At 42.4% G+C, this 57,226-nt stretch overlaps 2 protein-coding genes and 1 pseudogene across 2 annotated transcripts; 2 read left to right on the forward strand and 1 right to left on the reverse strand.

Annotated features, from left to right (window-relative positions):
- Positions 1-947: 947 nt before the first annotated feature.
- tmem234 (transmembrane protein 234) lies at positions 948-18,905 on the reverse strand. Its single transcript, XM_068011766.1, has 5 exons — positions 18,849-18,905; positions 17,502-17,653; positions 12,324-12,390; positions 10,234-10,326; positions 948-7,678 (listed from the first exon to the last, which is right to left on the reverse strand). Exons 1-5 carry the CDS (start codon positions 18,859-18,861, stop codon positions 7,602-7,604), a joined length of 402 nt encoding a protein of 133 aa, XP_067867867.1. The 5' UTR covers positions 18,862-18,905; the 3' UTR covers positions 948-7,601.
- On the forward strand, positions 18,906-53,054 carry eif3i (eukaryotic translation initiation factor 3, subunit I). Its single transcript, XM_068011765.1, has 11 exons — positions 18,906-18,995; positions 28,794-28,886; positions 32,777-32,864; positions 34,413-34,478; positions 36,008-36,157; positions 38,545-38,672; positions 42,355-42,465; positions 44,293-44,382; positions 50,420-50,493; positions 51,790-51,882; positions 52,574-53,054. The coding sequence occupies exons 1-11, from the start codon at positions 18,993-18,995 to the stop codon at positions 52,653-52,655; spliced, it is 978 nt and encodes a 325-aa protein (XP_067867866.1). The 5' UTR covers positions 18,906-18,992; the 3' UTR covers positions 52,656-53,054.
- LOC137347348 (U2 spliceosomal RNA) lies at positions 20,379-20,487 on the forward strand (annotated as a pseudogene).
- Positions 53,055-57,226: the final 4,172 nt, after the last annotated feature.

Consider the following 57,226-nt stretch of genomic DNA (forward strand, 5'->3'; position numbering starts at 1 on the left):
GAGAATGCGCCAGTTTATGGTGACAGATAGTTAACTGCCAAGCTTGTTTTCAATTTAAACCTGGCCGCTTGACTCTGATTGAATAGAAACGTTTGAATTCGCTGGTTCATTCCTCAGGGCAATGCCTTGACTTAAGTTCTGTACTACCAAATGACTATTCGTATTGATTGTAGTAATAACATATATGTTGTGGGTGGGGGGGGGGGGGGGTGAAATTAATCAACATTCCCAATTCCCATTCTTAACTGTTATCTAATGATCCATGCTGTACATGTGTTTGTATGTGAGGTGAGGACAGAACGAGGTGTGGTTGCGATGCTTTGTATGATTCAACAGTCTGCTAAAACTCCCTGACTACAATGGCTACTTGGATGAAATACCAGAGGGTTACTGACACCTTTGGAACCATATTCCTGAATAAAATGTCAGGAGAAGGGAAGTGCCCTCTCAAATTTGTCAAAAGCCTTTTAACTATTAAAAGTTCTGTCAACAAAATAGACTTCGTTGGTGCAATTTAAAGAGGAAGAGGAAATTACTTGATGTACTCAACTCGGACCCATTACACATACAGTATCTCAAAGGTGAACTCTCTACCATGCCAGAAAATATGACAGTTTAATAAGACGACCAATGCATGCTTTTCACACATGGCAAAATGTACCAGCTGACTGGATAGCTCAACTGGCTGATGCCCAGTTCAATGATGGTGAGTTAAAGGCATATGGCTGGCTTGCACTCAAACTTGTTCACTGCAATTTGTTGAACTTTGCCACTTTTCAGTCAGTCCACCTTATTAGCTGGGAGTAGAGAAGTAGCTCTGCTGGGATCATGTGTACTGCTGGCTTAACATACAGTATCATTAGTGATTGGGTGAGCTTTGCAGTCCAGACCATTGCCTTTTCGAAGATGGAAAGCACTTTAGTGTGAGCAGCCTGCAAGGGGAGAAAACTATAATTGTTATGGTATCCCGTTCACCCATCACTCCTGTGCTCGCTGACCTACATTGGCTCCCAGTTAAGCAATGCCTTGATTTTAAAATTCTCATCCTTGTTTGCAAATCCCTCCATGGCCTGAGCCCTCCCTATTTCTGTAATCTCGTCCAGCCCCACAACCCTCTGAAATATTTGCATTTCTTCAATTCAGTTCTCTTAAGCATTCCCGATTTTAATCGGTTCACCATTGGCGGCCGTGCCTTCAGCAGACAAAGCTTTAACTCTGGAACTTCCTCACTAAACCTCTCCTTTCTACCTCTCTTTCCCCTGTTAACATGCTCCTTAAACCTTCCTCTTTGACCAAGCTTTTGGTCAGCTGCCCAATGTCTCTCTATGAGGCTCGGTGCCAAATTTTGTTTAATAACGCTCCTGTGAAATGCCTTGAAAGTTTTACTACATTAAAGATTCTATATAAATACAAGTTATTGTTTTGTTGCGTGTCTTTAAGGTCTTCCTTGAATAAACAAAAATAAACATGAAATAAAAATTTCAGACTTCAAGTCATTTTAATCTACGAGGTCATATTTCGCACAGAAAATACAACTTAAAAAGTGCAAACTGGAAATATTCATAACATATAAAGTATTTATAAGGAGTTACATATTACACAGAATGCACAGCACAGAAACAGGTCATTCGTCCCAACTGGTCAATGCTACTACTTTCGCTCTACACGGGCCTCCTCCTCCCATCTACTTTCATCTCACCCTATCACCATAATCTTCTGTTCCTTTCTCCTTCATGTCCTTATTCAGTTTCCTCTTAAATGCATCGTGCCATTCACCTCAACCACTCCATATAGGGTTCCACATTCTTACCATTCTTTGGGGAAAGAAGTTTCTTACTCTTTTTCATATTTATTAAACTTACCTGCTGCACAGTGTAAATGCTAAATTATTAAGTGAAAAAATGATTGACTTATTAGAGCTGGATAGACCACACAAGTTTTGAAACAGACAGAGCACCAATCGGACAGAAACGTTCAGATATCGAACGAGCATCAAAGATTCTAAAATGACAAATATAATTGGTTCTCAGCGATCACCTTAGTAACAGAGATTCTTAACTAGACAATTGTGATGTCACAGAGCAACAGATACTTTGACCTTTTATCATTATCATTTACTAAGACTGGAATCTACTGACACTGTACTTCCTTGACTTGCATCTGCAATGTTCTTGTCCCACAAAATCCGTAACACTAGGCTGTGTTCAATACAGACCCCGACTTTCCTTCCGCCTCGGCAATTCAAGCAAAGCAAACTCAAAGTGCAGTCCAGTCGACATGACCTGTGGCTGCCTGCAATTGGCATTGGCTCAAAGTTCCCTAGACCTTAACACAGGCATACAACCAGAATCAGGGCAAAACCCAGTCCCTATGGTCCAAACACAGCAACCAGAAGGCTTCCAAACCAATGTTTCCTGTAACCATTTTTTAAAAAAAGGTTCCACTTGTCTTTTTCAGCCTCTGTGGCCTTGCTGCCTGCCCCATCAGATCCTCTAACTTAGTGGAAGGAGGTGAACCAGGTGCAACATTTAATTCCTGCATCTTCTGGCATGTCTTCCTAATGGGTGCACCTGGTATACTTTCAAGCAAATGAGGCAGAGGACCCAGATTTAAGGTAATTGATAAAAGAACCAGAGGCGACATGAGGAAAACATTTTTTCAACATAAAGTTGTAATCTGGAATGGACTACCTGAAAGGGTGGTGGAAGCAGATTCAATACAAGCATTCAAAAGAGAATTGGATAAATATTTGAAGGGAAAAATTTGCAGGACAATGGGGAAAAAGCAAGGAGCGGCATGAAATGAATAGATCTACCAAACAGCCAGCAAAGGCAAAATGGTGTGAATGGCCTCCTTCTCAATGCTGTATAATTCTATGATTCCAGGAACATCAAAATTCAGCAATGGCACTGTTGCAGACACTCTACACGCCAATATAAACCTTTACCAGTAATACCAAAGTGCAAGTCTACCATTAAGGGATAATTTTCTGACTGTACACTACTGGCACACAAAGATTCCAATCACAAAGTCAGAAAATTACATGATTAGAATATTGGTTGTACTTTTAGTTCCACAGAATTTGCCTTTTTCTGTTCAGTCGCTTTTGACATTTCTAAAATTATTAGATACTTTATACAAAAAGGCCCTGAACATGCTCCCATGATGCAATGCGTCATTCATGTGGTGATTCAAATGGCATTTTTTTTATGCTGGCACTGTCCAGCAAAATAGTGGTAATATTTATCTATTAACATAACAAATGTAGAAAGTGCTTCACTGGATTTACTGCCTTTCTTAAAAGAAATGCATTAAAAAACTGCTTTTACAACCTCAGGATGTCCCAAAGTGCTTCACAGCCAATTTAGAAGTGTAGTCACTGTTGTAAAGAAACATGGCAGCCAATTTCCACAGAACAAGGTTCCACAGATAGTAGTGAGATAAATGACCAGATCTTGTTTTAGCGATGTTAGTTGAAGAATAAATGTTGATTAGAACAACAGAACTCCCCCACGCTTCACTCAATAGTGCCATGAGATCTCTTACATCTTCCTCAGAAGACAGGTGGCCTTAGTTTAACATCCCATCTGAAAGATCACAAGCTGAATTTTTGGGCCCGATGGGGCCGAGCACACAAGCGGGTGGGGTTGGAATTTTGTGCTGCCGGCCGGCATGCTGGTTCCCCCACTCATCCCGTCCCCTCGCCATTTTCCCAGAAGCGGGAATATGGGGGTGGGGGTTACCCATCCGCTAGCAATGACTAAGCAATTCACCTTGTAAAGTGCCTATTCTTGGAGGTCGACTAGAAAATTCCAATTGGCCTCCAGGTACCCGATGGCATTGGGGGACAGCCCAGCTGCCTGGCGGCCTCCCAGTGCTCCAGACAGGCTTAGAGGCCCTCCTTGCCTGTTTGGCTACAGCTGTGGCTGCAGGTCACCCTGTGGAAGGGCTCCCCCTCCATAGTGGTGGCCCAGCTGCTCAGTCTATGTTTTTTTTTAATTTAAGAAAGTTGGAGAGAGGGCACCTCCATCTTGGGGCGCCCTCTCTTACTTACCTTGAAAGGCCAGCTTCAGCTCCTTCCGAGCTGGAGGATCTCCTATTGGCCTTCCAGCTTCGAGAGCCCATCCACCGTCCTTATTTGGACAGTGAGCCCACCCCCTGACCACCAATTAGCCAATTCAAGGAACATCAGCAGTGACTGTTCCCCACAGTGCAGGCTTCCGACCCCCATTTGAGGCTGACAGTGGGGTCCAGAAACCTGCAGGGAAGATCCTGCCCACATCTCTGACAATGCAGTATTTCATTATCACTATAGTGAAGTTTAAACTAATTTTGGTACTGATGACACAAATCAGAAAGATCCCAGATTTCAGCTTTGGTCAGTGCTGAATTAATTGAACTCAGGTGAGACATCAGTGGAGACAGAACATTTGGCCACAGTGTTCCTGAGCCAAGTGAATAATTAGCCGAAGTTCTTTGTTCTCCAGTACCTTCTGCTGGAATGTAAACTTGAGTGGCCCATTTTCTATTTATTTTCTCTCACTCTTTAATTAACCTGCTATGAAAGAATAAAAGTCACATTTATGAACCTTTTTTCACATCATTGGAAAGTCCTCATTAAAACTAATAGATAAAAACTTCTGACATGACTCAATTGGCTATGACAGTGAATAGTTGAGCCATATAAAACTGACGCTTCCAGGCTTCATCTGCAGTCTATGCTAAGTTGGGTGATCTCAGCTAGGGTGCCAGTATGAGTGCTATAATTGGCTTCCATGTACGCTAGTTAAGGTGGTAAAATGGGCCATCGCTCCTAATTACTATCCACTGAGACCTTCAGGAAGTGTGAACATAGACATCAGGTGAAAACTAGACTGTATGCAGTTGTTTCCATCTTTTCCACCTTTTGCTGACACTCAGAGTTTAGGTTCTCATAGGAGGACTAGCTAATGTGTGTGAGGTACAAGAGAGCAACTGGACAGCCTTATCTCATCAAGGAATCAATAATACCTTTTGGAGAGTATGAGGGCACACCAACACCCATGGCATGATTTTCCAGTACGGAGTCAATGTTGCCTTCAGGAAGGCAGGAAGGGGGCATGAAAATGTGCCCAGGAAGATGTCAAAGTCTTGAAAGAGGAGGGGGATGAAAACCAGTTGATAAAAAGGAGGAATTTATAAAATTTCTCATGTTATAGACAAATAATTTTTAAATCAAGATTCTTTCAAATCTTAGTACAATGCTGCACATAATACATAACTCACAAAAAAAACTCATTTGCTGTATCCACAGCAATGCAGCATGGCCCAAGTGTCCTTCAAATATCCTATTTAGCTGTTTGAAGGATGCCGTGAATAAACTCTAGTGAGCCACTCTAATTATAAGATCCTTATTTTACCCTTGACCTTCAGCAGTCAATCAAGCTTTATTGTTCCAATGCACTGAACAGACCATATAGCTATCACTATGGAATCCACAATAGTCACCTGTAACGTGCTGCTACAATATAGTTCCTTTCCTTAAATCAGTTTTATAACAATTTCAGTTTTATAACAAATCTTGCTCTTGCTACAGTGGCTTTTCCTAGCACAGAGATCAAGCAATTTCAACTGTAATTTAGGGTTTACAAAATAGGCAAGGGAAAGTCTGTGGCTACATCTGAATACCAGGATTTAATGTTCAAACTGGTAATGGATTGGATGGCTATTGCATATGAATCTAATATCAGCATTTCTGCTATCTATGCTTATATTCTGCATTGCCTGTTCATTCTATGGTATTTTATAAGCCTGTTCTTGACAAATGGAATGACAATCCCCTTCACATTCAGATCAATCTACTGTGTAGCAGTTTTTAACTGGCCTACTATTTGGAAGAGGAACAAAATGGCTACACTCTATACACATGTGCCCAGTGGCTAAAGAGATCAGAAATAAATACTAAAAATGGTCTTTTAATTAGAAGAATTATTGATATTATTCAACCAGATCCCTTCACAATAGGTCATTCCCCATTGTCACAATAGCTCCCTATTTGCGCTTCATCCAATTTGTCCTTCAGATTCACAAGTTCATCTTCTTAATTAAGCAGGTAAATTATTTCCCATATCCCAGAGCTCCCTGTAGGAAACTCCATGCATATCTGATGCACATTAATGAAGAAGGGTAACATAGAAACATAGAAAATAGGAGCAGGAGTAGGCCATTTGGCCCTTCGAGCCTGCTCCGCCATTCATTCTGATTATGGCTGATCATCCAACTCAGTAACCTGTTCTGGCTTTCGCCCCATACCCGTTGATCCCTTTAGACCCAGGAGCTATATCTAACTCCTTTTTGAAAACACTCAATGTTATTAGGAAAATCTTAGAAATTCCACAAAACATTGTGTAGATACTGCATGTGTCCATAGATTTATGGATACGCAACATGACTATATTATTACAGTAATTAGTTCCTGTAAATATATGCTTTATAAATACATTAATACCATCTAGTGGCAGGAAGAAAGTATCACAGAATTTAAAAACTACTGATTTTTCTGGGATTATGCTTAAAACAATAAAAAGTTTCAGAGTACTGCACACTGACTTCATTTGTCACAACTATTCAACTTTACACATTTACCACAGTGGATATACCTTTCCAATCAACTACAGCATGACTTCCATTCTTTGATGTTCAGAATTAAAAAACCTTTTACTTTACTGGAAGAAAAATATTCAGAATTGTTTTATACCGGGACACGGCTGTGTCTTCCATTCGCTATATAGATCAGTACTAGATCTTAATCTGAAAATGCCAACTGCTGAAAGAGCAGCAAACAAAAACTGAAAATTACTGGCCTCTAATCTGACACTAGATTGAAGATAGCTGGAGTCCATTTTCTGTACAGGTCTCCAATGTAATATAAACACACCAACTGCAGGACATTTTATATCTTTAAAATGCTTGTTTTTTTGTTTATTCGTTCATGGGATGTGGGCGTCACTGGCCAGGCCAGCATTTATTGTCCTTCCCTAATTGCCCTTGAGAAGGTGGTGGTGAGCTGCCTTCTTTTATCACTGCAATCCTTGGGGTGTAGGTACACCAAGAGCTCTGTTAGGAAAGGAGTTCCAGCGTTTTGACCCAGCAACAGTGAAGGAACGGCGATATAGTTCAAAGTCAGGATAGTGTGTGGCTTGGAGGGGAACTTGCAGGTGGTGGTGTTCCCATGCATCTGTTGACCTTGTCCTTCTAGGTGGTAGAGGTCATGGGTTTGAAAAGTGCTGTCAAAGAAGCCTTGGTGAGTTGCTGCAGTGCATCTTGTAGATGGTACACACTGCTGCCAATGTGTGTCGGGGGTGAAGGGAGTGAATGTTGAAGGTGTTGGATGGGGTGCCAATCAAGCGGGCTGCTTTGTCCTGGATGGTGTTGAGTGTTGTTGGAGTTGTCTTAGAAATTGACTCTCTATTCTGCTCCAATTCTGAGATACATCCAGAGAAGAGTTGTGCTTGTTTACCATTCTGCATTTTTGTTTCGTCCTCATTTTATGAGTTGATCAAGTATAGCTATACAATTAAAAGCTTGATTTTATCCTTTTGATGCATCAGGTTCCCTTTATGTCAAGTCTCCAGGTTGATTGTGCTGGCAACACACAGAGTAATACCCATGGTAATCAGAAGCATTCCTGTCATAGCCTCTGAAAAAGACATAGAAAAGGAAAAAAGAGCATTTTTTAAAGAGTAACTTGACAAATACACAATAAATCAGACTTGCAATGCCATCACATTGCTGCTGTTTATATGAAGTTAGTGTGTGTTAACAAATTTGCTGTTAACTGATGGCTAATGCAAAGAACAATGCAGTGATGCAAAGTTAAGGTCAGCAAATAATATTTTGTTCATGCTTTAAATGAATTAGCGAAATGCATGTGGTACATTTTGGTAGGAAGAATAAGGAGGACACATACCCTTTGGAAAATGAGAGTCTAAATGCAGGAGATGAGCAGAAGGATCAGTGGGTATAGATACATAAATCATTAGAAGTAGCCACCCAAGTCAATAGGACCATAAAAAAGCAAACAAAGCACTGGGATACATTTCTAAAGAGATAGAATTAAAAGCAGAGAAGTTATGTTAAACTTGTATAGAGACATCAGGGAAGGTGCAAAAAATATTTACTAGCATGATACCAGAACTCACAGCTTAAACCGATCAGGAAAGATTGAACATGCTGGGGCTCCTTTCCCTAGAAAGAAGAGAGGGGTGACCTGATAGAGGTCCTTAAGGTTATAAAAGCATTTAATAGGATAGACATAAAGAAGATGCTATCACTTGCAAGGAAGACCAGAACCAGGGGCCATAAATATAAGACAGTCAACTAATAAATCCAACAGGGAATTCAGGAGAAGCTTCTTTACCTAGACAGTGGTTAGCATGTGGAACTACCTGCCACCAAGGAATGGTTGAGATGATTCTCAGAGATACATTCAAGGAGAATCTGGATAAACAAATGAGGGAGACAGGAATGGAAAGATAGGTTGATGGGTGAGATGAAAAAGGGTCGGAGGAGGCTCATAAAGTGATAGGCTGGGATTTTACCGGCAGCAATGACGTCGAGACGTCGAGACCGAAAGCAGGTGGTGTGGCCATGCAGGTGGGAGCAGGAATTGAGAATGCAATACTCTTGGGACCGTCCAATTAAAGGCCAGCAGGTGTGGAAGCCGGCCAGTTAGGAAGCCCGGGGCTCAGACAACGCTGGTTCCGCCTTTAAAAGGCAGCCAGCAGTACTTTTAAAGGCAGCAGCCATGAAAGGAAGAGCAAGGAAGTCCTGAAACTGCAGAGATAGTGACAAGGCAGAAGGCAGAGCTTGGGTGGCACCCAGGTTCACTGATGCCTCCCTGGAGGTGCTCCGCCAGGCTGCATGGGCTCAGATGGAAGTCCTGTTCCCTCGGGATGGCTGGAGGAGAGCGGTTCATCAACCAAACAGGCCTGGATGGAGATAACAGAGGAGGTGAGCAGCAGTGGCTGCAGTGTTGAAAGAGGATCAATGACCAGATGCATTCTGGCAATGTAAGTGCAGCGCATTATATTAAGCTTTCAGCCTTATATGTGACTAAGGACGAGTATGAGATTGGAGAAGGGATGCCCACCCAGCCAGCCACAATGCCCAAGCATCAGCATTGGCTGTCAGATGCACGATGGCCTCTCTGTGGAGGACACTGGTCAAGCAGAGTTGATTCCTGCACAGCCAGTACTGAACGCTGCACGTAGGAGGCATCCCTGTAGCACCACGATGGACAGTTAGGCTGCCACCAACACAGACGTCATGTGTGTCTTTGATGGGCGAATAACAATGAAAATTTATGCGCTTGCAGGAGAAGAGAGCTCACAAAGTGAGTGAAAGATCAAGAACTGGAGGCAACATTCCATACACGCTGATCCTCAGCCTATGGAAGAAGAGACATTGGAGCTGGGAGGCATGGTGACAGGCCAGGCAATCGCTGTTGGTGAGACAGGTGTGGACCCTCAAGAGAGTGAGTGGCTAATAGATGGGCGCAAGACACCCTCTGGTGAGCACAAAGCATAGTGCTCATGTGTCCACCGTTGGTCACATAGAGCTTCAGATGATGAGTAGTCAGAAGCATGTGTCAGAGTGCACATTGCCCTCTCATCACTCTTTGCTCTCTTGCAGGTCACGGACAACAGTAGCCAGCTGTAGAGCCTGAGGAACAGTCTTCCACCTCTGAGGAGGAGGAGCCGACCTCAGAGAGTGCACCATCACATCACTCCCTCACACACTTCTCCGTATTAAATTCCATCTGCCACGTGTCTGCCCATTCTGCTTGCCTATTTGTGTCCTATTGCAGTCGATTTGTATCATCCTCACTGTTTGCCACACCTCCAAGTTTGATACCTGTCAAATTTTGAAATTTTACTCTGCATTCCTATATCCAATTCATTTGTATATATCAAAAAAAGCAGTGGTCCTAGCACTGACCCTTGGGGAACAACACTGTCTACCATCCTCCAGTCTGAAAAACAATCATTTCCCACGACTTGCTGTTTTCTGTCCTTAAGCCAATTTTTATCCAATTGAACACTGACCCTCCTATTCCTTGAGCCTCAGATTTGTTAACCAGCCTGTTATGTGTGGACCATGAACTCTGGCAAGGACTTGTTGGGCCGAGTGGCCTTTTTCCATGCTGTAAATATCATGTAAAAGATTTTGTACGAATCTACATATTGTACTTACGTTTACCACCAATATCTTCCCCAAGCAGCTTTCCAGTTAGTAATGTGAAGAGAAATGTGAGAGAGTTTGATAAGACCACAGCCAATGATAGATCTGCAAAGATAAACATTTTCACTCAATATCTCTCAAAAGTTATGTAAGGAAGAATAATTATGTGCATCTACTCTCAATAAACAATACAAAAGTAAATTGAAATGATAGCTAAACACAATAACTTTCCTTGATCCTGTCTATTTATCCCAGAGCTGACATTCCATAAACGAGTACATTTTTAATTTCCGAATTTGTTAAAATTCTGCTTGAAATTGATCCAGCCTGATATACCAGCCACCGTGTACAGTGAATAAATCTCATTTGCACGTGTGAACCCTCTTTAAACAGCACGGATTATAGTTGTAGTGACATGACTCCCATCACACAATTCTCACCATTGCAGCTATAACTGCCATGTTACTTATCAAGTGCTAGGAGTTGTGCATGCTTTAGATCACAATTGTAGTGGCTTTGAAATTAAGATTTGCATGTGGCACGAACATCCATGTTGTTAATTATAATATTTTCACTGATTCCAATATGCATTTCTTTATGTTGATAGCTGCATCAATGCAGGAGGCAGTGTGTGCAGCTGGGGATTATAAGAAAATATGAAAGCTGTTTTCATGCTTCCATGGTATCAAGAAAGGGTAATACATAAAAAGCAAAGTAGAAGAAACTAAAGACAGACCCTCAGAGCAGTCGGGAGGTGAATGTCCAAACAAAGGAGAAGCTGTTAATGTAGCACCCAGACTGTGATACATAGGAGAAAAACTGGGAGACAGCATTTCCATGGACTGTACAGGAGAGGCACTGGAGTTAGATCAGCCAGATCTGTGGTAAGCCACCAGGCTGGTCAATTGTCAAGTACATGCAATACAGTTACTGCTCGATAGCCTTCTGACTTTATATTAAACACCCAGCTACTTGTGTTACTGAGGTGTACTAAGTTTGTTTCACTTGAATATATCACTAGTTTGCTCCTTTGTGGATTCCTCTCTTTGGGATCGAACAAAAAGAATGGAGTACTGTTGCCAAATAAGTTTGATCATATGGAAGTTTTGTAGACTGCATACAGTTTCATTGTTTTCAATAATGGAAACAATAAGTGTGTTTAAGACAGATTCTTGTTATTTCAATTCTACAACATGCTAAAAAGACGCATGTCTTCAACCTCCCAAAGCATCTCCCAGCCCCATGACTTCCATCACTGAGAAGGACAAAAGGAGCTAAGTCATGGGAACATTATCAACTCCAATTTCTTCTCCAAATCATACACTATCCTGACTTGGACATATATCCTTGATTGTTCATCTTTTCTGAGCCAAAGTCCTGGAATTCTCCACCTAACAACATTGCAGTAGAATGCAGTGGTTCAAGAAGGTGGCCCAGTCCTACCTTCTCAGAGCAACTGGGGATGGGCAATAAATGCGACCTTGCCAACATCGCCTAGATCACAATTAAAAAAAAATGTGGAATCCTAGTGTCAGCTGAGCTGTCACATCATGCTTAGCATCTTCCAAGATGTTTTCCCTAACAGAAAGAAACATCTGAGGCTGGATCAACCCATGCCATCATCATGCACCTCTTATAGGGCAATTACAAAATATGACTGACATTGGTCTAGGAACTGGCATTTACCATTCCTGGTCAGGAAAATTGTTGTATTGAGAAAACCAAAAAGAAAAAAGTGACAGATTAAGTTGGCAACTAAACATCACAATTGAGCTCCAGACCTAAGATTCCAGAGAAGGTTCACTAATGTTGCAAGAACTATTAAACAGCATTTATTTAAAATGCCCACATGCAAAAAAATTTGAATGACAACATGAGAAATTTATTCTTAAAGAAAATTCCATTACAAAGTTGTTGTAAAAGTGAAGGAGATGAGAGTAAGTATAAGGTGTATGCATTTGCTTCAAATTATGCTTGCAGTTTCAAATAATTGGAAAGGCCTCAGAAAATGGCATTTGATAAAGAGACTGCAATAAAAAGCAGGAGCTTTAATAAAACATCAGCAATATAAGGCATCTATTGAAGTGAATAAGCACACTGACCTGTAGACGCCAATGTGAAGTAGTAGATAACTGATCCACTTTGATTTAGAAGAAAAGGCACCAAATACTGAAAAATATATATGTGAAAAAGATAAGTAAACACTGTTTTGCTTCCAAAATTATCTGAAGACATTGCTTATGGGTTGTCTGAAGTTAGAAACAGGTCTGATGCTTTGCTCTTTCCTTTAAAGCCCCTGCTTTAAATAGACTAATCCAGGCGATTGTAGCTGGTTCAAACTACTGAGGCTGAAGGTCACATACCTGAAACGTTAAATCTTTTTCTCTCTCCACAGATGCTGCCAGATCTGCTGAGTATTTCCAGCACTTTCTGTTTTTATTACTGAGGCTATTTTATGGGACAAGTGTGAATCCAGGTTCAGCTCAGAGCCAGACAACACATTTACATATACTTGTGACTCTCCCGTATTTTCGCTCATGTCCAGTGCACTAATTACTTTCAGGGTGACTGATCTGCAGTCATTCAAAATTTTCTATTACAGATTATTGTAGTAGAGTTAGTGATCTTTTGTGGCTCAGTCTATGATTGTATGCTTATCTGCACAAAATTGTAGCTCAGTAGCCCTAATTATGAATAAAAGTCATTTTAACCATCTAGTTTTTTGAAAAAAATCCCAGAACACAGAGAATGACAGTACAGAAATGTTCCAAGCTACAGGTGGTTAGATGGTAGATCAAAGGAACTGCATGTAACAGTACTTGAGAATTAGTGTGGCTACATAGATGATACTGTTGGAAATGCAGTCTTAAGCTTTAGAAGGAAGGGTACAGGGGCGTGAGAGCATTGGAGGAGCCCAGGAGAAATGGGGGGAGGAATATTGTGGAAATGTAGCAGCACTAGTAGGAGCAGTGATATTTGGAATTTTGGGAAAGGGGTCTGGAAATGCTTTGAGGAGTTAGGGAAAGGTTGAACTCACTGGCGTCCAAGGTATTAAGAGCACTGGGGACAGAGGTTGCCAGATGTGGGAGTGCTTGGAATGGCATGTGTCAAAGCAATGAGCCAGGGTATCTCTGATAAAAGGGTGGTGATAGAGGTTTCCTTTTATTCTTTCATGGGATGTGGCCGTCGCTGGCAAGGCCAGCATTTGTTGCCCATCCCTAAGTGCCCTTGACAACTGAATGGCCTGCTACACCATTTCAGAGGGCAGTTAAGAGTCAACCACATTTCTGTGGGTCTGGAGTCACGTATAGGCCAGACCAGGTAAGAACAGCAGATTTCCTTCCCTTAAGGGCATTAGTGGATCAGATGGGTTTTTATGACAATCGATGATTGGGGGTTCAGGGAAGACTGGAAGAACCATAGTGATTCAACACTCAGGGGAATATACAGGCGTCTCTATGTCCACAGACGTGAATCCAGGATGTTGTGTTGCCTACCTAGTGCCAGGGTCAAGGATGTCACTGAGCAGCTGCACAGCATCCTGAAGGGGGAGGGTGAACAGCCAGCAGTCGTGGTCCACATAGGGAGAAAGAGGGATATGGTCCTGCAGTCAGAATTCAGGGAGCTAGGTGAGAAATTAGCAAGCAGGACTTCAAAAGTAGTAATCTCCGGATTACTCCCAGTACCACGCGCAAGTATAGAAAGAATAAGAAAAATGAATGCATGGCTGGGAAATGGTGCAGGACAGAGGGCTTTAGATTCCTGGGACACTGGGACTTGTGCAAGCCGGACGGGTTGCACCTGAACAGAGCCAGGACTGAGTTCCTTGCGGGATGTTTTGCTAGTGCTGTTGAGGAGGGTTTAAACTAGTTTGGGAGGGCATTTTGGTGGTAGTGATCATAATTCAGTCAGTTTTAACATAATTATGGAAAAGGACAGTGACAGAACAGGAGCTAGAGTTCTCAACTGGGGCAAGGCCAATTTTACTAAACTGAGGAGTGATTTAGCGAAAGTGGACTGGAAACAGCTACTTGAAGGTAAATCAGTGTTCGAACAGTTGGAGACATTCAAAGGGGAGATTCAAGGGCTTCAGAGCAAACATGTTCCCACAAAGAAAAAGGGCAAGACGGCCAAATTTAGAGCCCCTTGGATGTCAAGGAGCCTACAGGGTAAAATAAGGCAGAAAAGGAAAGCCTTTGTTCGACACCGAGAACTTAATACTACAGCAAGCCGAGAGGAGTATAGAAAGTGAAGGGGTGAAATCAAAAAGGAAATTTGGAAAGTAAAGAGAGGGCATGAAAGAACATTGACAAGCAAAATCAAGGTGAACCCAAAGATGTTTTATCAATACATTAAGAGTGAGAGGATAACTAAGGAGAGAGTAGGGCCCATAAAAGACCAAAAAGGTAACCTATGTGTAGGGGCGGAAGATGTTGGTATGGTTCTTAATGAATACTTTGCATCTATCTTCACAAAAGAGGGGGATGATGCAGATATTATAGTTAAGGAGGAGGAGTGTGAAGTATTGGATGTGATAAACATAGGGAGAAGAAGTATTAATGGGATTAGCATCCTTGAAAGTTGATAAATCAGCACTGCCAGATGAAATGTACCCTCGGTTGTTCAAAGAAGTAAGACAGGAAATAGCAGAAGGTCTGACCATCATTTTCCAGTCCTCACTGGGTACAGGTGTGGTGCCAGAAGATTGGAGAACTACTAACGTTGTACCTCTGTTTAAAAAGGGAGCGAAGGATCGACCGAATAATTAAGGCCAGCCAGTCTAACCTCAGTAGTGGGCATGTTATTGGAATCGATTCTGAGAGACAGGATAAACTGTCACTTAGAAAGGCACAGGTTAATCAAGGATAGTCAGCATGGATTTGTTAAGGGAAGAGCTTGTTTGACCAACTTGATCGAATGTTTTGAAGAAGTAACAAGGAAGACAGATGTTGGTAGTGCAGTTGATGTGGTCTACAGGAATTTTAGCAAGGCTTTTGACAAGGTCCAACATGGCAGACTGGTTAAAAAAATAAAATCCCATGGGATCCAGGGAAATGCTGCAAGGTGGATACAAAATTAGCTCAGTGGCAGGAAACAAAGGGTAATTGTTGACGGGTATTTTAGCGACTGGAGGGTTGTTTCCAGTGGTGTTCCGCAGGGCTCGGTACTGGGTCCCCTGCTTTTTGTGGTATATATTAACTATTTGGATGTAAATGTAGGGGGAATGATCAAGAAGTTTGCAGACGACACAAAGATTGGCCATGTGGTAGACAGCGAGGAGGATAGCTGTAGGCTTCAGGAAGATATTGATCGTCTGGTCAGATGGACAGAAAAGTGGCAAATGGAATTCAACCTGGAGAAGTGTGAGGTGATGAATTTGGGGAGGTCAAACAAGGCAAAGGAATACACGATTAATGAGAAAATACTGAGAAGTGTAGAGGAAGTGAGGTACCTTGGAGTGAATGTCCACAGATCCTTGAAGTTAGCAGGATAGGGCAATAAGGTGGTTAAGGAGGCAGAGGAATATTTTCCTTTATTAGCCGAAGTATAGAATATAAGAGCAGGGAGGTTATGCTGGAACTGTATAAGTCATTGGTTAGACCACAACATGAATACTGTGTGCAGTTCTGGTCACCTCATTACAGAAAGGATGTAATTGCACTAGAGAGGGTACAGAGGAAATTTACGAGGGTGTTGCCAGGACTGGAAAAATGCAGCAATGAGGAAAGATTGGATAGACTGGGGTTGTTCTCCTTAGAACAGAGAAGGCTGAGGGGAGATCTGATTGAAATGTACAAAATTTTGAGGGGCCTGGATAGAGTGGAGGTGAAGGGTCTAGTCACCTTAGCAGAGAGGTCAGTGATGAGGGGGCATAGATTTAAAGCGATTGGTAGAAAGATTAGAGGGAAGATGAGGAAAAACTTTTTCACCCAGAGGGTGGTGGGGGTCTGGAACTCACTGCCTGAAAGGGTAGTTGAGGCGGAAACCCTCAACTCATTCAAAATGAGTCTGTTTATGCATCTCAAGTGCTGTAATGTACAGGGTGACGGACCAAATGCTGGAAGGTGGGATTAGAATGGGTGGATCATTTTTCGGCCGGCAAAGACACATGGGCCAAGTGGCCTCTTTCTGTGCCTTAAACGTTCTATGATAGTTTCATGATACCATTACTGAGACTAGCTTTCAATTCCAAATTTTTATAAATTGAATTTAAAGTCCACCAGCTGCCATGGCATTAACCTGGGCTTCTGGAATACTAGTTGTGACTTTACTACTACACCACCATCTCAACATATATTTAGCTGTCTCCCAGTGTCTGGAACAACATTCCTCTTTCAATTAACATCACCAAAAACAGACTAACTGGACACTCACCTCAGTGCTGTTTGTGGAATCTTGCTGTGTGTAAAATGGCTATCCATTGCCAGCATAGCAATAGTTACTGTATTTCAAAAGTAATTAATTGTATGTGAAGTGCTTTGGAATGTTGTTGAGATATATGATAAGCTGCTATATAAATACAAGACTTTCTGACTGCTGAAGACGTATTTAAGATTTTCATCTTCTGGTGTTTATCTTTGATAACTGTTTATTTTGGCATTTTTTTAGTTTCACCAATTTTAAAGCTAAACTCAGGGTAAAATAGGATGGAAGTTAGATAACTTTTCAGTCTAATACAGTAACATAGCCAGCCGGAATAAATGTCAAGGCGATGAGCCAGGTCTTGGTCAGAGATGGTAGAGGCTTAAGAAAGACTGGGGAGCAAGGATTGGGGAGCTAGAAAGAACTGATAATCATTCTGGCATAGCTAGAGAGCAGAAGGGAGATGGGAGAGGCAGGGGAGAAGCAATGGTTAAACTAGTGATGGTCAGCGTTGGAGAATTGGGCAGGGCTGGTAAGAAAATGTCAATCCAGTGAACCAATACTTGGGTTTAGTTGAACAGTCTGGTAGGGGTAGGGAATAAGCACTGAGAGGCAGAAAGGGACACTGGGATAACTGCAGTGTGCAGAGAGCTGGAAATGATGTACCAAAAGGATGAAATTTTGGATTTTTGCTGTTAACAAATAAACATTGATTTCGGGGGAAGAGACAGATTTTAAAATTCTATCAATGGCAAATCATGGATAGGTTCACAATCTAGAATCATGGATCAATTAAATTCTTATTTAAAATAAAGATGACTATAAGTACAAAAATGGTGACTTCATGTGGCATTTCTCATGTGATGTTTTAAAGATCGCAGTACAGTTCATGCAGTATTTCAAAATAATTTTCTTACCTTGTAATTAAGAAATAAAAATTTCATCTCTGCAAAGAGCTGGGTGACAAAGTTTCTCGACTTAACCTTCTCTATTCCCTCCGTGCCCTTCTTCAGAAAGGGATTTGTCCCACCCCACAGCAGTGCCACCAGGAGGAGGCAGCAAACTTCCACTAAAATAGAAAACAGAACAAGATTCCTATTGACTGACACTTTAGTTACACTGGTGGCAGATCAAGAGAAGTTACACAATCTAAGGCCAAACCAAAGTCTTCCAGAATGTGACTGCTTTGTAGTAGGTTTTAAAAGGAGAAAAAAATGTTAGGATTATGTAATGTTTATGAGCATACCTCAGTTTCAATGTCTTTACTATTAAACAGACTGACACAGGATTTGGTACTCATATACATGCATAGCAGAATCACCACAACTACACTGTGATGCCAAGAAACAAGAATGCAAACATCACAAATTTCAAAACCTCCATTTCAGGGAGACAGTACAAGGCACTCCCTTTATCCGAAATAATCCTTCCATATGTTAAGCTACATGTGGAGTATTTGTCATCATGGCCAGCTTAAATCCTGGATAAAATTTTGCATTTGCACAAGAGGAAAGGTTTTGATCATGGCTGGCTCCAACCATAGAACTACATTCAGAAATTCAAGGACCGATGATGCTTTTAGGAATTGATTGCAAAAAGCTAAAATAAATGATCTAAAATTCTTCACTAAAGATAATTACAAATTCACTGAGGAATCACATTATATCCTTATACGTTACCAGATAGATACCTAGAGGAAACAAGTCCCATTATTTCTAGACTAGTAGAAGATCGAGATATCTAAAATCACATAGCATTTTGTCTGAGCTCCTGTTCATAGAATCTTAGAATTATACAGGATGGAAAGAGGCTATTCGCAACATTCTTCTCTATGTTGCATATTGTTTTAAAGTGATGTGTAAATTATGCATGTAAACATATCTTGAAATTATTAACTTTTTAAGGTGATTAATAGGAATTTGTTTTAATTTGTAATGCCTGTGAAGCCACTTATTCATAAGGAGAGAAGCAGTTCAGAAACAAAAGCAGTTTGATGTGGGTCGCCCTGAAAAATAAACACAGCTCCATGAATGTGAGCAGGTTTGAACTCTGAGCACTTGCTGCTGATGAGGAAAGGCATTGTCAGCCCCAGCACCTTCCCAGTGCAGCCAGAGGGAGGGATTCCCTCAGGGGAGGACTGGCAGCAACAGTCAGCAAAAACAATGACCAAATCTATTTAAACATATGGAGCTGGATGGTTCTTTTTTTTCGAGTGAGATTTGAGAGAAACTTTCACCTGGAGTTACCAACAAAATAAAACTCACAGAGAGTCGCCATGCCAGCAGCTGAGTGACTCCTGACCCCGCGGGGTTTCCTTCCGGTGGGTGGGTGCTGCGCATGCGTGATCGCTGCTTCCGGTCTCCACGCTGCTGAGGGAAGAGGTGGACGGTAGCGGACACGGAGCAGTCATGGTGGGTATGAGGGAGATGAAGGGGGAGGCGACCGGCTCCGAGCAGCCATGGTGGGTGTGAGGGAGGAGGTCACATCCCCTCCCCCGGGTCAGTGAGGAGCGATCACAGTCGCTGCTTTAGATGCCAATCCGGTCTGTCATTGAATGGCAGACCGGGCTGGAAGGGCCGAATGGCCGACTCTTGCTTCATCCTTAAAAGCTGCTCCTTTGACCAAGCTTTCAGTCACCTGCCCTGATACCGTTTTATGTGGCTCGCTGTCAAATTGTGTTTGATAACACGCCTGTGAAGCGAATTGCGATGTTCTAACTGTTAAAGGTGTTATATTAGTGAGTTTGGAGCCCTGGGATCACTGGGAGAAGTCTCAGTGTCGGGAGGCAGAGGGACTGGCCTCTGTTTCAGCCTCACTGCATTACTCATGTTTGTAAACTGATTATAATTTCCAAATAGCAGCACCAAAAATCATCTGCCATGATGCCAAGCATTACTACTTCTTTGTGTCGTCTCAGGTGCAAAATGGAAAGCAACGACTTGGTTTATATAGTGTATTTAATGTAGTAAAACTTCTCGAGGTACTTTAAAGGAGCGTTGTAAAGCAAAATTTGACAGCAATCCACCTAAGGAGTTATTAGGGCAGATGATGAAACACTTGGTCAAAGAAGTTGGTTTCAAGGAATGTCTTAAAGGAAGGAGGAGAGAGAGGCGGAGAGGTTTAGGGAGTGATTCCAGAACTTGGGGTCTAGGCAGCTGAAGCACGGCCGCCAGTGGTGGAACGATTAAGATCAGGGATGCTACAGAAGCCAGAATTAGAGGATCGTAGATATTTCTGATGGTTGTGGGGCTGGAGCAGATTTTTAAAAAGAACCACTTGCATTTATGTACCACCTTTCATTACCACCGGACATCTCAAAACATTTTATAGTCAATGAACTAATTTTTTGAAGTGTAGTCACCGTTGTAATGCAGGAGATGCGACAGCCAGGATGCACACAGCAAACTGTAACAAACAGCAATGTGATAATGAACAGATAATCTGTTTTTGTGGTGTTGATTGAGGGATAAATATTGGTCAGGACACTTGGGAGAACTCCCCTGCTCTTCGAAATAGTGCCATGGGATCTTTTACATCCACCCAAACAAGCAGAGGGGGCCTTGGCCTAACGTTTCATCCAAAAGATGACAGTTCAGATAGTGCAGTGTTCCCTCAGTACTACGATGGAGTGTTAGCCTTGATTTTTGCACCCAAGCCCTGGAGTGGGACTTGAACCTGAAACTGCGTGACCTAAAGGTGCTACCCACTGAGCCACAGCTGACACAGAGATAGGGAGGGGTACATAGGTCCCTGAAGGTGGCTGGATGGTTAAGGTGGTCAAGAAGGCATATGGGATCGCTTCTCGGCCTTTTGGTTAAGATCAAGTGTAGTATCTGTTCTTATCAGTGCTTATTTGATTGAGAAGAGACCATGATCATTGCCTTTTGATCCTGGGGAAGCTTTGAGTAAAATGGCTATAACCAATTTTCGAGCTTCGGGCCAGGGAGTGCGCAACACCGTTCGGGTGGTCGTGAAGGACAAGGAAGGAGATGCACTGGTCGATCGCACCTTCTTCATCAAGAAAATTCTCTTCGATTGCTGCGGATTTCAAGCGACGGACGTCTTCTGCCTGCAGGATTTCCCCAGCAATGGATACTTCGACGTGACGTTCCGGAACGTGGCGGGATGCATCAAGTTCCTGAAGGCGTTCAAGGAGAAAGGGGACCGGGCTCCACTGTCGATCCTCACAGCGGAGCCGCTCTTCACGCTTCCGTCACAACGGGACCGGGTGGTGACGATTCACCTCTACAACCCCCATGTTCCGGTGGTGGATGTACTCACCTTTCTCGCCAGGTACGTCGAGGTGGCCGGCAGCAGCACTGATGTCAAGGACCCCTTTGGGATCTGGACCAGCAAGCGGCAGGTCAAGGTGACCTTGAAGGTAGATCCCAGTGGAGCCATCATCCACCCTCCCTCCAGCTTCGCTATCGGGGGAAGTCGAGGCTTTTTGGTCTACGCTGGGCAGCCCAGAGTTTGCTGCACCTGTGGCAAATCTGGTCACATGGCAGCCAACTGCAGCACGGTTGTTTGCAAGAACTGCAAGGAGGAAGGCCATCAGACCAAGGACTGTAAGCAGACTAAGTGTTGCAACTTGTGCGGTGCGGCAGGCCATCTCTACAAGACCTGCCCCAAACGTTGCCTCAGCTATGCTCAGGCGGCAAGGTCCAAGGAAAGGCCGGGAGAAGGTTCGACGAAGGCGTCCGCTGTTCGAAAGGAGACCAGCAACCTTCTTCGCAGTGAGGAACTTCAACCTGAAAAGGAAGGGGAGGCAGCTGAAACCAACGACCCAGCACCTACCCAGCGCCCGGAAACCCCTCCTACACAGACAGAATCAATGGAGGAGGAGGCAGCAGATGGACAAACAGGTCAGTGGCAAGTGGTCCAGAGGAAAACCACAAAGAAAAAACATCCCAAAGCCACCACCCAAACCAGTGGCAAGAGGAGGCTCTCTTCTGAATCAGACTGCAACAACTCCTCTTCACTGGACGGGGAAATGCTGGAACGACAGCCCCTTCAAAAGAGGCGGCAGAACTCCGAGATGGATGATAAAGCATCCCAGCCCCCGGGCACTGGAAGCTGTGATGGGCCCGGCGTGCCCCAACCCCAATTCCCCACACGTAACGACGTGGCCAACGCATCTCAGCTCCGGGACACCGGGAGCAAAGACACGTCTGGCGCACCTGAGCTCCGGGAGACCGGGAGCTGTGATGTTTTCGAGGAGGAACAGATGGAAGCAGCTATGGACAACCCAATGCTCTCTGCCTACAAGACCCCCCCGATGTCACCCGAGCGGCACAAACCCTGCATGAAAAATCAGGAGGGGTTTCTGAGCCCAACCAACGTGAAACTGCTTGCGCATACGATGGGTATGCAGGAACATCCCGAAGGGGAAGGACTGGGACTAGCGAGGACAAATGGTATGGGAAGCAACAACTAATTTTTGGTAAAAAATGGGTGTAAGAATTGCTTCCATTAATGTGCGTAGCATTAAATCTACTACGCGATGTGTTTCAACCTTGGATTACCTTGCCAAGGTCAAAGCTGACCTACTGTTTCTGCAGGAGTGTGGAATACCACACCTCAGCACCTACAGGCAGTGGTCGCGATGGTGGTCCCACGGGCCATCGATCTGGTCGGGGGGTAATGACTGCCGTTCCTCCGGCCTGGGTATTCTGCTGCGGGGAGGTAACTTCACCATCTCCGAAGTTAAGGAGGTGGTGGGCGGCCGCCTCCTCGTAGCAGACGTGATGTACAACAACGCTCCGCTCCGGTTGATCAACGTGTACGCCCCGGTACAACGCAGCGAGCGGCTGACCGTCTTCCAGCAGCTCCCACTGCTGCTGGCGACGTCCAGGCCGGTCATCCTAGGCGGTGACTTCAACTGCATCATCGATGCGGCTGGACGATCCGGCAGTGACGACAGCAAACTGGACGCTACGTCCAGATTCCTAGTAGAAACAGTTAAGGATGCCAAACTGCACGACGTCTTCAGCAAACCTGCAGACGGAGCGCAGCGCAGATACACATGGTCAAGATCGGACGGGTCTGCCCGTTCCAGGATTGACTTCCTGTTTGTGTCCCGTGCTGTCACGGTCGGATCCACCGACGTCAAGCCGGTGTTCTTCTCCGACCACTGCCTCTTACTGGCCGACTGTCACTTACAGGACGACCAGCGGGTTGGCAGAGGGACGTGGAAGCTCAATGCGACACTGCTGACCCCAGAGAACGTTGAGGAACTCAAAAGGGATTACAATGGTTGGAGGACCGTGAAACCCCTCTTTGAGTCTCCAGTTCACTGGTGGGAAGCGATAAAGGAGAACATCAAGAGGTTCTTCATCCACAAAGGTGTTCAGAAGGCGAGAGAGAGACAGAGGGAACTGTCCCGACTCCAGAAAATTATGCAAAATCTACTCCGGTTGCAGTCAATGGGGGTCGAGGTCAAGGAGGACCTCCAAGAGGTGAAGAGCCAGCAGGCCTCGCTCTTTGCCAAGGAGGCCTCCAAGATCATCTTCCGGTCCAGAGTCCGCTCCATCGAGCAGGATGAGACGTGCTCGCGTTACCTCTTCCAAAAGGTACACAGAGAGAGCTCTATTATCAGCAGCCTGAAGGAAGAAGATGGCTCGGTAACGTCTTCGCAGTCCGACATACTAAGGATCAGCAAATCCTTTTATGCTGGGCTGTATGACGCGAAGCCCACAGACAGCAGAGCCTCCCAGTCCTTCCTGTCATCTATCACAGAGGTCCTAGATGACAGCAGGAGGGAGAGACTGGACAAGCCGCTAATTCTGGACGAGCTGACAAAGGCCGTCGAGTCTTTCGAGACGAGTAAAACTCCCGGGAGCGACGGCTTACCGGTCGAGTTGTACTCGTCCCTGTGGGACTGGGTCGGCCCGGACCTGCTGGAAGTATACGAGAGTATGCTCCTGGCCGGCAGCATGTCAGAATCCATGAGAAGAGGCATCATCACCCTCATTTACAAGCAGAAGGGGGAGAGGGCAGAAATCAGAAATTGGCGGCCCATCTCACTGCTTAATGTTGATTACAAGATTCTGTCCAAAGTCATAGCCAGTCGAGTCAAGTCTGCTCTGGAGTTGGTGATTCACCCCGATCAGACCTGTACTGTACCCGGCAGGAAGATCTCTGATAGTCTCGCGCTACTCAGGGATACGATCGCCTACGTACGGGACAGGAGGGTGGACACCTGCCTCATCAGTCTGGACCAGGAGAAGGCTTTTGACAGGATATCGCACACCTACATGATGGACGTGCTTTCCAAAATGGGGTTTGGGGAGGAAATCTGCAATTGGATCCAACTGCTCTACACAAACATCAGTAGCGCAGTGTCAATCAACGGGTGGGAATCTGAAAGTTTCCCGATCAAATCTGGAGTCAGACAGGGCTGTCCTCTGTCCCCGGTCTTGTTTGTTTGCTGTATTGAACCCTTTGCTGAGTCTATTAGGAAGGATGCGAGCATAAGAGGGGTGACAATCCCAGGCAGCGGAGGCACTCAGGTCAAAACCTCCCTGTACATGGATGACGTCGCCGTCTTCTGCTCGGATCCGCTGTCCGTGCGCAGACTGATGAGCATCTGCGACCAGTTCGAACTGGCCTCGGGAGCCAAAGTTAACCACGGCAAGAGCGAGGCCATGTTCTTTGGGAACTGGGCTGACCGATCCTTTGTCCCCTTCACCGTCAGGTCAGATTACCTGAAGGTGCTGGGGATATGGTTCGGAAGTGCCGGGGCGTGCACCAAAACATGGGAGGAGCGAGTAGCCAAGGTACGACAAAAGTTGGGCATGTGGGGGCAGCGATCTCTCTCCATTGTGGGTAAGAACCTGGTCATCAGGTGCGAGGCGCTCACGTTGTTGCTCTACGTGGCGCAGGTCTGGCCCATACCCCACTCCTGCGCCGTGGCAGTCACCCGAGCCATTTTCCGCTTCGTCTGGGGATCTAAAATGGACCGGGTCCGGAGGGACACGATGTTCAAATCTCTGGACATGGGCGGGAAAAATGTACCCAACGTGGCCCTCATCCTGATGACCACCTTCGTGTGCGGCTGCATCAAGCTATGTGTAGATCCCCAGTACGCAAACTCCAAGTGTCACTACGTGCTGAGGTTCTATCTGTCCCCGGTGTTGCGAAGGATGGGCCTGGTCACATTGCCGCGGAACGCACCATGCAGTTGGGCGGCGCCGTACCACCTATCCTTCGTGGAGCAGTTTCTGCGGAAAAACACCTTTGACCACCGGTCCATCAGGCAGTGGTCTGCACGGAATGTCCTCAAGGCCCTACGGGAAAAGGAAACGGTGGATCCTGTCGGATGGTTCCCCGAGCAGACCGTCAAAGTCATTTGGCGGAATGCCTCATCACCAGAACTTTCAAACAAGCACCAAGACGTAGCTTGGCTGGTGGTGAGAAGGGCCCTCCCCGTCAGATCCTTCATGCACACCCGAAGTCTCGCCCCCTCCGCACAGTGCCCCCGCGTTGGCTGTGGTGGGGTAGAGACGGTCGCCCACCTCCTCCTGGAATGTGCCTTTGCAAAGCAGGTGTGGAAAGAGATGCAGTGGTTTTTCTCAAGGTTCATCCCAAGCAGCTCTGTAACACAGGAGTCTGTGCTCTACGGGCTGTTCCCAGGGACGCACACCGAGACAAACATCAACTGCTGCTGGAGGACTATCAATTCGGTGAAAGACGCCCTTTGGTCTGCCCGAAACTTGCTGGTCTTCCAGCGCAAAGAGTTGTCCACCAGCGAATGTTGCAGACTGGCACATTCCAAGGTCCAGGACTACGTGCTGAGGGACGCACTAAAGCTTGGGGCAGCCGCAGCAAAGGCTCAATGGGGAAAGACCACAGTGTAAGGTTCCCCCACCAAGCTGGACTGAGGGGCTGGAACCATGGGAAACCCCTCGAACTGTATCGTTAATATTCTCAATTGCTGTAAATGTAAAACTGTAATTGACATGACAATTGTGAAACGGAAGGGTTGGGAAGAAACTCATGACATTATTGAAAGAAACTGATCTCTTTTGCAATGTTTGTATTTTTTCGTGCTGTTTGGAAACTGTTTGTCAATGTAATTTTTACAGATTTTTATGAATAAAGTATATTTTGGAAATATAAAAAAAATCTGTTCTTAGCTTGGCTGGTGGTGAGAAGGGCCCTCCCCGTCAGATCCTTCATGCACACCCAAAGTCTCGCCCCCTCCGCACAGTGCCCCCGCGTTGGCTGTGGTGGGGAAGAGACGGTCGCCCACCTCCTCCTGGAATGTGCCTTTGCAAAGCAGGTGTGGAAAGAGATGCAGTGGTTTTTGTCAAGGTTCATCCCAAGCAGCTCTGTAACACAGGAGTCTGTGCTCTACGGGCTGTTCCCAGGGACGCACACCGAGACAAACATCAACTGCTGCTGGAGGGCTATCAATTCGGTGAAAGACGCCCTTTGGTCTGCCCGAAACTTGCTGGTCTTCCAGCGCAAAGAGTTGTCCACCGCCGAATGTTGCAGACTGGCACATTCCAAGGTCCAGGACTACGTGCTGAGGGACGCACTAAAGCTTGGGGCAGCCGCAGCAAAGGCTCAATGGGGAAAGACCACAGTGTAAGGTTCCCCCACCAAGCTGGACTGAGGGGCTGGAACCATGGGAAGCCCCTCGAACTGTATCGTTAATATTCTCAATTGCTGTAAATGTAAAACTGTAATTGACATGACAATTGTGAAATGGAAGGGTTGGGAAGAAACTCATGACAGTATTGAAGGAAACTGATCTCCCTTGCAATGTTTGTATTTTTTGGTGCTGTTTGGAAACTGTTTGGCAATGTAAATTTTACAGATTTTTATGAATAAAGTATATTTTGGAAATTAAAAAAAAAAAAAGAAGGCATATGGGACAATTGCTTTTATTAGCTGAGGCATAGGATATAAGAGCTGGAATGTTATGCTGAAACTGTATAAATCACTGGTTAGGCCACAGCTGGAGTACAGCGCACAGTTCTGGCCACCACACTATAGGAAAGATGTAATTGCACTGGAGGGTACTGAGGAGATTTGCAAGGATGTTGCCTGGACTGGACAATTTGTTTTGAGGAAAGATTGATAGACTAGGGTTGTTTTTCTTTGGGACAGAGGATGCTGAGGGGCGACCTAATTGAAGTATATGAAGTTATGAGGGGTCTAGATACAATGGATAGGAACACCCTATTCCCCTTGGTTGAGGGGTCCATAACCAGGGGGCATTGATTTAGGGTAAAAGGTAGGGTGTGAGGGGATTCAAGGAGAAATCTTTTCCTGGAACTCACTGCCTGAAAGTGTGATAGGGGTAGAAGCCTTCATAACATTTAAAAAGTACTTGGATATGCGTTTAAATTGCAGTAACCGACAAGGCTATGGACCAAGAGCTGGAAAGTGGGATTAGACTGGATGGCTACTCGTTGGCCGGCCCAGACGCGATGGGCCGCATGGCTTCATTCCGTGCTGTAAATTTCAGTGGTTCTTTGATTTCTATGAGGCTGTGGATGGATTTGTAAACAAGGATGAGAATTTCAGAATTGAGGCGTTGCTTAAATGGGAGCCAATGTAGTTCAGCGAGCGCAAGGGATGATGCGTGAACAGCATTAAATACTTTTTCAAGCACTGCCCTTCCCTCTTCCCACTTCCTCATTTTATCTTGAAGGAAATAATCTACACTGAAGAGCCCTGGTAGGGTGGTTTGTACATCCCAAAGTGCTACACAGACAATGAATTACTTTTCAAGTATTGTCACTTGTCTAAACAAAAGTGGCAGTCAGTTCCTGAACAGCAAATGAGATAAATGACTGGTTAACCTGCCTTGAGGAATAACTAGTGGCTGGGACTCTTCGAATAGACTCATAGGATCTTTTCTGCCCACGTGAATGGGCAGACAGGCCCTTGGTTAAAGATCTTATCCAAAAGATGATACTTTTGATAGTGCAGTGCGCCCATGCTCTTTTAAATTAGACAATGTGATCAATTTCTGAAGAGGAGCTTGAACTCAAGCAGTTGTGATTCAGCTCAGAGGGCGATCAACTGAACCAAGCTTGTACCGAAGGCGTTGATTGCTGAGATAGGGTGTTCAGCATCCACGTGAACCCTATGACACCTTGATTAAGTTTCAATCATTCACGTGAATTTAGGCAGTACTGTTTCTAGTCTGGTTCAGTTAGATGTTTAATTACCACTGTTATTGGGAACCTGTGACAATTTGAAGGAAACAGTCAGTGTCAGTAGAAGTGCTTGTAGTGTTAACTACTTGACCCTTGTATCTGCATTCTTTTGAAATCATCTAGTAGTATTATACTTCCCAAAAATCCAGCTGGTCCTTTAAATATTGAAACATTACTGAAGGGCTTGAAGCCCTTTAAAAATGGCGCCGGCCGCCGTTGCCAGGGACGCGATGATCGTTCAAACCATCCATTTTTAAATTGGAGGAAGTGGTGGTATTCCATGGCTATGAGGATGCTTGGGAGTCTGAAAGTTACAATTTCTTTTTGACAAACAGGTAGAGAATAAAGCTTGTATTTCAGACTGAAAACTGCTTGGCAGCACTTGTCTTGTGGGAAGCATAAAGCTGAATGTAGGAGGAAATTACATTATAAGCACATATAAACTAGCCTTCCTGTGTAATGGAAATTTCTTTTGGATTGAATGAGTGCAATAGTTTAGATACATGTAACTTTTAAAACTAAACTAATACTACAAGAATTAACAAAGCATTGAAATATCTTAATAGTTCTGATGTCGTAACAGAGACTGAAACATAGTAATCCTGTTTTAGTAATGCTAGCAGCATATGTTATCTTTATTGAGCACTACAACTGGTTTGATAAAATCACTTTACACTTTATCTGTTGAAAAGATTGGGAATCAATCTGCATCGAAATGCTGTTCTTGCATCACGTGCATTGACCTAACTCCTCTTTAGTTGCCTATGACACCGTTTTGGCAAGTGTGATTGTTCTGTTACCTTTGGGGTTACTTTTTCCAGACACTGTTCTTTATGTTGCAGTTGAACATTTTCACTTGTATTTCCGGTTCAAAAAAAATTTCCACCCTTAAACTTGAAGACTTATGGAGTTTTGGCAGTTTATCAATAAGTTTGCCATCCTGTACTTAAGGACATTAGCTTTGTGTTTATGTTGAATGGTATGTTGTATCAATACTGATGTATCCCATTTTCTTTTCTTTTTGCCCTATACCAGAAACCCATCTTGTTACAAGGTCATGAAAGATCAATCACACAGATTAAATACAACAGGGAAGGTGATTTGGTATTCTCCTGTGCAAAAGATACCGTAAGTATAACATAAGTTATAAAACATTGTAATATTGTATGAAATTGGTACTGTCGCACCTTATGAAGCTATCAATAGTGAATGTGAACTGGTGGGCAAGTATATAATCTATATATGGTAACTATTGGTTGAGCAGTGACATATTGCTATACATTTTCTGGTGAAAGTCTGTGGTAACTCAGTTTTGCAGCAGTACAGCTGAGTTACGAGCCTTTCATGCTCTCAAATAAAGACTGAAAAATGTTTTCTGACTTTCCTAAAAGCACAAAATTAAAATAGCACGATTAAAATCAATTATATGTTTTGAAATTGCTAACGCTTGTTCAGTTTTTTTTTTGTTCGTTCATGGGATGTAAGCGTCACTGTCAAGGGCAGCATTTATTGCCCAACCCTAATTGCCCTTGTGAAGGTGGTGGTGAGCCACCTTCTTGAATTGCTGTAAGCATCCACTTGTAGCTTTTAAAAGCACTAAGAATGCAACCATTTCTTTGTTCAGGTGCATTTTCTGGTGGTCCAATGTTACTTTTTCCAAGCTTGTAAAATGGTGGCCTTAACCTTTTGTTTTTTGCTTGTTTTCACGTGATGTATTTTTCTTGAATATTATTTCCTGTTGGGGTATAGGTCCATGTGCGTGTGCCCTCCTGTATATAACCTAAGTATTTATTCTTAAGGTGAGGCTAGACTGGATAGTGACAAGGGGCTGGATTTTATTAGCGGCCGAGTGCTTTGAACTTGGCAGCCTTCTGACACAGCCCCTGCAATATTATGCGCGGGGGCTGATTTAAATAGAGGGGGTGGAGTGGCTGCCCCCTCTACATCATCGCGTCCCTGGCAACGGCGGCCGGCGCCATTTTTAAAGGGCTTCAAGCCCTTCAGTAATGTTTCAATATTTAAAGGTCCCTGTCTCCGGGAAATAACAAAATGTTATATCCACTCTAAATCCTTTCTCCCACCCCCCGATGGGTAATTTATATACAAATTTCCCTCTCCCCTGATGATAAACTTGTTTTGATCTCCTGAAGTTTCCCGCCAACATTTGTTCCCTTTGACCCTCAACCCCTTCCCACCATCCCCACAGCCAATAAAAATTGGTTACCCCTTTCCCCCACCCCTCCCACCCTGAAACTTTTATTGCTCCCTGCTCCCCACCATGTTCTCGCCTCAGAACTACGTACGGAGTTCCGAAGGCACGCGCGGTGCGAATGGCGGCTGTAAAATTGGGGTGGGATATCTGCCGCCAGCAGGTAAGTGCATTTACATATAATTTAGGTTGATTTTAATATGTAGATGAAGGCCCCGCCGCCAAGCAGTAGGGGGAGGGCGGCACTGAGGTAATATGCAGCGGCCCTTCTTGATGTCGGGAGTTGAGGCATACCTCTCCCTGCAGAATTTTACAGGCCTCCCTGCTGTGACCCATGGCGTCGATGGGCTGGTAAAATTCAGCCCAAGGAGTGGGAATCTTAGCTGATTACTTTTTCCCCCCATGTTACCTCTGTAGCCCAGAGGCAGGGAAGCCGATTGAACCAGCTGAGAGCTATTTCAGCTCAGACTGGGAATTGAACGGGTGTCCTATCTGACTTTATGCCATTCAATGCAGTGAATTTTTCATTAAGTCTTTGGCGGAACTAATTCAGCTCTTTTCATGAAGGATCAGTATGGCAAATGTGATGCTGTTAAAAAGGTATATGTGTGGTTTTGGCTGTATGTTCTTTAAATCGTAAATGTGACAATGTTTCAAAAATATGTTTATATTTTTAATGTCAGGCTTGTTTAAAGACTAATTTGGATTTTGTTTTTCCTTTGCTCTCACCTTCACTGTTCCTTTGTTTGAGGTGCCAGTGCCACAATGCTGTCTGTCCTCGTAGTGTCCCAGCCTGTAGCCAGAGTTAGCATCTGTGGTATCATCATGAATGTGCAGTTTACCTTCTGTAATCTAGCTGTTTAGGTGAATTAATATTCAAATTTTATGAGAAAATTAAATGTCATATTGTCAAGCTTATCCATGCACTCCTAAAGTTTAAACTAAAATCTCTATGGATGGCTTCAGCGCTAAATGTTTCAACTATGAGTGGTGTTTTGTACCTCGCATGGAATAAAATTAATTGTCGTCAGTCTGCCTATTTGCTCATCTCTTTGATAGCTACACCTGACATTGCAGGTTTTGAACCATGTTACGAAAGTCCTTCCATTTTTAAATTTTTTTTTTGAGGACTTGTGTTAAAACTGAAAAGATTCCATGGATGTGCTTTTTTACCCAAGTTCACTGAAAGGACACTTGAGATGTTGTTTGAAAACTACCTGTGCTGGAAATCATGCTTTAAGCTCAATAAACAACAGAAACCTTGGTGAACTGGGGAAGATGTTTACAGAGACACCACAGGTCAAAGTTTATGGAGATCAGGAGGTTGACTTTCTGTTTGGGGTTTGGATATTGTTTTCAGTTCAGTCGGGGTGTGAACTGTTCTGAAGACAGTTGGTGTTTTGTCTGCCAAGGAAAAGGAAACCACCCAGCTCACCTCTTTCTCTACCTCTTTGAAGAAACCCTGCAAAGATCCAATGTGGGAGCCAAATTCCCTGGTGCTGCATCTCTCCTGAGAAGCTGGAAAAACCTGCCAGATTAATTCTCGACGCCGCCTGAAAAGAACTGCTTTAGAAAAGATCCCAGTGACCTGTCTCTGTAAAGCCGGATGCCAGACCGAAAGGGACAACTGACTTCCTTCCATATCTTTTTTTTTTTCTTCGCTAGTTCGCAAGCATTTGGCCAAAGTGTTTTTTTTTGTAGCAGACCTCTGCAGAGAGAATTTCTGTATTTTTTTCTGCGTGTTTGTGTGTGGAATTTAAAAATGGAACTTTCATATTTCAATCTGTGTTAATGCTTTACTTCGTTACTGGATAAGTCTTGTTTTATCATAAACTGACAATTTTGTTTATTAAAGAAACCTGGTTGATGTATTTTATTCTGGGATAAAGAGTAGAATATATGATTAATGGCATCGGTAACTGGGTAAACATTTAAATATATGTTGTGACCTACGGAGAAGTGGAACTAGAAAAGACAGTGCACTCCTCCCACCTCAGTCGTAACAACCAGTAATTTGCAGAACCAATTTTGTAACTTTGCATTGTGGGGAGTAGAAACATGATTCTTTCCAAATATGGAAAATGAAATCGGGCAAAATAAAGTATTTGAGAAAATTTGCTGTAATATGCAATGAGGAAATTCTTATTACCTATCAGCTCTTGATTGCTCAAAAGACCATCAGACAATATGATGTCACTATATATGTTCATGGTACTCTGGCTAAGCCATACCTGTATCTTACAAAATGCACAATGGATTCAAAAGCCCATGTGCTAACCTTCCTGAGTAGATATTCTTCTCAGTTACTGCCAGACCAGTTGTGTACAGAATGTATATGTCAAATGTTTTAGATAGTGTAAACATTTAACTGGCTAAAATTAAATTGAAGTTATGACTAGGCTCAAACAAACCTGTTCTTTACAAATGAGTGCTTTAGCCTAAGGAGTTGTTAGATTAAAAAGGTGGAGGACTGGTCCTTCAGAGAGCCAGCACAGACACGATGGGCAGAATGGAACCCTCCTGTGCTGTAACCATTCTATAATTCTATTAAAAAGTAATTTATTTGTATTTTTATAAAAGAGTGAAAGTTGCCCACAAGTTAAATTTCATGATCAATTTGATTGAGTTAGTACTTCACGATATTGTGAGGTTTTCTGTAACAAAATGCTTATCTTCTATACTTGTAGTTTTGCTTCTTTGAAAAGGATGATGTAGTACTGGGGACAGGTGAAAATGAGTATTGAGTTGATAAAAGTTCATAGTTCTTTGTGAAAACTATAGTTTATTGATTTTTTTTTCTGTCGCACAGGTTGTTAATGTCTGGTATTCTCTGAATGGTGAGAGGCTTGGCACTTACAATGGCCACACTGGAGCAGTATGGTGTGTAGATGTTGACTGTATCCTTAATGGCAAGGATGTCATTTGTGTTTATCATCTGATTAGGTAGTAACTAACGTATTGCATGGATAAATTCACTATATGTATTCATAGTGGAAATCTAAAGTCTTGGTCAAGAATACTACACAATTTTTTTTTTAGATTAGAGATACAGCACTGAAACAGGCCCTTCGGCCCACCGAGTCTGTGCCGAACATCAACCACCCATTTATACTAATCCTACACTAATCCCATATTCCTACCAAACATCCCCACCTGTCCCTACATTTCCCTACCACCTACCTATACTAGTGACAATTTATAATGGCCAATTTACCTATCAGCCTGCAAGTCTTTTGGCTTGTGGGAGGAAACCGGAGCACCCGGAGAAAACCCACGCAGACACAGGGAGAACTTGCAAACTCCACACAGGCAGTACCCGGAATCGAACCCGGGTCCCTGGAGCTGTGAGGCTGCAGTGCTAACCACTGCGCCACTGTGCCGCCCTGGTCAAATAATAATGGTCAAAGCAATTGTAGTTGATAGGAATAGGCACTATACCATAATCTCAATCTAGTAGTTGTATATGCTTCCTACTGAAATACCAATTACTCAAGATATCTTGGATTGATGAAAGCTGAACATAGCCAAGTATTGTTCTGACGTTCAGCCAGCTTCAACCAGAGAGTCCATGAGTTCCAATTTTTATAAAGTCCTTAGTATAAGTCATAATTCTCACAGGGAATAGAAACTCCTTGGGAGATTTCAGAAACTGTAAGACTGAATAATTTGAATTTCAAAAATTCTTACTGGAAGGAGGATTACTGCTGCCATTGTGGCCATGATATTGTAGATCTCTTCAGGGAGCAATAATAGTACTTCCATTTTTTGTGCAGTTTCATAAAATCGGTAATTTTCTAAAGAAAACTCTTTCAGTTCTTATGAATATTTATCAAATGAGAAAATCTACAATGGCAATGCTGAAAAGCCCATTTTGATTGCATTTACCATTGATACACATGGATACCTTGCATGTCTTTGTGGTACTGTGTAATCTCTGAAACCTAATGCAGGAATCCATTGAGCGCTGATCTCTATTAAGATCTGATGGGACTAGTGCAGTTTATGTATTAAGATGTTGTAATACATCTTTGGTTACTGCGGCTTTGATTTTACAGGTTCTTAACTAATAAGTTTGCAAGTAAATTCTGCAGCTTTATATTGTGAGAGGTCCAGAAGCTTGATTCTTATTTCAAATAAGGACAGCCACTTGGCAAAATAAATTATTTGCATATTATAGGGGAATCTTAATCACACTGAAGAAATTATTATTACCTTACATCTGTTGATTAGTCTAAAATGCCATCAGACAATATGATATGGAGTTGTTCTCCAGAGTTTAATTTAACACTTTCTAATTACCATTTCCGAGTATTCAATAAAGCAGCATTATTTGAAGGAATTAAGATTACTGCCAGGACCTCTTCTGCTAGTTGCTGCAGCTGCCTGTGTATGTGTTTTTAAATTTCCATACAGGTAATTCATTTTATCCTTAATCTAATGATCAGGGGACACAAAACAAGTGTTAACCGGTTCTGCAGATAACTCATGCAGACTTTGGGATTGTGAAACAGGTGAGATATTGCAATATTACTATTAACATATACACTTGTTCTCAAATATTTCTTTGTCAGCTAAGGGTTTTATTTTCCCTCGTTTCCTTCCTCCCCTTTTTGAAGACATTACTTTCCAGCTAGCACATGCTTCACTGGTATTTGCATTCTCTGATGTCTTGCTCAGTTCACCACTATTGGTGCGCAAGCCATGATGGTGAGTGTGAGGATGCTATCTGAAGTGGTAAGCATGGAAACTGTGCCTAACCTGTCTCACTGATTTCCATACACATGCACCTCCACCGGGGTTGCTGAACAGTGATCAGGGACAGAAACCCTGGCCAATATTTTTTTTTTCCCTTTTCTCTGAACCCAGTTGTGCTGCCCACCACTGTACTGGCTGAGATCAGCTAACTCAGCAGAGGACAAAGCTTGGATCAGGGATTTCCTGGTCTGTACACTTTCGTTACTTGTTAGATAAACTTTGAGTCATCAGGCATCCTATGGTACAACAGTGATTACACTTCAGAAGTACATTCTGGGAGTCACCATTGGCCAGAAACTGAACTGGACCAGTCATATAAATACTGTGGCTATAATAACAGCTCAGAGGCTGGGAATTCTGCAGTGAGTAACTCACCTCTTGACTCCCCAAAGCCTGTCTACCATCTACATGGCACAATTCAGGAGTGTGATGGAATACTCCCTACTAGCCTGGATGAGTGCAGCTCCAACAACAATCAAGAAACTCGACACCATCCAAGAGAAAGCAGCCCACTTGATCAGTACCAAATCTACCACCTTAAACATGCTCCCTCCAACACCAGTGCACAGTGGCAGCAGTGTTTACCGTCTACAAGATGCACTGCAGCAACTTGCCAAGGCTCATTTGACAGCACAGTCCAAACGTGCGACCTCTAACCTAGAAGGACAAGGGCAGCAGATGAATGGGAACACCACCATCTGCAAGTTCCCCTCCAAGCCACACACCATATGACTTGGAACTATATCACTGTTCCTGGGTCATCATCCTGGAACCCCCTCCCTAACAGCACTGTGGGTGTACCTACACCCCAAGGACTATTGCTGTTCAAGAAGGCAGCTCACCGCCTCCTTCTTGAGCAATTAAGGATGAGCAACAAATGCTGGCCCTGCCAGTAATGCTCACATCCAAAGAACAAATAAAGAACTTCATTGGCTGTAAAGTGCTTTGAGACGTCTGATAGTTATGAAAAGCACTATATGAATGCAAGTCTATCTTTCTTTCATCTTACCAGCTTAAGGGTGAACATGCAGTGCCAAAAACAAAAACCTTGTGATTAACTTCTGTATAACGAAGATTCCATAAAGCTTCATATTAAGATTAGTTTCTTGTATTTGTAAATTATGACTTGGTGTAAAAAAAATTAAGCTTTGCTAATTTTGTTAAATGTATGATCTGTAGCATTTAATTCAGTTTTTCGTGTATATTTTTACCATTTGCAGTGCTGCACACTTCTATGCAGGTTCTGCTTGTTTCACATTCACAGATTAATCATTTTCATTATTAGGGAAGCAACTTGCTTTGTTTAAAACAAGCTCTGCAGTCAGAACGGGCGGATTTGACTTCAGTGGCAACATCGTAATGTTTACGACAGACAAGCAGATGGGCTACAATTGTTACGTCAGCTTCTTTGACATCCGAGATCCTGCGCAGATAAGTAAGGAGAATATATTTTAATAGGAATTACAAAAATCTTCTCTTCAAAGATTGATCTTCTCTTAAGGAGTATTTTAGAAAAAGTCTGACTGTCTTTCGAATAAGTTACAAGCTGTTTAATTTACAGAGAAAACCTGTGAGAAAATTAGTGAGATAGAGAGATACAGCACTGAAACAGGCCCTTCGGCCCACCGAGTCTGTGCCGACCATCAACTACCCATTTATACTAGTCCTACATTAATCCCATATTCCCTACCACATCCCCACCTTCCCTCTATTCTCCTGCCACCTACCTACACTAGGGGCAATTTACAATGGCCAATTTACCTATTAACCTGCAAGTCTTTGGCTGTGGGAGGAAACCGGAGCACCACGCGGTAACAGGGAGAACTTGCAAACTCCGCACAGGCAGTACCCAGAACTGAACCCGGGTCGCTGGAGCTGTGAGGCTGCGGTGCTCGTCACTGTGCCACCCCACTTTGCCAACTCGTGTAGCAGTTTAATTTTGTAATCCACATGCATCCTTCCTACAGAGCATTTGTTTTCATAGATGTAGATTCATATAGATGATACAAACATTTTCAACACATTTACAAAATGGGTAGATTCTGTAGTACTACACGGTTTCCACAGAAACCAGGAACTTGAGTATATATGAATAAACTTTTTCCTTCAATACTATGTCAATTTATACTACAATTTAAAATTAATCCACAATTAATTTGGGACAGTGCTTTTTTAATACCTTGCCAGTTAAAATGGACTATTAAATGAAAATGTTTAGCAGTTCAATTTAAAGATGGGACATTTTTGTTATTGACAACCTTATGGTGGATGACTCCTGAAAAGTCAGGTTTTAAACTTAAATCATGATGAAATTCAAATTGGACGTAATTTTCTCAGTAACCTCCATTTGGTGGTGCTGTTTCCATAGTGAGGAAAGCCAGTGTAGTAACTGTCCTGTTTGACAATGTTTTGTACCAATAAGGATAATCAGTAGTAGTTGCCACATTGAGAGTGGTTTTATAAGCTTTTTCTTTTTGGTATATTTTTCCATTTGTTGTTTTGGCCTTGGCAACCATTTGTTTTATGTGCACCATATTCAAAGAATGCATCAGTGTGAAATGTTTAAACAAAAAAATGACTGCTTGGTTTCACATGGTATTGCCCATTTTGTGTCCTCGTTTTGAGTTGCAGCAGATGAACAATCCTGTTTTAACTTCAAGTATACAATACTTTGATTTACTATTGTGCACGAATGTCTGAAAGCACAAATTAGAATTTATTCTACCTAACTGATGCTACTGACAATTCATTTACCGCTTGTTGGATAATATTGCAGCATTCTCCCAGTGCTGTAGCCCACCATTCTATTTTAATTTTAATCTCAGTAATTTTCCCATGGCATTAACCCATGCTACCTTTGCAATCTTCTGCAGCCTTACATCCCCACAATATCCTTTGGTTCCCTGACTCTAGCCTCCTGTATATCCGACCAACTCTCCCCATTCCGCTTTCAGTCGGAGAGCTTGCAACTGCCTCGACCCTGCTTTTTGGAACTCCCTCTCCTCCCATTTGAAAACTTTTCAAAACACAAGCTACTCAAACTTTCAGTCACCTTTTTCAATTCTCCTGGTAAGGCTCAGTGCCTGCTGCTATTCTCCTCTAAAGGAGATTTTTCCATGTTAACGGGGCTATTTTAATACAAATTGTTAATTTATGGTTTGGCAGTTGTGAAAATGGGTGATAGTGTTATGGGAACAGAACATATTTTTATCTAGTGTTGCCAAATTCATGGGATTGTTGGGTTGTGTTTACTTAACTCATAAGATATATTCAGTGATCATTGCAGTTTCGCTCGCTCCCAGTTAAATCCTGGATAGTGATTTATAGATCATCTGATGTAAAGTTAAATTGGGTATAATGGCTCAGTTGGTAGACTTTGGTTTCAAGTTCCACTCCGGAGTCTTGAGCACTAAATCTAGGCTGACACTCCAGGGCCATACTGAGGGGATGCTGTCTTTCAGATGAGACGTTAAGCTGAGGCCCCGTCTGCCCTCCCACTTGGATATAAAAATGCTGTGACGTTATTCGAAGAAGTGCAGGGTGTCCTGGCCAATGTTCATTCCTCAACAAACATGACAAAAACAGATTATCTGGTCATTATCACATTGCTGTTTGTGGGAGCTTGGTGTTTGCAAGTTGGCTGCCGCAACTTCTACATTACAATAGTAACTACACTTCAAAAATACTTCATTAACTGTAAAGCACTTTGAGATGTCCTGAGGTCGTGAAAGGTCCTATATAAATGTAAGACTTTCTTTTTATACTGTATTAAATTATTTCAGTGCTTTAATTTAATTTAATTCTTTCCCCATTAATCTTCAGCTAACAATGAACCATACATGAAGGTTTCAGCCAGTGAGTCAAAAATAACCAGTGCCGTTTGGGGACCTCTTGGAGAATTTGTCATTGCAGGACATGAGAATGGTGAATTGGTGCAATATAGTGCTAAGGTAAGAAGAAACTGCAGAATGATTGCCTGGCATTGAGTGGCAGCATTGTCATATAAATGAAGTGCTGTGCATGCTTCCAGGGATCACCACGTGACAGTACAGTTTTGTTCTCTGCTTCCTGAGGAAAAGTAACAATGATAGCTAAAGTAACTAGCTATTCCCATTGCCACTAGCTTAATCATTACTGGCCTATGTAGGCCGTCTGATGGTCTGTAGCCGGAATGGTGAGTCATGTACCGACAGTGCATCAAGAACCCACATACTGATGAATAGTGATGCTGTATGTATAACTCTTCTCTACTGCTGTCTCTGTTGGTGTCAGCGAGGGTGGGAGTTTGCCTATACTGTTGTAAAATAATTATAGGTTATAGCGGTTTCATTTTCATGAAGTATTGGTAAATTTGCCTCTATTTGCATTAAACAGTATTTCTCTACTTATAGAGATAGTGAGAGGAAAAAGCGAGCACAGGTGGAAAAAGGAATCATAGGATTGTTCAGAATAGCAGGAATTAAACTGACCAAGAAATAGCATAAGCACATGCAAATGACAGAAGGTGGGAAATGAAATTAATGTGGAGAAAATTAAGAATAGGAACCAAATTAAAAGAGGATATCTGTCATACTGACAAACATAATAAAAGGCAAACAGAGCTACTACTTTAATACCGGGTGACGATGTCCATTATTGTGTCGGAGTGATATCCCTGTCTAGGTGTCTCTGAGTATCATTGCAGCATCTACCCGATTATCAATCGGACTTTTTCTGTGCTGTTGTAATTAGTATGTTGTATGGAGATGCAGAGAAATGTATTTCTGTTATTGGGAAGAGAGAAATAGTCAACTAAGAATGTTGTATTTTTACTGGTTGGTCTAAGCTAGAAAAGGTGTTCTGATTATGTCATAAAATGAAGTTAGTTTTATTTTTTATTAGAAATGCAATAGCCTTTGTACAAATTGGGAATCATCTTAATTCCATTTCCAACAACCTATTTAATTTGCAGTTACGGGGTGAATGGGCCAAATGTTATCAGCTACCACTATATCACAATCTTGTAACATTTTAATTACTTGTGTAATATATCAGTGATGTACAAGGAGTTGTCCAGGAAAACCTGCCTCCATTTTTTTTTCTCATCAGTAGTAATGCTGAAAAGGGATAAAGTTAGGTTATGTTGCTGGCAATTCCTGTTAATCCACCAGTCAATCGGGTAGATGCTGCAATGATACTCAGAGACACCTAGACAGGGATATCACTCCGACACAATAATGGACATCGTCACCCGGTATTGAAGTAGTAGCTCTGTTTGCCTTTTATTATATTTGTCACTATGACAGATATCCTCTTTTAATTTGATTGATGAAGGAAGGGCAGTGGATGTTATCTATATAGACTTTAGTAAAGCCTTTGACAAGGTCCCGCATGGCAGACTGGTACAAAAGGTGAAGTCACACGGGATCAGAGGTGAGCTGGCAAGATGGATACAGAACTGGCTCGGTCATAGAAGACAGAGGGTATCAGTGGATGGGTGTTTTTCTGAATGGAGGGATGTGACTAGTGGTGTTCCGCAGGGATCAGTGCTGGGACCTTTGCTGTTTGTAGTATATATAAATGATTTGGAGGAAAATGTAGCTGGTCTGATTAGTAAGTTTGCGGACGACACAAAGGTTGGTGGAGTTGCAGATAATGATGAGGATTGTCAGAGGATACAGCAGGATATAGATCGGTTGGAGACTTGGGCGGAGAAATGGCAGATGGAGTTTAATCCGGACAAATGTGAGGTAATGCATTTTGGAAGGTCTAATGCAGGTGGGAGGTATACAGTAAATGGCAGAACCCTTAGGAGTATTGACAGGCAGAGAGATCTGGGCGTACAGATCCACAGGTCACTGAAAGTGGCAACGCAGGTGGATAAGGTAGTCAAGAAGGCATACGGCATGCTTGCCTTCATCGGTCTAGGCATAGAGTATAAAAATTGGCAAGTGATGTTGCAGCTGTACAGAACCTTAGTTAGGCCACTGTTGGAATATTGCGTGCAATTCTGGTCGCCAGAAGGACGTGGAGGCTTTGGAGAGGGTACAGAGGAGGTTTACCAGGATGTTGCCTGGTCTGGAGGGCATTAGCTATGAGGAGAGGTTGGAAAAACTCGGATTGTTTTCACTGGAACGACAGAGGTGGAGGGGCGACATGGTAGAGGTTTACAAAGTTATGATTGGCATGGACAGAGTGAATAGTCAGAAGCTTTTTCCCAGGGTGGAAGAGTCAGTTACTAGGACATAGGTTTAAGGTGCGAGGGGCAAAGTTTAGAGGGGATGTGCGAGGCAAGTTTTTTACACAGAGGGTGGTGAGTGCCTGGAACTTGCTGCCAGGGGAGGTGGTGGAAGCAGATACGATAGCGACGTTTAAGAGACATCTTGACAAATATATGAATAGGAAGGGAATAGAGGGATATGGGCCCCGGAAGTGCAGAAGGTGTTAGTTTAGGCAGGCATCAAGATCGGTGCAGGCTTGGAGGGCCGAATGGCCTGTTCCTGTGCTGTACTGTTCTTTGTTCATCCAGGATGAAATGCCACCAAGATAATTGTAATAATGTAGAAAAGTAAATTAGTAAACTTAAGACATGGCCTAGTCTGATCTCTGTGGAATCGTTCCAAAAATTGGGTCACATGCCAGAAATTAAGTATTCCTGCCTGCGGTATTAATCTGCAATCATAGAGAGATACAGCACTGAAACAGGCCCTTCGGCCCACCGAGTCTGTGACGACCATCAACCACCCATTTATACTAATCCTACATTCCCTACCACATCCCCACCTTCCCTCAATTCCTTTACCACCTACCTACACTGGGGGCAATTTACAATGGCCAATTTACCTATCAACCTGCAAGTCTTTGGCTGTGGGAGGAAACCGGAGCACCCGGCGGAAACCCAGACAGTCACAGGGAGAACTTGCAAACTCCGCACAGGCAGTACCCAGAACTGAACCCGGGTCACTGGAGCTGTGAGGCTGCGGTGCTAACCACTGCGCCACTGTGCTGCCCAAATGTCACTGATAAACTGAGAATCTGCATTGTCTGTAGTCATTGTTTGATTCTTAAGTGGTTTTAAATTATAATTTCCCCAGTGTTACAGTGGAGGTCCTCCTCTGTCTCCTTTCTAAACATTTCTTTTACTATCCATTATCACCTTTGTATGTTAGTTTTAATACTCTTGGTGAAGAAAATTGCTTCTATTTCTTTAAAGGAAATTAAAGGCGTTTCTCAAATAAGCCATTTTGAATTATAATCATTTATTTGAAAAATCCCGAGTCTTGAGAATGGTGAATTTCTAACGGACCTTCCTAAGTTATGATGTCCTCTCTTTTGGCTTGGAATGCATTTTAAGTGCTGCAGGTTGTATTTCATCACGACAGTACTACCAATTCTAGATAATAATTGATTTTTACTATTTTTTTGGAGGAAAGCATATTTACCTGAAAGGCATGTTCCTGGTTTGTCTGTCTATTCTACATCAGTTAATAAATTTGGGCCATTGAGAGAGTTCTGTTTTGTTATCTTAGAATATTGACTGTGCTATTAAATATATATTTTCAAAATGACTAAACAATGGTAAATTATTAGTTTTTTGCAATTATTGACATTTCACTTACTTTACTTTATTGATTTTTTTTTAAAATCTGACAGTCTGGGGAAGTAATGACAAAAGTAAAAGAACACACCAAGCAAATTAACGACATCCAAACATCCTTAGACCTGACCATGTTTATCACTGCTTCAAAGGATAGTACGGCAAAGGTAAGGAATTTTTTTTATTTGGCACTTATTGATTCAGATATTACCATGTAGTTTTTCTAGTGTAAACTTAACTGTAGATTCAACCAGATTCAGAACACTGTTCCAAACTGAGCTTGTAGAGATATTGATATGTTAATGTACAAAGTCTGTTTTGCAATCTTAGAATTGGGGAGTTTTGTTTAAGTTTAAAAATTGATCAGCCTGGTTTTCCCATGGGCCTCTGTTTGGTGCCTCAACTCAGTCGACTGCTGCGGTGCTGTCAGAGACACCAGCTCTCCAATCCCCAGCATTCAGCTCTTGCTTCCATGTCTGGAACAGAGCTAGGATGAGGTTAGGAGCCATGTGGTTCTAGAAGAACCCAAACTGAACATTGATGCTCAGTTTATTGGTGAGTTGGTGTCATTTATCTTGGAGTCATAGAGTTATACAGCACAGAAACAGGCCCTTCGGCCCACCGAGTCTGTGCTGACCAACAACCACCCATTTATACTAATCCTACATTAACACCATATTCCCTACCACATCCCCACCATTCTCCTACCACCTACCTACACTAGGGGCAATTTATAATGGCCAATTTACCTATCAACCTGCAAGTCTTTGGCTGTGGGAGAAAACCGGAGCACCCAGTGGAAACCCATGCGGTCACAGGGAGAACTTGCAAACTCCGCACAGGCAGTACCCAGAACCGAACCCGGGTCGCTGGAGCTGTGAGGCTGCGGTGCTAACCACTGTGCCACACTGTGTTGTTTAAGAATGCCCGAAAGTGTAAAGATTATAAAATTATTTTTAAAAAGTGCATAAACAACAAATATATAGATATAAAAGCAAAATACTGCAGATGCTGGAAATCTGAAATAAAAACAGCAAGTGCTGGAAATAAAAACAAGAAATGCTGGAATCACTCAGCAGGTCTGGCAGTATCTGTGGAGAGAGAAACAGAGTTAACGGCTGGGATTTTACCCTAGACGGACGGGAGCCTGCCACCGACTGAAGAGTTGGTGGTGAACCCGCTTCTGCCTCGCCTGGGGATCTGACCCATATTTTGCGGGTCGCTGGGCTTCAATTGGTGTGAGGCGGGACTTCCACCCGCTTGAGGTAGGAAGTCCCGCCTAATAGAGCTGCCAGCCAATCAACAGGCCGGCAGCTCTTAGTCCCACTAGCGCCACTGGGAGCGGTGGCCACTGCTGGGACTACAGCCCAGCATCAAGAAAAGATGTCGGGGAGCCTGGAGAAAAGCTAAGTTTTGCTTGCCTCACCTGGGGTAATCGGTCGGGCCCCAACGAGGCAAGGGTAGTCAATTGGGGGGAAGTGGGGGGGCATGTGGGGGATGGTTGGGCTAGCAGATGCGGCCCTCCGTCGGGCACACTGTGCCCGACGATCATGAGAGCACCCTCCCTCCTTGAGATTCGAGAGCCGCCTGGTTTTGTCAGGCAGCTTCTCTCGGTCCTCGCCGCCCGACCAGCCACGGGTAAAATCCCTCTGGAGGTGGGCGAAGGCCCCTAAGTGGCTGTTAAGTGGTCACTTAAGGACCTTGATTGGCTTGGGGTGGGCGGGCCGTTTTTCGCTCCGCTGCCTTGCATAATGTGGCGGCGGGTTGGGAACAGCCCCCGGAGCCTCCCGCTCCATTTTACGCCTTCCCTTCACCACCATCCCGCTCTTTGGGGTGACTTAAAATTCCGGCCAATGTTTCGGGTCACCTTTCATCAGAAATATATTGACTTGTGTCATCCATGGCAACTCAGTTTCAGCTGTGTAAACTTGTGTTTGATTAAAGTAAAACTTGCTTTTTCAATTTTCTTGAAGAGTTCTTAATCTTTATCACAGCTGTTTGACTCTGCAACTTTTGAACACTTGAAAACATTCAGGACTGAACGGCCTGTAAATTCAGCTGCTATTTCACCTATTGTGGAACATGTAAGTTGATCAACATACAGGAATTGTGTGTATGTATACTTCTTAACCAAATACAATTCAAGCTCATTCATGTACCATGCCTTTTATTGCTTGAAATTATTGAATTAGGAGCAGGAGTAGGCCACTCTGCCCCTCGAGCCTGCTCCTCCATTCAACAAGATCATGGTTGATGTGATTGTAACCTCAGCTCGACATTCCCGCCTTCCCCCGATAACCTTTCACCCCCTTGCTTATCCAGCATTGATCTACCTCTGCCTTAAAAATATTCAAAGACTGTGCTTCCACCGCCTTTTGAGGAAGGGATTTCTAAAGACTCACTACAATGAGAGAAAAAAGTTCTTCTCATCTCGTCTTAAATGGGCGACCCTTTATTTTTAAACAGTGACCCCTAGTTCTAGATTATCCCACTAGAGGAAACATCATTTCCCCATCCACCCTGTTAGGACCCCACAGGATCTTATATGTTTCAATCAAGTCACCTCTTACTCTTCCAAACTCCAGCAGATACAAGAACACAAGAAATAGGAGCAAAAGTAGACCATATAGCCCATGGCACCTGCTCCACAATTCAATATGATCATAGCTGATCTTGGACTTCACTTCCACTTTCCCGCCCACTCCCCATATCCCTTGATTCCCTGTGAGACCAAAAATCTATCTATCCCAGCCTTAAATGTATTCAATGATGGAGCATCCACAACCCTCTGGGGTAGAGAATTCCAAACCTGGCCTGTCCAACCTTTCCTCATAAGACAACCCACCCATTCCAGTTATTCGTCTCGTCAACCTTCTCTGAACTGCTTCCATCACATTTACATCCTTCTTTAAATAAGGAGACCAATACTGTACACAGTACTTCAGATGTGGTCTCAGCAATACCTTGTACAACTGCAGCATAACCTCCCTACCTTTGTATTCAATTCACCTCGCAATAAACAGCAACATTGTATTAGCTTTCCAAAGTTGATTGATGAGGGAAGGGCTGTAGATGTCATATACATGGACTTCAGTAAGGCGTTTGATAAGGTTCCCCATGGTAGGCTGGTGGAGAAAGTGAAGTCGCATGGGGTCCAGGGTGTACTAGCTAGATGGATAAAGAACTGGCTGGGCAACAGGAGACAGAGAGTAGCAGTGGAAGGGAGTTTCTCAAAATGGAGACGTGTGACCAGTGGTGTTCCACAGGGATCTGTGCTGGGACCACTGTTTGTGATATACATAAATGATTTGGAGGAAAGTATAGGTGGTCTGATTAGCAAGTTTGCAGACGACACTAAGATTGGTGGAGTAGCAGATAGTGAAGGGGACTGTCAGAGAATACAGCAGAATATAGATAGATTGGAGAGTTGGGCAGAGAAATGGCAGATGGAGTTCAATCAGGGCAAATGCGAGGTGATGCATTTTGGAAGATCCAATTCAAGAGTGAACTATACAGTAAATGGAAAAGTCCTGGGGAAAATTGATGTACAGAGAGATTTGGGTGTTCAGGTCCATTGTTCCCTGAAGGTGGCAACGCAGGTCAATAGAGTGGTCAAGAAGGCATACGGCATGCTTTCCTTCATCAGACGGGGTATTGAGTACAAGGGTTGGCAGGTCATGTTACAGTTGTATAGGACTTTGGTTCGGCCACATTTGGAATACTGCGTGCAGTTCTGGTCGCCACATTACCAAAAGGATGTAGATGCTTTGGAGAGGGTGCAGAGGAGGTTCACCAGGATGTTGCCTGGTATGGAGGGCGCTAGCTATGAAGAGAGGTTGAGTAGATTAGGATTATTTTTATTAGAAAGACGGAGGTTGAGGGGGGACCTGATTGAGGTGTACAAAACCATGAGAGGTATAGACAGGGTGGATAGCAAGAAGCTTTTTCCCAGAGTGGGGGGATTCAATTACTAGGGGTCACGAGTTCAAAGTGAGAGGAGAAAAGTTTAGGGGGGATATGCGTGGAAAGTTCTTTACGCAGAGGGTGGTGGGTGCCTGGAACGCGTTGCCAGCGGAGGTGGTAGACGCGGGCACGATAGCGTCTTTTAAGATGTATCTAGACAGATACATGAATGGGCAGGAAGCAAAGAGATACAGACCCTTAGAAAATAGGCGACATGTTTAGATAGAGGATCTGGATCGGCGCAGGCTTGGAGGGCCGAAGGGCCTGTTCCTGTGCTGTAATTTTCTTTGTTCTTTGTTCAAATTATGTACTGTACCTGCATACTAATCTTTTGTGATTCATGCACCAGGACACCTAGATCCCTCTGCATCTCAGAGCTCTGCAATCGCTCACCATTTAGATAATATGCTTTTTTATTCTTCATACCAAAAGCTTTTATTTTCTGCAATAACCTTTGATGTGGCACCTTTTCAAATGCCTTCTGGAAATCTAAGAGTACATCCACCAGTTCCCTTTTATCCACAGCACATGTTACTTCTTCAAAGAACTCCAATTAATTGGGTCAACATGATTTCCCTTTCACAAAACCATGTCGACTGCCTGATTACCTTGAGTTTTTCTAAGTGCCCTGCTATAATGTTTTTAATAGCTTCTCACATTTTCCCTATGACAGATGTTAATCTAATTGGTGCTTTCTGTCTCCCTCCCTGCTATTTTCCAATCTAATGGAACCTTCCTCGAAACTAGCGAATTTTGGAACGTTAAAACCAAAGCATCAACTATCTCACTAGCCACTTCTTTTAAGTCCCTAGGATGAAGTCCATCAGGAACCGGGGACTTGTCCTCCTGCAGTTCCAACAATTTGCTCAGTATACTCAGTTTAGTCAGTGAGAATTGCTGATTTGATGTCCTGCCCACCTCCCCTTTCTGTCTTTAGAGCCATGCATAACTGGTGATGTATTTTCTGTACAGTGATTCATGGAACATTTTCTAGGTCATTTAAGCACCTCACTTTCGAATTTCCAGAATGCATTGAAATAAAAATGAATTGTGGGAGAAGTGGATAACTTACCACTGTCACAATTTCTGACTCTTCATTAATCTAAGTGAAATCTAAGCAATGGAAAGTCCTTGGAAGTTTCTGATTCTAGTTCAGAAGTAGGAAAGCATGATCGATAGGATGTGTGCTAGATGTAGTGTTTTTATATAAAAACAAATTGTTTCCACTACAGTTCATGCAAATTTAAGTAAATAGTTACAGAACTGATCCTGTTGTGTATCACAAAAGTTCATTTGATCAACTTCTATTTTGCGTGACTCATTTGTATTCTAAAATGTCATTTAATCTGGTTAGTTTTCTAATTGGAAATGTGAACCATCTTCTAAAATAGCAATATCAATTCCTTTGTGTTGCTATATCACAAGTTTCATCTTGCTTTTTCATTGATAATGGGTAAGTGGGATTTGTAATGAGTTTTAATTATGCAGCTTGGCTATTACAATTCATGCCATTACTTCGTACCACAGTGTTGTTCATTGTAATCAGCAAATGCAGTTAGTGTTAAAACTTAAATTGTTTCCAAATGCAGCTTCTCGTTATCTTTTAACTTTCACACTTCTAACACATCATAGTTTCTGCTTTAATTAGTACTCACAATTGCAAGTCCAGTCGGAGTACTCTGGCAAATAATGCTAATACTTGAACAGTTTTCATTTAAACTGCTAGAGTAGAGCAGTCGTGGTCAAAGATGGACCTTGTACTTTCAGACCTTTTCTCAACAAATGTTTTTTCTTTCAGTGGTGTGGAGTTTACGTGTAAAGGATTTGCACTTTGAGGTGTAAATCATTTATTTGTTTAGAAACTAAGACCCAGATTTTTTTTTTTTTAAAAGAAGGTATTCATTCTTGAAAGTATTTCATGAATGCTTGGGTGTGGAAAAATACTTTTCTGATACAGTCAAAGGCACAAAATACTAATTCATTTTGAGGAATTTCTGAGGTAGTTGAAACCTGTGATCTGATTTGGTGATTGATAAATTAATACATAAAATGAGTGTAAATAAGCTTTATTCTGTGACTTCCAGTTATTGCATTAATATTTAGTTGGGAGCAATGTATTTAGTGTACGTTGTCTCAGATAGGATTAGTATTCCACTTAAATTGTTGTTGCACTTAATTTACTGCATTCCAATGTAAAGTACCATCTTTCACTTGTACCTTCCAGCTCTCTCTCTCTCTCAGAAGTTGAGGTCTTTCCCCAATGATGGTGTAGATAGAAGAAAGCTGATACTGCTATCATTGCCTCTATGGATGCAATAGTTTCCTTCATACATCACTCTTTGGAGACATTCAGCTTAATGGAAAAAGTCATTTTCAATTAAGCAGTTCCTGCCTCAGTGGCTTGGAGATGAAGGTTATTCATGTGTTGGTACTAATGTTATCTGCCTTTCTGCTTGCTGAGACCTACTCTTATTGGGGCGATTTCCATTTTTATCCCCTATAAGAATGGCACCTTCTTCCATGACTTAATAGGTTTCCATAGCTTTGTAATTTAAACTGTTACCTACAAATTTCCTTTTGTTCATTCTTTTGGAGGGAGGAAGGATGATAATACAAACCATAGTTGAGATTGGAACGCTCTCTAGAACCCCTTGATCTGTTTTATTCCCGCGGTGGAATTGTAGGTTATGCTACTTATGATTTCTCAAAATGGAAAGAGATTTGGAACATAACCAATAAGCATTATACTTAGATAAAAGCTAAATGATATTAAGAACAGTAATCTTATAATGGTCACAGTGCTGTATGTGATTCTCTTGTAGCTGGGGGAACCTAACTGGGAGGTGTTTGCACAGGTTTCCCTTTAGCTGAGAAATGTTATTTTTCCTCCGATAGGAGAAATAATACTTCACCCAGCACTTTTTAAAGCAGTTATCCAAGAATAAGCAGTGTGGTCATTTTTAAAATAACAAGTTGGGTTAAATGCCATTTTGTTTTGCCCCCAAGTTCCACTTATTATGAAACCTTTATTTAGACTAGGGGTTTCTATAGTACATCCCCTGGGAGTCGTGTAGTCTGGGATACAGTAATCTAACCTATGAAGCCAAGCAGTTTAGCTCTAATTTGACATTACCTTTTTCACGAGTTTGTCCAATTTTAATGTTGTGGGCCAGGTGGTTTAAAAAGGTTTGCTCTTGGCACCATTATGCCATTAATGCATAAATCCTAAATCAGAACACCCGGATATTTTAGTGTGCACAGCTTGAGTTGTATGCAAGTTATTTGGAATTATTTTAAACTTTATATGTGACCGTTGTTTGCACCTCAGCAGCCCACAAAGAAAGCTTGAATGCTCCTGATTAACTGCTTGTCTGCTGATATGATCAGAACTGACAGCAAAAATGATGCATTAGGTTAAGGACCCATTTTGAAACCATCACAATAATGGTTTAGAGCTATCGCTAGTTGAGTTTAGCAGGCAACATTTTTAGCTATTAACACTGTCATCAAATTTTATTCAGTCAAGGTTAAAGTGTCAGTGTAATTTTGTGACCCAACATACTGTTCATGTGAAATTAAATCATCTTGAGTATGTGTCTTTTCTGGGTAAAGTCATGTAACGGGATCTGTACAGTAGCAGTGTTCATGAAAAATGGCACACTTTCCTGTTTAATTGACCATATCCAGTGCTGACCTAGATAGTGATGAGACCACCATAGATTCTTAGTGCAACACATGCAGTGAACATTAAAGCGTGATTGTTTCTTTGTGTTAAACCTTGATGGTGTAGAATTTGGTTTGCATTTTACAACTTGTAACGATGTTTTCTTCATGTAGAAGATTTTTACCTGTCACAGCATTGAATTTGAAAGCAGATGTAGTAAAGCAGAATCTCGACAGCTGTAATGTGCATCTGAACATTGCAGCTTTTCTGAATTGGGGGCTGGGTCCTGCTGCTCATTACCAGTATACGGTGTATTACACATGTTTCGATGTCTGGACACCATTCCCTTTCAGTTAATGGCTAAAAGCCATTGTACTGCACCCCAGAGCATCCTGTGTAAATCTGACCAGTTAGTGAAGTATTACTGTTGTTAATGTAGTATTGTTATAGTCCGCTGTGGCTAATCGTCTTAACACTAGATTTTGATTTGATAGGTTGTCCTTGGTGGTGGTCAAGAAGCCATGGATGTAACAACGACCTCTACCAGAATTGGTAAATTTGAGGCCCGGTAAGTAGCCAACACTGGTGTGGAATTAATTCACTCTGAACTTCGTTTTGTTTTGCTTGTTTTGAGAGTTTGGTCCAACATTTAAGAACTCAGCAAATATGCTGACTTAGACTCTTTTTTAAGAATGTGTTGGAAATGCCACGACAGTAGTGTCCAGTGTATACATTTTATGTGATTCACTCAGTAAGCTTTGTGCCCTATGCAACATTAATTAGGAGTGATATTGTGCACCATTCGGATGTTTTGATCTCTTCATTGTGCAACTTTGAGTTTTTGAAGTTTATTTTCAGAAGAATGTGATTAGCTGATGCTACTTGATATTTGGATTGGGCAACATCCGCTTAAATTTTGAAAGTTGTATTTATAATTTCACAGTGAAACGGGCTTATCTGCATTTCAGCTGTTTGCCACTAGTTCTGTCGGAATTTTTTCAGCCTGATGCTCGACATTGCTCCATCGCATAGCTTTTACTATTTGTATTCCACCTCCTACTTTTGGTGAATAAAACCACGTTATTTATTCTATTGGTCTTGTCTTCATTTCCATGCCCAGAATATTGTTGCACCATATGTGCAGGACCTGAATTTGAGGACTGTTAATATCAGCCAAATTTCATTGCCTGGTGCCTTATCTGAGATCAACTAATTCAGCATAAACCTGGAATTCAAACTAGCATCTTCCTGATCTTAATACCTGAGACAGAAGATTTACTTTGGAGTCTTCAAAACAGCTTCTTATACTTGTTTTAAATTAATATTATCTTAAGTAATCTCAGTTGAGGAACTTTATTGATGGTGCTTTTAGCTTTGAACCAGAGAGCCTTGAATTCAGTTTTAGTTGCTCAAAACATTCAGATCGCAGTACACTTAAATGAATTTTTCCAGATTGTGATTGCAGAGGCCTCCAACTGGGGTTTGATCTATATGATGCTCTGTGCTCACTCCAAACTGTCTATATCGGCATTGGGGAAATTGTGTGACAGTCATCATTCATGGAGCCCGTATTGACCAGAGATGAAGTGGAATATTCAAATATTTAGCTTTTTTAAAAAAAAAAATAGCAGTCCACCTTTGGGGAAAGAAAAGCTATCAGCAAAGGCTCTGATCTACACGAGGGCATGCTATTGAATAGTGAAAGGGTAATATTGGTCGGAGTTGTTGAGCAATCTGTTAATCAGATTATTCCACCCGCATGGCTTCAGAGAAAATACATTGGATGATGAGGTGAGAGGGGCTGTTGTTTGGAGTTTTCTGTGGAACTGTATGATAGTTTAATGAATTCTTTTTCCCTTTTTAGATTTTTCCATTTGTCATTTGAAGAGGAGTTTGGTAGAGTGAAGGGTCACTTTGGACCAATCAACAGTGTAGCTTTCCATCCAGACGGAAAAAGGTATGTTGGCACAATAATTTGAAAACTGTGTTTGAAACTTTCCAATAAAGTATAACATGAGTTGCAGTGAAACGAGCACAAGAGGGGTTTTAATTTTATTGTTTTAAGTCCTGAGTTTTACTGATGTTTAGAAGTGTATAGAGACAATTGATATTCTAGGGCTCCTCGTTTCATGGCTCTGAGGATATCTAGCAAACTAAAGGGAGTTTATGCATGGCTGCCAGTAAATTTTAAGACATTTTGGATATATTACTATAATACCCTAGTTTACTTTTTAGTGCAATCAAATTATCATTACATGAATTATGAAAGCCGACTGCTTGGAAGATGTTGCCGATGGCATTGGAGAAATTGCCCTCACCATTTTATAGATGTCTTGAGTAACAAATTATTTAGATGGAGGAAATGAATTCAGCAGACCAGTGTGGTAATGGTTCGAATTTGCCTGAACGGATTGAATTTTGGAAGGCTCTTAGTAAAATGCTGCAAGGACAATGGACAGTGTGAGTGAAAGAGTGGGAAAAAGAAGGAATCAGTGCAGCCAAACCTGATTCCAAATTTGATATGGTGGACATTTACACCAATACCTTCTTAGAAAACACAGCAAATAAGATTAAGGTACAACTTCAAATTTTGGGTTTGGCTAGAATGTATAGGATCTAATCTAATCAATAATTATTCTTCTTTACAGTTACAGTAGCGGAGGTGAAGATGGTTACGTGAGAATACATCATTTTGACCCACAGTATTTTGAATTTGAGATGGAATTTTAAGGAGTTAAGGAGAGATCATTATTTTCAAATGGTATTGCAAGATTTATTTTGTTAAATAAATGAATACAAAAGAACATAAACATCATTTACGCACTCTGTATTTCATTGATTCAATTATTCAACTTAATTGGATTCTTATGCAGCAAATATGATGTAGTTTAATTGCAAAAAGACCAACAGAAAAATCATTTGCCCCATTTAATTTGCTGTAATTTTGCAGCTGCATATTCTATACCAAGTTGCAAAGACCACCATTAGTTCTTGGGGTTCCCTTTTTTCAACATTGACGTTAATGGAACTGAGAGCATGTTTATGAATTGTATTCTGAATTAGCACACTGGAATAAAGAACTGTTTCAACAATGTTCTGAAATAAAAATCAGTTGTTTGAGCATACAAATTGATTGGCTCTCAGTGAAGTTATTTTAAACCTATATTCTCTATATTGTTGAAATGATTAATGCTCAGGATGCTAAACCTGGTTTATCTTTTGTGTATGAAGACCTTTACTATTGCAGTCCGTTTGTCCAAGAAAGATGTTCAAACAGGAGTTTGCACATTGCTCACACAATTTCATGGCCACATATTAACATTGAAAATATCTTGTTACAAGATACGATTAAAATTGATCCTGCGTGGGTTTCACTGTACATTTGGATTTGGTATTCTTTGCTAAACTTACTACTAAAGTGTGTACATTGACACACATTCATAATTGCAAAAAAGTCTTGCCTTGATCTTGTTCCACATGTTATTGAATAGTTACAAATATTTCTTTCTTGGCTTGTATATAACCTCTACTATGATGGCTTTCACATAACTGTTTGGAAAGTGTGTACATGCTAGTTTTTGCATCCAATACCAGTCTATCAAATTTTTGGTCATGGCTGTAGTTGCGTGAGTCAAAACCAGTAATAAATGTTTTATGAATAGACTATTATCTTCTCTCAAAGCTGTGGGGAAACCATTGTTGAGGTTCAGAATTGATATTACGCAATATAACAGCTACTGATAAAACTTACAAGTTACTTTTGGTTATTTCATTCTTGAATTGCTGGATTCAGTGTAGGCTTTTACCTAATCTCTCTCACAATTGTAATGGTTTACTTGCAATCACTATTACATATTAAACCTGAGAGTAGTCTCCAGATTCTAAATGTATTGAAACAGTTGCTGGCACCATGAACCTTGCGCTAAGTAACCAAACTGATTGGAATGGAGCCTGACCTAACATTACACAAAAGCCCGTAACTGAGTAAGAAATGAAGCCCTGATGGGATAAATAAAGAAGGCAAAATATAGGGTCTGTCTGTACTGAGCAGATGTATCGTCTACCTCACCTCCTCACGGAGCAGGATTTTGACTCCTTTATTGCCCCCAACCTAAATGAATCAGAACCTCTTCCCCAGCTCCACCTTTACCAGTTCCATTTCCTGTTCCAACTTACCCAATACTACCAAGTCCTTCTACCCAAACCCAGGCCGCCCTACTATGTTTCATTTCCCTTCCTCTCTCATTCCTCCTATTCCCATTCTTATTCCTTCTTCCTCTCCTCCCTGTCTCTTTTATTCAACTGTTTTCACCCACCCCTCCTCTTCTGCTCTGCAAAATGTGGCATTAAATGAAAAACGTCAATGGAATCCATGATTCAGTTGCAGCATCTCAGGCATGCTATTAGGTAAGGCTCCAATGGACCAGATTTCTGGTCCAAGGGAACAAGAAACTGACTGAGTCTTCCAGGCTGGTCTGTTGCATTTAATGAATAATTTAAGAATGGTAGTGTCAGACCTAACTAGTTCACTCACCAGCTGTTTTGACCAGGTAATGGTGTGAACGTGAAGTAGAAACCAATAGATCTTTTTAGTGTCTTTTTTTTCTCCTTTAGGTGAGATAGCCTTATGAGTATGATTGCCAGTTTGGGCTGGAAAACTAATCTCCTGATGGAGTTACACCAGAGACCAGCAGAACTTTCAAAGAACTTTGGGCCCAACTAATGTCAAACATGCAATTTTAAAAAGACTTAAATTTTCCACTTGCAGTAAAATATCGATGGTACTGAATTGAAAAGGAAAGAGAAACAGGCGTGTCCCATTAAAACCTAGTATATCTCGAGTTATTAAAGTTTATTTTTATAGTCTAACTTGTGATCCATTTTGCAAGTTCAATTTTGACTAACAATTTCTACACTCCTGGCCTGAACACAGCGACACAAGGTTTGTACATGGCAAATTATTCATATTACATTTTTCAAAAAGGATTTAAGATAAATAAGATGTCCAGAGTCTCTCATGCATAAGAGGAGTCACTCCTGTGTTTTATGTAGATCTGACTTATGCATCATTGCTGTTCCTGAAGCGGATCTGCTGGAGCATATCAATCACCAGTTCTTGGAGACCATCCTCGTGCTTCCAACCCCTGTCTCTATGAGCATTGCTGTCTTCAAAGCTCATTGGCCATCCATCAGCTAAAATAAACAGAGAAAATGAACAAGTGGTGCAGTGGTTAGCACCGCAGCCTCACAGCTCCAGTGACCCGGGTTCAGTTCTGGGTACTGCCTGTGGAGTTTGCAAGTTCTCCCTGTGTCTGCGTGGGTTTTCTCTGGGTGCTCCGGTTTCCTCCCACAAGCCAAAAGACTTGCAGGTTGTTAGGTAAATTGGCCAATATAAATTGCCCCTAGTGTAGGTAGGTGGTAGGGAAATATAGGGACAGGTGGGGATGTGGTAGGAATATAGTAGGGATTAGTGTAGGATTAGTATAAATGGGTGGTTGATGGTCGGCACAGACTCGGTGGGCCAAAGGGCCTGTTTCAGTGCTGTATCTCTGAAACTAAAACTATGTCCACATGCGGCAAGACCTGGACAACATCTAGGCTTGGGCTGATAAGTGGCAAGTAACACTCGTGCCACACGTGCCAGGCAATGACCATCTCCAACAAGAGAGAATCTAACCATACCCCCTTGGCGTTCAATGGCATTACCATTTCTGAATCCCCCACTATCAACATCCTGGAGGTTACCATTGACCAGAAACTGAACTGGACCAGCACATAAATGTTGTGGCTACCAGAGCAGGTCAGAGGCTGGGGATTCTGCAGCAAATAACTCGCCTCCTGTCCGCCATCTACAAGGCACAAGTCAGGAGTGTAATGGAATGCTCTCAACTTGCCTGGATGGGTGCAGCTCCAAGAACACTCAAGAAGCCTGACACCATCCAGGACAAAGCTGCCCACTTGATTGGCATCCCATCCACCCCCTCCACCACCGACGCACAGTGGCAGCAGTGTGTACCATCTACAAGCTGCACTCACCAAGAAACTCACTAAGGCTCCTTCGACAGCACCTTGCAAACCCGTGACCTCTATCACCTCGAAGCACAAGGGCAGCAGATGCATGGGAACACCACCACCTGCAAGTTCCCCTCCAAGCCACACACCATCCTGACTTGGAACTATATCGCCGTTCCTTCACTGTCACTGGATCAAAATCCTGGAACTCCCTTCCTAACAGCACTGTGGGTGTACCTACACCCCAGGGACTGCAGCAGTTCAAGAAGACAGCTCACCATCACATTCTCAAGGGTAATTCGGGATGGGCAATAAATTTTGGCCTTGCCAATGACATCTACATCCTGCAAACGAATAAAAAAAATTCAAATCAGCTCATTTTGAATTTGTGTGTGCCTTTTCCAAAAATATGTGTGTATTCTTCTGGTTCTGGTTTACTGGTCAAAACATAACGGCATTCATTTGTGACATTAATTTTGAGCACAATATTTTAAGTAATATATTGGCTGATTGCACTGGTAAAGGTGACATTCTTATTTAATTATTCTGTGCTCTGTGCTGCTGCTGGGAAAGCGTCTTATTCATTGCAATAGTTAGTATAGTGGACAGCTGATCACCTTCACACTCCAGTGAACAAATTATTGTTACAGATTAGCAGCAATGCCTATTTTAATAAAAATTTAATTTACTGCTACATATATTAATATCCTGTTATGGTATTACACAAAAAATTTACAAAGGTGCCTTGGTAATGTAGTTTTGAGCAGGAATTACTTACACAGCTGCTTCCTGAAACCAATGTTACTGCTGTGGAGGCCACTAGCAAATTAAAGTAGGAGAGAAGCCACTCCCAGAATATCTGGGTACAGAGCAGCGCTGATGGGTGGCTCAGGCCTGGGAATAAGTTCCAAACTGGTTTTAGCCAGGGAAAGTTGATACAGTAAAAAGAGCAGGGTGAGAAAAATGGGCGAATGTAAAATGAAAATAAAAAAAGTACTAAATTGTCTTCAAAAACTAATAACTAACATTTTCATGTGCCTTTAAAATGTGAAATAATATACATCAAGCAAACCTTCACTTCATATAATGGTGGTTTCATTTCACCCTTGAGAAGTAAGTCCTTCCTCATTAATAGAATAAAATGTATATTAACAGAGCTTTAGGAGGTATCTGTCCCCCACAGCAAGAGTGGGTAGATCTGGCTGCACATATGGCTGCAGTGTTTTCAGCAACAATGAGGGTTAATAGCCCTTGTACTCACTTACAAGTGAAAGGATGATGCAGAGGGA

The sequence above is a fragment of the Heterodontus francisci genome, chromosome 31 (genome assembly GCF_036365525.1).
Source record: "Heterodontus francisci isolate sHetFra1 chromosome 31, sHetFra1.hap1, whole genome shotgun sequence".
Classification (NCBI taxonomy): Eukaryota; Metazoa; Chordata; class Chondrichthyes; order Heterodontiformes; family Heterodontidae; genus Heterodontus; species Heterodontus francisci.

What these genes read in the sequence shown, in the direction of transcription:
- eif3i (XM_068011765.1), top strand. An exon ending in CCGAGATCCTGCGCAGATAA is followed by an intron (nt 36,158 to 38,544) that starts GTAAGGAGAATA and finishes ATTAATCTTCAG; the next exon opens with CTAACAATGAACCATACATG. An exon ending in TTCCATCCAGACGGAAAAAG is followed by an intron (nt 51,883 to 52,573) that starts GTATGTTGGCAC and finishes TCTTCTTTACAG; the next exon opens with TTACAGTAGCGGAGGTGAAG.
- tmem234 (XM_068011766.1), bottom strand. An exon ending in TTTTATTTCTTAATTACAAG is followed by an intron (nt 12,391 to 17,501) that starts GTAAGAAAATTA and finishes TATATTTTTCAG; the next exon opens with TATTTGGTGCCTTTTCTTCT. An exon ending in GGAAGATATTGGTGGTAAAC is followed by an intron (nt 7,679 to 10,233) that starts GTAAGTACAATA and finishes TGTCTTTTTCAG; the next exon opens with AGGCTATGACAGGAATGCTT.